The following is a 72,089-nucleotide window of genomic DNA, read 5'->3' as shown; positions in this document are numbered from 1 at the left end:
ACAACAGTAGGCTTGCCTGGAACATGAAGAAAGGAAGAAATTAAAAAACTAAAAGCCAAAAGAAAAATTACAGTCAAACAATGTTACACATAAGGTTAAACTCGATTGTTAATGCCATTGAGATACAATCACCAAATAGTTTAAAATGAAACAAAAGCTCATCATAGAAACTTATTGACTTGATTTACTCACAATTTAGAGATGTAAGCCTTGGAAGAAATCGATCAGCTAGGTCAATAGCATTTGCTACCCCTTAACAAACAAAAGCATGATTCAGAATAAGCTGAAGCCTTTAAATTACAAAATATGACCAAAAATAGAGTCAAACAATTTTACATCTTGTAAGCAATTTACCTATTAATATACATCTGGCAAATGGGAAGGTGGTAAGCATAAAAAGGTCATGGAGCACAGCCCGGTCTCTGGTTATTAGGTAATCTAACTCATCAGCAACTATCAACCTATTAACACAAATCCATACATATGTCAAACTTTGGTAACATCCAAAATATTCAAAAACAAGCAGCACTACAAATGATATATGTGTGCCATTTATCGCTACCCAAAAAAAAAACCACCTGGGTGTATATATTTAATAAACAAGCATATGTCTTACATCATATTCCTGGTAGAAGATTTCTGTGAATACATGTTCTGAAGTTGTTGCAAGGGTGTTGCCAAAACCCTTCTTCCCCGTGAAGGGCTTAACCCAAGTATCTATTAGAACCAGTCATTCAGTCAGTCAAACAAGCAAACAAGACTTCAATAATATATGCTTTGGATCATCCTACCTTGGTGAAAATATCTGATGTATTGGCAAGGGATGTACAATTTACTGACAAAACATCTGGCAGTGGAAAACCTCCCTGCAAACCAGACAAGAAGTGGTTAGTGAAAAGAACAAAAAACCACATTATAATCTAGATAGAGCATTTCAAGTTAGAGAGTAGGTATAGTGTGTTTGCTCAGATAACCCGAAATTGAGCATCAAAAACATACAATTACAATGGGATACTAGTGCATATGGTACTCTTCTAGTCCATGAGGAACATATTAACCCAAAATTGGGCATCAAATACATACAATTACAATGGGAAACTAGTGCATATGGTATTCTTCTAGGCCACGACAAACGTATTACCAATGCATCAATGGATACCACTTCTTAACTGCATCAATCATAGTAATTCTGCCATGAATTTCCACCAAAATATAATATAAGAAGGAATTATCGCAAACTATGCAAGAAGAATACATATCTCAACCAAAAATCAGTTTAAGAGATACATAATACATACATCAGAAGGAAATATTCACAATCCTAAAACCAATAATATTGCAGCAAACACAGTATAAGTGTAGCTTACCTCTTTTGCCCAATTGAGTAAAGCCTCTTTCACTTTCTCCATAGACAACGATTTTCCAGTTCCGGGGCACCCGCATATGTACAAGCTCCCAGCCTTCTCATGCTCAATGCAGGATTTGCAGAACCCCAAAACCATATCCTGCTCCTCTTCTCGACACACAACCGCAGAAGGTGCAGTTGCAAGGTGCAATGCCTCCTTCACCACTCTCAATTGCTCACCATCTATTTCTCAACAACACAACGCGAATGATCAACACACCAAGCATATTTTCCACAAAATTGTGTCCTATCACAAATCTACCTTTAAGCTAAGTATAAAGTAAACAATCCGCTACAAAGACAAATCAAAATTGAAACAAACCTCACCTTTCAGATTCCAAAGGGATTTCACAAGGTCAGGTTTCCGCAATACACCTTGATTTTCATCAGCAACAATTTCATTACCCTGCCAAACAATCAACTAAAGATTAACCAATCCGAGCTTGAAAGTATATGACAGCACCAAATTTGCAGAACAAGAGACTTACATTTGCAGCAGAATGGGGGCTGGCAATAGCAGATGGGCGGGGCGACTTCCATTTCGGTGGGGAAGGGGAAGGAGATTCGGCGCGTGGCGGCGCGTAAGATCTTAACTTGCGCTTGTGGGTGTTAGGATCAGCAATTGCAGGCATGGCGATATGAACTATGAAACTGAGAGAATGATATTTGTTGGAAGGTTCTTGTAGAAGCACAAATCTAAAGCCTGAGAAAGTAACGGTGGACCTTGGCGGGAGAAGTGAGATTGGGGATTGAAAAGAGAGGGTATGGAAAATGGAGGTAGTTGTGGGATTCAGCTATTGTTATTAACTTATTATAGATACAAGGGGCACTGAGATTGAGTTGAGAGTGGGCAGTGTTTTTCGTTGAGCGGGAAAACCTTCGCGCTGTCATTTTCGTTTTCCCGCTCCCGCCCCAAATCGCGCTTGCAACGCCGCATTTTCGATCCCTTTTGTTTTGTTTTCGTTTTAACTTATATAAGGTAAAAACTCGTGTAACTTCTTGTAAAGCTGATACAATTTAATTAAATTTATTAAATTATTTAATAATGTGTAGTTATAAATTTTATATAGAATTTAATTATACCTAAATTTTAAATTAATTAATTTTTATGAATTTCGAGTGTAAAATAAATTTTACCCAAATAACTAATTTTTAAATATATTATTAAAAGTTATTTAATATATAAATATAATTAAATAATTATGTAAAAAAATTTATATTATCAATGTATTAAAATTAATTTAAAAAAACGAAAACAATATTTTGAATTGTCTAATCTTTTAATAAAAGTACTTTTAGAATTTATTAACAACAGAATATTTTAAAAATATTTTAAAATACAACAAAAATAATAAAAATAAATATATATTTTTATAAATAACAAATAACTTTTGTAATTAACAAAGTATTTGTGTATTTAATAAAAAATTTGTGAAATATTTAAATAATTATTTAAAAAATATACAAAAAATAGGACCAAACATGAATTTTTAGATTTTTTATTTTTTAAACATTTTATTATTTAAAAAATTCAAAAATACATAAAAATTATATTTCTAAACTATTCTAAGAAGCTACGTGAACAAGTAAATTTGTTAATCAAGTACAATAAAAATAGTTCGATAAACATATTTGGTAATACGAATGACAACACACACTAAAAAAATACAACATAGAAGAAAAAGACCGGGTGCATCAGGGGAAGAATGCTAAACATATTTGGTCACCTAATATTTTTTTTTAATTATTCTACACATACAAATTTTTTTTGACAATTAAATTTAACTAAGTTGACTCAAGTCTAACAAAAACTAACTCCAGATTAAAGAGTGTATAAACACGCGCTCCCACAACTGTTCAGTAGCATGAACGTTAATATGAAAAACGCTTATTTTCCCTCGATCAAACTTCAAATGACACTAAAAAATCTCTCAAAATCTTTGCGAAAATTTAAGGAAAAATGTTACGTTGGTGATAATTTTGTTACGTTGGTGTAAAAATATTACGTAGTGTTTCTCGTATAGTTTAACCTATATTTGCATGTGTTTGAGGAATTTGAATGTATTTTTGTAAATGTTTGAGTGTCTGCATATTTTGAATTGAGTTCGTGTCTAGTAATCAGTAACAACTTTCATTGTATTTTGTCTAAATTGACGTACACTTGGTGTTATTATCCTCTTTTGTTGTAACTAGGCAATAGAATGTTATTGTAGTACTTTCGATGTTATTTTGTGCATGTTTGAGTGATTTGCATGGTGTTTTTGTCAATTTTGAGAGATTTTGTTCATGGATTTATTGTAACTAGCCCATAGAATTTTATTGTAGTGCTTCTGGCGTCATTTTGTGCATGTTTGATTGAGTTGCATATCTTTTTGAACTGACATTATGTGATGTAATAAAAAAATAATAGCGTTGTATTTGGTTTGTCTTTCAGTGTATTTCATGTGAATTGAGGTGTACTTAGTGTTGTTGTCCTCTTTTTATTGTAACTAAGTGCTTCTGCATGTTTGAGTGATTTGCATATGTTTTTGTCCATTTTTAGGGATTTATTTATGAATTTATTGTAACTAGCCCATAGAATTTTGTTGTAGTGTTTCTGGTGTCATTTTATACATGTTGGATTGAGTTGCATGTCTTTTTGAATTGATATTGTGTGATGTAATCAATAAATAATAGCGGTATATTTAGTTTCTCTTTCAGTGTATTTCATGTGAATTGAGGTGCACTTGGTGTTGTTTTTTTTTTGTTATAACTAGACAAAAAAATATTATTGTAGTGCTTCTGATGTTATTTTGTACATATTTGAATAATTTGCATGTGTTTTTGTCCATTTTTTAGGGATTTTGTTCATAAATTTGTTGTAACTAGCCCATAAAATTTTGTTGTAGTGCTTATGGTGTCATTTTGTACATGTTTGATTAAGTGGCATATCTTTTTAACTGACATAGTGTGATGCAATCAAGAAATAATAGTGATATATTTAATTTCTCTTTCAGTATATGTTATGTGACTTGAGGTACACTTGGTGTGTTGTTACCTATTAACCTAATTTTTTATTCCTTACAGAAAAAATAATAATCAAGAAAGTTGTTGAGAGGAGCACCACAAAAAAAGAAGGATCAAAATATAATGTAAGCATATATATGTTAGAACAACTCAATTTTTTTTTTGTACAAATATAGTTATGTAACATAATTTTTATTTATTTACAGAAAGCTTGTGATTTGAGATGCTCTACAAGATCCATTTATGATATATAGCACACTCCACACATAGTATGGTGTAATCGAGATCATCCTTGACAAAATAGGAGATGCCCTTAGCTTGAATGCATCTGGTAAAAATTCATTTGTAATCTATTCCGTAAATCAAATTTCAATATTTTTTATATTATTTATGTGTTATTGAAATATTTTTGCTGCTGTTGTAAGGGAGGGCTATACAAACAAAATTAAAAATAAAGAAATTAATGCCGAGCAGAAGGAAGTTATTGAAAACTTCAAAGACTGTTTGTCACAATTGACAAAGTCTTTGATTGATATGAGTTTTGATGGGCTAGAAAATCAGCTAAAATTCAAGAGGACATTTATCCTCTTCATCTAGAAGTGCTTCTTGTTGTCGACAACAATAAAAAATTTTTTCAGTTTACATGCCACCCATTCTTTATGTGGACACAATACAAGAATGGAATTGGGCTGCTCGTGTGCTCAACTTCCTCATCAAAGACATCAGAGAGAACAAATTGAAAAACAAATTTGTAGTTGATGGTTGCCAAATTTGCACTGATGATCGTATATTTTCATTAATCCACAAGCAAAAATAGGTCAGTGGATAGAATTTCTGGACCACCGTGGGTGTAACATTGGACTAGGAAGAAGCTAGTTAAAAGAATAAAAAGTGAGGTGAAGGATGAAGTAACTCAACAGAAATCTTTTCTTTAATTTCGGTGCATTTGTTTTAAATATATCATGCTAACTAATATTTTTTCTATTCTAAACTTCTAGGACCTATTAAGAAGAGCACAATTGAGAGACTAATCAAAAGACGAAAAGAAGGGAAAAGGGAAGGAAAAAAGGAAGCAACAAAAGAAGAAGACTGCTATATTGCACTCAGCTTCAAAAAGTGAAAATGATTCTGAGTATGAGTTTGATTCTGAACATCACTCGGAGGAGACACCTGAGAGAATGACAAAGAAGTAAGTATTACTTTTTGATGTCTTTTGTAAATATTTATTCTTTATTTACCTCGTGTGTTTGTACTTTTTCAGGATAGAATCCAAAAAAATGAAGCGTGTTATTGTGGATTCATCTTCCTAAACAGAGGCTGAATCTGATGATGAGTAAGATTCAGAAACTATCATTGTAATCTTATGTTTTGTTTTTTCATCAAAATTTTTTTTATAAACAGAATATTCTGTATGTATTGTCAGAAGTGAAGAAATGTAAAAAATAACAAAAAGAAGATTGAAGAAAAAAATAATAAGCCTGCACAAAAGTATGTGCTATTTTTTGTGTTTTTTTTTGTCAATTTTATTGTGTTTATTTGCCTGATGATTGTTTGTTTTTTAAGGATGGAATTCAAAAAGAGGAAGCGTGTTATTGTGGATTCATCTTCCTAAATAGAAGCTGAATATGATGACGAATAAGATTCAGAAACTATCATTGTAATGTTATGTTTTGTTTTTTTATCAAAATTTTCTTTACAAATAGAATTTTTGGCATGTATTGTCAAAAGTGAAGAAATGCAAGAAATAACAAAAGCAAGATTGAAGGAAAAAAATGATAAGCCTGCACAAAAGTATGTATTAATTTTCGGTATTTTTTTTACCAATTTTATTGTGTTTATTTGTCTGATAATTGTTTGCTTTTCTAGGATGCAGGAAAAAACTATAGATATTTCAAAAAGTGGGCTCTACTCGACAGAAGCTCACTATGATTCTTCCCAAAAGTAAGATTCAATATTTGAAATTGTTTCTTTGCTAAAATTTTCTAAAACCTGATGTAATTATCCTAGTTTTACTGAATAATATTTATTTTGTTCTTAAAATGGCACATGTAAATTTGTCGAGCGAAAATGATCCTGTATTTCAAATACAGTCAAGCTATCAGAGCTCTGTAAATCAACCAAGTCATGTAATTTATATTTCTATTACCATGACTTTATTTCTTTTGCTATCATAATCTGCTTCTGATTTCATATCTTTTTTTTTAGAATAAAAGGCCCTTTAAAATTTTATTCAAATAAAAAAGGCAAGAAAAAAAAAGAAAAAAATAACTTAGAGCCTACAACTATGTAAGTTCTCATACAACAAAAATTGTGTTTTTATTCAATACTTGAGGTGCTGTAGTGAGATGATTTCTGTGCATTACAGGTTTGAAGAACAAGAAGAAACACTAGATGAACCAAACCCTGTTTAGGAAGCAAGAATAGGAAAAGAAACCCAATTGCAGGAAAGGATGAGTAGCTCGTGTAACACCCTACCACATAAAGCTTTACGCTTAAGTCGTAAAATATAGGTGGTGAGGTGTTACGACCTCTAAAATAGTATAAAATAATATATATATATATATATATATATATATATATATATATATATATATATATACACACATATACACATATACATACATACATAGTAATAGTTGAAAGAAATTCATAACGAGGAGCCTTGAAAGAAAGCTTAAGCAAAAGGTCGCAAAAAGAAAAGCGCATTGCTCGCGTGAACGGAAACTCGGATAGGAAGAAAAGTAAAGATATATACATAAAGAGCAGAATATCAAAGATACAAAATATCAAGCTCTAGACTCGACCTACGAAGCTAAGGGCGGTCGGAGAATATTTACATACATATATATATATATATCCCAAATATCCCGAAATACATAAAGCAAGTATCTATTTCTCCATAGCCTCTAAGAGGATCAAACATAAGTATAAACGGAGAAGAAACTATATATATATATATATATATATATATATATATATATATATATATATATATATATATATATATATATATATACAAAGCAAAATATAGCATCCCAACTTCGCTTGCAGCAGGAACTCCAGACGCTCATCGAGGTACCTCTCGACCTGCATCTGAAAAGCAACAATATATGTATGGAATGAGAACCGGGGCTTCTCAACATGGTAATGGTGCCAACATAGGTAATATATAAGGTTCTGGAAAAGCCAGAGGCAATTCTAGAACTCCAATTCTCAGAATTAAACTTAACGGATTATATTAAACCATAAACTGGGCAAAGTCTCTAAGGTATTTATATTCTAAGCCTAACTTAACTTAACATTTCACTTTCCATCTCCTCTAATCCTCTGAAACACCGGTGGAACTACCCTCGTCACTCCTCCGCTAGACAAAGGATCTCTCAGTTGCATAGACATATAATACAAACAAAGAAAACACATAAAATGTAGTTATAGCAGATAGAACATATAGCAAATAGGCATATCTAATCAAATAGGCAAACCCAAGTATTTCACATTCAAAGAAAACAGACAAATCCATATGATGAATGCCTACCATATGGCTGATGAGTCTCATCTATCGGTTATATAGCCAAACTCGACATGTCCGGTAGCTAACCCTAGACAGTTGATAAACCACTATTTTATGGTTTATCTTGTACTCAATTGAATGGTTTTTATCAACTCTTTACCCACTTATTCATACTATTTGCATGTTTTACATTTTCCTTCCTCGTTTTGTGCTATGATTGAAAACATGCTTCTTTGATCTTATATTTGCCTATTATTAATCCTCTCTTATTACCACTAGATACCTTGATATGTGTGTTAAGTGTTTTCAGAAATTACAGGATAGGAATGGCTCAGAGGATGGAAAGGAAGCATGCAAAAGTGGAAGGAATACAAGAAGTTGGAGAAACTGCTAAGCTGTCCAGCCTGACCTCTTCGCACTCAAACGGCTATAACTTTAGCTACAGAGGTCCAAACGATGCGGTTCCAATTGCTTTGGAAAGCTAACATCCAGGGCTTCGATTTGATATATAATTCGCCATATCTGCCTCGAAGTTAGGGGATGCGAACGCATGAATGACGCGTCCGCATCGCATCTACGAATCTCAACCCGCACGGCTGCATGGACGACGCCTCCGCGTCACTTGCCCGCGACCTGAACGTAACAGAAATCATAGGGGGCGATTTCTGGGCTACTTTTGACCCAGTTTTCAGCCCAGAACACACAGATTAGAGGCTATAAAGTGGGAAAATGCATCCATTCAGGGAGCTCGCCAATTTTTACTTTCCATGATTTAGATTTAGTTTGGAGAGAGGTTCTCTCCTCTCTCTTTAGGATTAGGATTTAGATTTAGAATTTTTATTCGCTTTCAGGATTATCTCTTTTGGTCAGGTTCAATATTCCTTTTATTTACTTTTGCAAGTTACTTTATGAATCCTTTCATGTTACAGATCACTCTTTTATTAATGTTATTTGAGGTATTTCAATTTAATATTGATTTCTTTTATTTATGCTATTGTTGCTTTTACTCTGAAGACATTTTTATTCCAGTAGATTTACTTCCCCTTTTGATTTTGGTTAAGAAATCAGTAACTCAGGAGTTGTCAAACTCAAACACGATTGATAATTGTTATCTTGTTAATTGATTTGAACTTCAATAATCCCAATCTTTTCTTAGGAAATAAATAGGATCCGAAGATCAAACCAATTAATCCCTTGACCTTCCTTTATATTAGTAAAGGCTAACAAAGTGGGAGAAAAATCCAATTCTCATTACAATTGATAAGGATAACCAGGATAGGACTTCCTGTTTTCATACCTTGCCAAGAGTTTATTTTATAGTTATTTATTTATTTTATTCTTCTTATGCAACATACTGCTCCCTAATTTCTAAAACCCCTAATTTACAAACTCATAACCAATAATAAGAACATACCTCCGTGCAATTCCTTGAGAAGATGACCCGAGGTTTAAATACTCGGTTATCAATTTTAAAAGGGGTTTGTTACTTGTGACAACCAAAACGTTTGTATGAAAGGACTTTTGAAGGCTTAGAAACTATACTTGCAACGAGGATTTATCCGCAAATTTCTAGACCACGCAAAAGTTTTAACGTCAAAATGGCGCCGTTGTCGGGGAACTGCTAACGTGTGCCTTATTATTGGTTATTGTAAATATTTTTCTTTTACTTGTTTATTTATTTCTGTTTTTCCTTTTTAATTTTATTTGCTACTATGAACTCTCACCCCTCTCGCTTTGAGTTTGGTTCTAACTTTGTTGAAGGAAATAGAAGTTACAGCAGGAATATGCATCAAGGTCAGACCAATCAAGGATGGATGGAGCCAAGAGGATCTAATCAACCCTTTAGGCAACAACACCCTCCAAGACATCATGGACAACGACCATTCTACAATGCATACCCAGTTGATAGATATGGTGGGCAACCTTGTAGCTACCAACAAGCCCCATCCCGTGCCTATAGACCATCCTCTCAACATAACCTCGAACCACCACACTCACAAGCTTCTCTTCACCATTCGCCACCATATGATCCTCACTTACTCTGATTCCAATCCAATCACTCCCAAGCACCACCACTTCCCTATGTGTCATGTCCAAATCCATCACCCAGAGAATCAGAAGTTCGCCTCAAGAAAACAGTAGAACAACTTCAAACAACCATTCGTCAACTGGAGCAAGCAGTAATTCAATTAGCTTCTAGACGTTCGAACATTCAAGGACCAACCACAGCCCCATGTGGACAATCTAATGAAGAGCGTAGCATGAAGGAGATACTAGAAACTCCAGTGGACAAGACAGAGCATGAATTCGTACTAGAACAAGTAGAAGAAGCTGTCATTATGCAAGAAGAAGAGTTGGTTGAAGATTTAGGAGACGCTGAACTTCCATGGGAATCCAGAGCTGAGGAGAACTCCGTCGAGGACACTACAGTTGATGCTAAGGAAGATAGTGCACAATCCCCAAGGCAAGTCGTTTATGAAGAACTAGACGGAATAACCCAGGACAAAAATTCCCTTGATGATGATAGTCACAAGTCAAGTTCTCTTAGTAATGAACTTGCATCCGCAAGTGAATTCTCTAAGATCGAAGAATCTTCCCCAAGTAAATACGAAGATGATGTGGAGGTAGATTTCTCTCAACCTCCAGTCTATGACTTAAGTGATGAGGAGGACATAGAAGACTTTGATCAGGACACAGATGCATTTGAAGATCCTTGCAAAGAAGTGGAAAAATTCACAGAAGATTACTAGGGAGCAAAACTTACAGAACCACTGAAAACACCTATCCCAAGGCCATTACCACCTAATACAAGCTTCAACTGGGTACACTCCTTAGCTTTAATCTTTACTTTTCCACTTGAATATGGTTTGCTTGAAACAGATGGTCAACTTAGAGCTCTCTGCGGCTTTAAGAGTAAGAGGGAAATGGCTCGCACTCAGAGCTGGTGCACAAGGTTCAATAAGGTTCCACGCTTCAACTCGAAGTGCACGGATTGGTATCATGTTCAATCAAATGGATCTCGGAAAACGTTTGGTCATCTTGGTGAGAATCTAATTTCCAAACCGCCCGGATGGAAAAGTATAGATCAAAACGAAGGCGGATTTAGAACCAAAGTTTGGGATCCTGGAAAATATTCATCATCACGGGAGCCTGAAAATCTGTTTGAAGCTGCTCAGAAGCTTCACATGCCTAGTTTGGGACCCCGGAGGCTGTTGGCATTCCAAACATTGGTGGAGATTTCTGGACGAATTTAAGCATAAGCCACCATAACAAGAAGCTCACCAAATGTCCAACTTAAGGACTTTAACTAAAAGTGCTAGGTGGGAGATAACCCACCATGGTATGATAGTTTCTTTTTCAATTTTATTTCATGTTGTTTGTTTTTATTTTATTTTTATTGAACCTGGAATTATTCATAACATCCATATCAGCACTGCATATTGCATAAAAAAAAAAGCACGCATGCGACGCGGCAGCGTCGCTGATGCGTCCGCGTCACTAGTGCGTTGGGGAGAAAAAAATTGAACAGAGAGTCACGGGAAAGTGTGGCTGGAGGCGCGCCTTTAGCATAATTTGACCCCACGCGACCGCGTCGCTCACGCGACCGCGTCATGTGGGAACTTTGGCCTCCCACGCGACCGCGTCACCCACGCGGCCGCGTGACCTGAAAATCGACGTCAAAAGGGTGCATGGCCGAAAGTTGAGTTGGAATTGGGCTGGACCCGTGCTAGCAGCACAAGCCCTGCCACGCGAACGCGTCACCTATGCGTTCGCGTCATATTGGAAATAAGGCCACCCGCGCGATCGCGTCGACCACGCAATCGCGTCACCCTGGATTTTGGCAATACTAAGTTTTGAACAGAGAGTTGTGCGACCGCGAGGCTGCACTCGCGCCACTAGCACAAATCGAGTCACGCGATCGTGTGCCCCACGCGTCCGTGTCACCCAACCTTATCGCGCACCACGCGATCGCGTCACCCACGCGACCGCGTCGCCTGCGTCCCACAACTTATCCAGATTAGTGCCAACTATCTTATCTTTTCTTCTCTACTCCTAATTTCTTCTATCTTCTCTTCTTTCTCCTCCTTTCTTACCTTCTTTTTCTTCATCTTTTTAATTTCTCATCCTTTTTCACTTTCATTTTATTTAATTTATTTGCATACTTTCATTCATTGCATATTTTTTTATAAATTTATTATTTTACAATTGGTGTTCAAATTTTCTTATTTAACTGTTGCATCTTCTCTTGAATTATTTTGGGTGCTTAGTGACTTGTTTTATTCTGGATAGGTAATATTATTTATATCAATGCCAATTTTTTATACCTGTATTACTTTTACATTGACATGAATTTATATTATCTCTCCTTACCCACACTCTCTTCCCTACTTTTGCAATTTTTGCACCACTGGTATGCCATGGCTTCTATTATTTTCTCACGTACATGTTGAAGCTTCCATGTAAATGAGACTCTTATCATTTGGCATTAACCCAACTATATTTTATTTTATCTTTATTTTTGGGTTACTTTCCTTCCCTTTTTCTTTCAAGATGGCCACCAGGAAGAGAACCGGAAGACGTTTGCATGGGAGAGACACACAAGTTCCTACGCACATTCCTTGATGAGAAAAGCATCAGTTGGAACAACCCGTCCACCTGCACATCTTAGCATGCACTGAGGACGGTGCAATCTTTAAGTGTGGGGAAGTCGATACCGATCTCCATGGGTTTGTTGCTCTTCTATCTCAACACCAATGGTTCATTTTTCTTGTTCATTGTTGCATTTGCATGATTGATTGCATATTTGTTTGATTTTTGCATATTTTACCACTTGGTTAAAGTAATATTTTCTCTTTCAAGAAACCTTTTAAAGTATTTCACTAATTTGAATAAAATTTTGTTACACTTGTTTGAAGAAATATTATATTGGAACATGGTTTAGAGCTCGAACACACAAAACCTGTGAGATTTTTTGAGCCTAATTGATTGGTTGCATTTTGTCAACCAATAATTTATTTTTGATGTGTGTTTTTCTCTCTAAAATTGTGATCTTTTTCTTGCTTAATTCTATATTTCCATGGTTTGATGTATGCATGCACTTACATGACTGAGGCCTTTGTTTCACTAAGCTTACATACCCATATGGCCTTACCTTTCATTATCCTTTGCAAACCAATTTGAGCCTATTTTACCCCTTTGTTCTTTACTTTAACACATCATTAACTCTAAGCGGAAAACAATAATGTCCTTAATTTGAATTCTTGGTTAGCTTAGACTAGTGAAAGTGCTCATGAATTAAGTGTGGGGAAAAGTGAATTTGGAAACAATTGGTTTAAGAATTGGGTATTATATATCTTTATGAAAATGTGAAAGAAATGTTTAGAACATGATTCATGCATTCAATATCTTAATCATATGCATATATATATATATATATATATATAAAAGTGAGAAAAAGAAAAGAAAAAAAAAAGAAGAGCAATTAAGCAAAAAGGGGACAAAATGCCCCAAAGTAAGTGGTAAAAACAATGCATATGTACTGTACTTAAAATTAGAATGCATGAATATGTGGAAAACATGGTTAATGGATAGTTAGATGTGGTATTATGATTACATGGATTGTCTAAAGTTAGGTGGAAAGTTTAAGTTAATTAAGGATTCAGATTTTAGTCCACTTGGCCAAATACAATCCTACCTTGACCCTAACCCCATTACAACCCTTAAAAGACCTCTTGATATGTGTATCTGTGCATTAAATTTATGTTTATTGTTAGATGAAGAGCAAGCCTTAGAAAGCAAGGTTAGTAGAGAATTGAGAGAATCGAACCTTAAACACTTGAGTGATTAGAGTGTATACACTACCAGTGAGGGTTCGATGCTCAATCCCTTGTTCCCTGCTTTCATGAGCTATTTTCTTCTTTCAAGTCTATTTGTACTTCATTTTCATGATTTGAATTAGTGAAATCCAGTTCATATTTCTTCTTGAAGGATTTTTTTACTTTTAACTAAGTAGGTAGAATCATTTTGCATGTAGTTGCATTCATATAGATAGGTTGCATTTCATACATCCTACCATTCCTCTTCATCTTTATAGCTTCTCTTGAGCTTAGCATGATGACATGCTATTGTTTAAGTGTGGGGAGGTTGATAAACCACTATTTTATGGTTTATCTTGTACTCAATTGAGTGGTTTTTATCAACTCTTTACCCACTTATTCATACTATTTGCATGTTTTACATTTTCCTTTCTGGTTTTGTGCTATGATTGAAAACATGCTTCTTTGATCTTATATTTGCCTATTATTAATCCTCTCTTATTACCACTAGATGCCTTGATATGTGTGTTAAGTGTTTTCACAGATTACAGGGCAGGAATGGCTCAGAGAATGGAAAGGAAGCATGCAAAAGTGGAAGGAATACAAGAAGTTGGAGAAACTGCTAAGCTGTCCAGCCTGACCTCTTCGCACTCAAACGGCTATAACTTTAGCTACAGAGGTCCAAACAACGCGGTTCTAGTTGCGTTGGAAAGCTAACGTTCGGGGCTTCGATTTGATATATAATTCGCCATAGCTGCCTCGAAGTTAGATGATGCGAACGCGTGAATAACGCGTCCGCGTCGCATATGCGAATCTCAACCCGCGCGGCCGCATGGACGACGCCTCCGCGTCACTTGCCCGCGACCTGAACGTAACAGAAATCACAGAGGGCGATTTCTGGGCTACTTTTGACCCAGTTTTCAGCCCAGAACACACAGATTATAGGCTATAAAGTGGAGGAATGCATCCATTCAGAGAGCTCACCAATTTTTACTTTCCATGATTTAGATTTAGTTTGGAGAGAGGTTCTCTCCTCTCTCTTTAGGATTAGGATTTAGATTTAGGATTTTTATTCGCTTTCAGGATTATCTCTTTTGGTCAGGTTCAATATTCCTTTTATTTACTTTAGCAAGTTACTTTATGAATCCTTTCATGTTACAGATCACTCTTTTATTAATGTTATTTGAGGTATTTCAGTTTAATATTGATTTCTTTTATTTATGCTATTGTTGCTTTTACTCTGAAGACATTTTTTATTCCAGTAGATTTACTTCCCCTTTTGGTTTTGGTTAAGAAATCAGTAACTCAGGAGTTGTCAAACTCAAACACGATTGATAATTGTTATCTTGTTAATTGAATTGAACTTCAATATCCCAATCTTTTCTTAGGAAATAAATAGGATCCGAAGATCAAACCAATTAATCCCTTGACCTTCCTTTATATTAGTAAAGGCTAACAAAGTGGGAGAAAAATCCAATTCTCATTACAATTGATAAGGATAACCAGGATAGGACTTCCTGTTTTCATACCTTGCCAAGAGTTTATTTTATAGTTATTTATTTATTTTATTCTTCTTATGCAACATACTGCTTCCTAATTTCTAAAACCCCTAATTTACAAACTCATAACCAATAATAAGAACATACCTCCCTGCAATTCCTTGAGAAGACGACTCGAGGTTTAAATACTCGGTTATCAATTTTAAAAGGGGTTTGTTACTTGTGACAACAAAAATGTTTGTATGAAAGGACTTTTGAAGGTTTAGAAACTATACTTGCAACGAGGATTTATCCGCAAATTTCTAGACCACACAAAAGTTTTAACGTCAACAGTCCCTATGTGCGCGCATCTCCAAGAGTCTATGCATATATATATATATATATATATATATATATATATATATATATATATATATATATATCCAAATTTACATCTCATTGGAGGGATTTCCGGGGAGTTAAAGTGTTTGGCCACATCTTGTGACGTAGGGTCAACAGTGTATCGAGTCTCAACCTAGAGCGAGTGGTGGCTAGCTACTGCATCTACTCAGGAAAACTCGTATCTCATATAATAGAAGTTCAATAAGCCATATCATCGTTCAAAATTCAATTAATCATGATCATTTACGGCCATAATTCATCACATATTCAGCATTTCTCCTCTTCTCAAACATAAATCATTCCTTCAAATATTTTTCTTCACTGTCAAGTTAACTCTTTCTCTAAGTTCACCCATTTTCCTATGATTAGGGACTAGGTACAACAACTTAGAAGGTAAATATAGAGGTTTAGAAGTTAGAAAATAGGTTTAATTGATATAACTTTTCCAAAACAGGGATTCCGCGTACGTATGCCATGTTTTGTGTACGCGGAGGTGTAATTTGTCTATCTCGCGTACGTGACCCTTGTCCGCGTACGCGAGCCCCTTGGACAGGGAAGCCTTCCCGCGTCGCGTGGTACTGCTCGGCAACACGAGCCTGTAAATCTCCCCATTTTGCGTACACGGGACGTCTGAACAGAGCTTAGGGTCTGCGTCGCGTGTATGTTCGCGTACGCATGCCCATCAAAAGTGGTAAAAAGCTGCTAAGTTCTGCAGAAATTACTTTTACACACCAAACTTCCAACGGGCATAACTTTTTCATTAAAAATCATTTTTTGTCTGTTCTTCAAACGGCATAAACTTCACGGACCCAATTTTATTTGAAATAAGTTTGACAAAATTTGAGGGTCCAGAAGTCAAGTTATGGCCCGCCAAAATTGGTCAAAAATAAAGTTGTTATCAAAATCACCAAATCTCTATTTTTATCAACACCCGCAATCCAACCCAATGTTTTACACCCCAAAACAACATTAAACACATTCAACATAGTTTCATAATCATTCAATACTTTCCAGAACATATCAATTCTTAATTTTAGCAATTCTATCCCAACAATACTCAATCAAAACCATACAACTCATCAACACATCAACATTTACAACTCAAAATCATCATTCTCATCAATCATCATCAAAGGCTCATGACAACTCAAAATATTTACCACATATCACTAAACCTTATCAAGTTCACATAGTTTAACCTATCCTATGGTCATCTAGCCTAAGTTTTCACTTTACATTATATATTATCTACGAGAAACCTAAATCATACCTTGGTCAATTCCTCCCAAATCCTAAAATGCCACAAATATCACCATTCCACCAATGTCCAAAGCACCATACACTCATCAAATAGAAACCTAGCCTCCAAGATCTAAATTCAGGCTCCCAACACCACCAATTTGTCTCCAAAACTCATAATTCACTGTAATACCATATAAATATCACTATATCAACATAGGGTTCGCTATACCAATAATTTCACAAGAGTTAGAAGACTCACACCTTACCAACGGATGTTTGGGGAAAGACCCAGCTAGTATACAAGGCTAATTATATCATAAACACCAAAATTTAACAAAATCTCAACACAATTGCTCAAAAATTTTGAAATTAAGGGGGTGAGCAGCTGGGTGAGGAAATGAGACTTACGTACCACTTTGTTCCAATGGATTCGAAGGACTCAACGCGGTGGTTGCATGGCCGCAGACGGTGCGGCGATCAGAGATCCAGATTGAGAGATATATGTGATTGAAATTGAATAAGGGTTTGGGTTAGGGTTCCTTGGCTGTGGCTTCCTCTTCAGTGTGATTCCATTTGATTTTTGGGGAAAGAGAAGCTAAGTTATGCCTTTTATATGATGGAATTTGGGTCCGGTCTAAACGGTTCAGCCTAATGGCCCTATTTTACACCAGATTCTTTAAAATTAGTGTTGAAATTCGTATTTTTAATATTTTCCCTCTTTAGATTAATAAAATTTTGTTTTCTGATGTATTTGATTATTAATTAATTTATTAACTAATTATTTACTAATTACATGGGGTTTACATCCTACCCACCTAAATAAGAATTTTGTCCTCAAAATTAGGATTCAGTTACATGAGAACGAGTATAGATGGTCCTTTCTCATTTTTGATTCAAGTTTCCAAGTATGTTCTTCAATTCTAGCCCGACTCCAAGCAACTTTGACTAATGAAACCTCCTTTCCGCGCAGTGACTTAACGTTGGTATCATCAATCCTGACTGGAGTTACTTGAAGTGTCAGATCCTCTTTAAATTGAACTGATTCTGGTTCTAGAATATGGTTGGCATTAGATGTGTATTTTCGAAGTTGCGAGACATGAAACACATCGCGCAAGTTTGAAAGATGTGGTGGTAAAGCTATCCGATATGCTACTAGCCCAATTTTTTTCAGAATCTGAAATGGACCGATGTAACGAGGATTTAGTTTCTTTGCTTTGATCACTCTACCCACTCCTGTTGTTGGAGTAACCCTTAGGAATACATGATCTCCTTCATTAAATTCTAAAGGTTTCCTTTTCTGATTAGCGTAACTTTTTTGGCGGTTTTGAGCAGTAAGCTTTCTATTTTTATTTTTTTTAATCTGTTCTATAGTTTCAGCTACTAACTTGATTCTCCAACTTCATACTAACACAGTGGAGATCGTCACTTTCTTCCATACAGAACCTCATACAGAGCCATTCCGGTGCTCACATGGTAACTGTTGTTGGACGCAAACTCTACTAGCGGCATATACTGATCCCAACTCACCAGTTGATCCAGCACACAAACCCTAAATATATCTTCTACGGTTTGTATCGTCTTCTCTGATTGACCATCGGTTTAAGGATGGTATGCTGTACTTAAGCTCAATTGAGTTCTGAACACTCGTTAGAAAGCTCCCCAGAATCTTGAAGTGAAATGAGGATCTCTGTCGGAGATTATGGTGGTAGGCACACCATGCAATTTTACAATTTTTAAATGTACAAGCGTGCTAGCTCCTCCAAAGCATGATTCATTCGAATGGGCAAAAAGTGAGCTGACTTTGTCAACCGATCCATAATCACCCAAACTGCGTCAAATCTAGCCGAAGTCCTCGGCAATCTTGACACGAAGTCCATTACAATACTTTCCTACTTCCATTGTGGAATTTCCAAAGGTTGTAGGGTTTTGGATGGTAATTCAATTCAAAATCATAATCTTCCAGCAGCTCCATCCACCTCTTCTAGTGCATATTTAGTTCCTTCTGATCAAGGAGATATCTCAAACTCTTGTGATCAGAGAAAACTTGAAATTTGACTCCATACAGGTAATGCCTCCAAACTTTCAGAGCAAACACAATCGCAACAAGTTCCAAGTCGTGAGTCAGATAGTTCATTTCGTTTGGTCTCAATTGTCGAGAAGCATATGCCATGACATTACAGTGTTGCATCAGTACGCACCCCAGACCTTTCAACGACGCATCACAATATACCTTAAAAGGCTCATTCGGCTCAGGTAACACAAGTACATGTTCTGTAGTTAGTTTCTGCTTCAAAGTTTGAAAACTCTACTCGCATTTTGACGTCCAGACAAACAGTGCATCCTTTATGGTTAGCTTGGTCAAAGGCAATGCGATTTGTGAAAAACCTTTGATAAACCTCGTGTAATATCATGCCAAACCTAAGAAGCTCCTAATTTTTATCACTGAGGTTTGTTGCCCCCATTCCATCACTGCCTCAACCTTAGAGATCCACAATTATTCCTTGCTGACTCACCATATGTCCTAGAAATTTTACCTTATTCTTCCGAAATTCGCAATTAGAAAGTTTAGAGTATCACTTCCTTTCTTTCAAAATCTGCAGTACGATCCGCAAGTGTTCTGCGTGTTCTTCTTCTGTCTTAGAGTAGATCAAGATGTCACAATGAAGACAACGACGAATTTATCCAAGAAAGGACATAATATCCGGTTCATGTAATCCATAAACACCACCTGGGCGTTGTTTAACCCAAATGACATTACCGTGTATTCACGGTGGCCTAGCGGGTTCTAAAAGCAGTTTTTGGAATATCATCGTCTCTTACTCTGATCTGGTGATAACCAGACCTTTGGTCAATCTTTGAAAAGAGTCCTGCTCCCTGCAATTGGTCTATCAGATCATCGATTCTTGACAACGGATATTTGTTCTTCACTGTGGCTTTGTTTAGTTATAATCTATGCATAGCCGCATACTTACATCCTTTTTTTTCACCAGTAATACCGGCGCTTCCCATGGAGAAATGCTTGGTCAGATGAAGTTCTTGCTCATCAATTCCTCCAGTTGAGCCCTAAGTTCAGTCAGTTCCAACGGTGACATTCGGTAGGGCACAATCAAGATTGGTCCTGCTCCAAGCACCAGCTCAATTGTAAACTCGATTTCTCGAGAAGGGGAAAATTCAGGTATATCTTCAGGGAATTCGTTCACAACCAGAATTTGGTTTACACTCTGTTCCTTGCTCGACGCATTTGCAGCTAATAACATGAAACCCTAACATTCACTTCCACTATAGTTTACCACAACGGAATTCAAATAGTGTCCTTTCGCCACCACCGATCCTTCCAACCCTTCCGACATAAACTGTAATGAGCTTTCAGAATATTCGAGCAATACATGGTGTTTAGACAGCCAATCCAATCACAGAATTAGATCAAGGCCAGTCATCAGCAAGCAAATTAGATCATGGACAAACATTCGATGTTTAATTCGGAACGGGATTTGTTGATAACCTAATCTGGTTACGACAGCCTCAGAAGTAGGAGTATGCACTTGTAAGTCATAGGCCAATAAAGTTATTTTCAACCCTAACCCACTAACTTTATCAAATGATATGAATGAATGTAACGCTCCAATATCAAGCAAAGCAACTAAAGTTTTACCCCCAGTTTTGTAGTTACCTCTGATCAGTGTGTCAGACCTCTCAGCGCCATCAGCCGACATAGTGAATATCCATCCTTGCTGCTGAGCTCACCCAGTATCCTGCTTCTTCCTTTCTGGAAAATTCCAAGACATATGCCCGGCTCCACCACAGAAATAGCATAAACCTAGTTCGACCACACACGGAGTTCCCGGATGGTAGCTTTTGCACCTCTTGCAACTCAACTCGTTTTGAGGGTGCTTCCCAAATCTTCTTCCCTGGTGGTTATTGGTATTAAATCTCCAAAAGTTGTTATGGCCCTGTGGTTGTTGAGGGACATAACCTCCTTGATTTCGCTGGAAAGGTACTCTATGACTTCCCTTCTCTAATGCTGCTTTTCGCGCACAATCCTCGGCAACCCTGCTCTTATTCAACAGTTCCGAGAAGGTTCGGATCTCCATTGGTCTTACGGTGCCCAAAATATCACTCCAGGTCCTCCGTCGTATTTAATACACTTTCACTCCTCAAAGTCTCCTATAACTCCCTGACAAATCCTAGAGAATCGGCACAATTCCTCAAACATATTTGTATACTCAACAACTGACATTGAACCCTGGTTTAATTGTAGTAATTCAATCTCCTTAGTCGTTCTGACTGAGTTGGGAAAATACTTTTTGTAAAATTTAGTTTGAAACACCTCCCAACATATCGCAGTATTATCTCGCTGCAGAAGGCGTCGCATTCTTTGCCGCCAATATTAAGCTTCCCCCATTAACTAATAGGTCGAAAACTCAATGCATTGATTTTCAGGCACTTGCTGTGCTTGTAAAGCTTGCTCCATCGCCTGAAACCAGTTGTCGGCCTCTGTGGGATTCGTAGTTCCTTTAAAGGTCGGTGTATGTATCTTCAGAAAAGTGGCGAGTGTCATCAGCCCATTATCTCCATTACTGCTATTCCCATTATTGACTTAATTTCCTAACACCTTGGCTGTCGCCTGCATAGCCGCAGCCATGTTTTCCAAGGCAGCCACGAAGTTCACAAGGGTATTTTTTGTCGTTTCAGGTTCCATATTACTAGTCCTACCTCTCCCTCGACCGTGTCCGCGTCCACAAGTCACCATCTGGTCCCAGTTCACACTAAACAAGTGATATCAAGCTTATCAGTCTCAATATCTCAACTCTAGTGCTTCGAAGTCCCAAATGCATGCTCCTGAACAATTATGCCATAAATACTAGTTAGATATCCTAATTAGCATGTTTAGACACCTAGAGTATGCCCGTAAGCATCAGTCTGTCCCTCAGGCTCTACAGGAATGAACTGCTCTAATAACATAATGTAACACCTACCACACAGAGCTATACGCTTAAGTCGTAAAACAAAGGTGGTGAGGTATTACGACCTTTAAAATAAAATATATATACATAGTAATAGTTGAAAAAAATTCATAATGAGAAGCCTTGAAGGAAAGCTCAAGCAAAAAATTGCAAAAAGAAAAGCGCATCACTCGCGTGAACGAAAACTCGGATAGGAAGAAAAGTAAAGATATATATACATAAAGAGCAGAATATCAAAGATACAAAAAATAAGCTCCAAGCTCAACCTGCGAAGCCAAGGCCGGTCGGAGAATATTTACATACATATATATACATCCTAAATATTTCAAAATACATAAAGCAAGCACGTATTTCTCTATAGCCTCTAGGAGGATCAACCATAAGTATAAACGGAGGAGAAACTATATATATAAAAAGCAAAATACAACATCTCAACTTTGCTTGCAGCAGGAGCTCCAGACGCTCACCGAAGTGCCTATCGACCTGCATCTGAAAAGCAATAATATATGTATGGAATGAGAACCCGGGGTTCTCACAGTAGGGGTGGCAAAACGGGTCGAGCCCGTCGGGCAGATCCGCTAAACCCGCTAAAAAAGGCGGGTCGGGCTAGGAATTGGAGCTCGCCAAATTAAAAAAACCCGCCAAACCCGCACCGCCAAATTGGCGGGTTTTGGCGGGGCGGGGCGGGCCGGTCCGCCGGGCCGAAGATTTTTATTTTCTTTTTTTTTAATTAAATAAAAGAGTGATTACTATTATAAAATTAATAATTATAGAATTTTTAAACACTTTTTTTTTCATTTTTTATTTTTATTCTTTTTTGAGTTATTAACTTTATTTATTTTATTTTACAATTTTGTATATATGCTCAAATTATGTGACTTATTTTTTAAAATAAAGATGATTCTATTGACAAATATTATTTTGAACAATTTTATTGAAGTTAAAAATTAAAAAAAAATAGTAAAAAAATTATATTATAATTTGACTATTTTTTATTTGTATTTGATTTTTTAATTATTATTTTTTGGTTAATTTTAATGAATTTTATTTTTCAAAAAAAAAAAAAAAGAGTCAAGTGGGCTAACCCGCCAACCCGCCAATCCGCCATAAAACGGGGCGGGCTAGCATTTTGAACCCATTTTAGTTGGCGGGGCGGGCCGGTCCGCCCCGTTTATGTGGCGGGCCTAGGCGGGGCGGGGCGGGTTGGGGCGGGCCAGCCCGCTTTGCCACCCCTAGTTCTCAGCATGGTAATGGTGCCAACATAGGTAATATATAAGGTCCCGGGAAAGTCAGAGGCAATCTTAGAACTCCGACCCTCAGAATTAAACTTAATAGATTATACTAAACCATAAACTGGGTAAAGTCTCTAAGGTATTTACATTCTAAGCCTAACTTAACTTAACGTTTCACTTTCTATCTCCTCCAATCCTCTGAAACATTGGTGGAACTACCCTTGTCACTCTTCTGTCAGACAAGGAATCTCTCAGTTGCATATACATATAATACAGAAAAAAACACAGATAAAATACAGTTATAGCAGATAGAACATATAGCAAACATGCATAGCTAATCAAATAGGCGAACCCAAGTATTTCACATTCAAACAAAATAGAAAAATGTATATGATGAATGTCTGTTGTATGGATGATAAGTCTTATCTATCGGTTATATAGCCAAACCCGACCTACATGTCCGGTAGCTAACCCTGAATAGTCCCTCTGTGCGCGCATCCCCAAGAATCTATGCATGCACATATATATTAATCATCAAAATTTCCATCTCATTGGGGGAATTTCCAAGGAGTTAAAATGCCCGGCCACATCTTGTGATGTAGGATCAACAGAGTATCAAGTCTCAACCTGGAGCGAGTGGTGGCTAGCCACTGCATCTACCCAGGAAAACTCGTATCTCAGATAATAGACAGTGCAATAAGCCATACCATCATTCAAATTCAATTAATCATTATCATTAAGACTATCATTCATCACATATTCAACATTTCTGCACTTTTCAAACATAAATTATTACTTCAAATATCTTTCTTCATTACCAAGTTAACTCCTTCTCTAAGTTCACCATCTTCCTATGATTAGGGACTTGGTACATGAGCTTAGAAGGTAAATATAGCGGTTTAATTGATAAAAATATAACTTTTCCAAAACAGGGGTTCTGCATATGCACGCCATGTTTCGCGTACGTGGGGGTGTAATTTCCCCATCTCGCGTATGCGAGTCCCTTGGACAAGGAAGCCTTCCCGCGTCGCGTGGTACTGCCCGCATACGCGAGCTTGTAAATTTCTCCATTTCGCATACGCATGCACACTTCTGTGTATGCAAGGCATCTGGGCAAAGCCCAGGGTCTGCGTCGCGTGTTTGTTTGTGTGCGCATGCCCATCAAAAGTGGTAAAAAGCTGTTAAGTTATGCAAAAATTACTTTTACACACCAAACTTCCAACGCGTATAACTTTTTCGTTAAAAATTATTTTTGATCCACTCTTCAAATGACATAAACTTCACGTATCTAATTTTTATTTGAAATAAGTTTGCCAAAATTTAAGGGTCCGGAAGCCAAGTTATGACCCACCAAAGTTGGTCAAAAATAAAGTTTTTACCAAAATCATCAAACCTCTATTTTTACCAACAACCTCAATCCAACCTAATGTTTTACACCCCAAAATAACATTAAACACATTCAACACAGTTTCATAATCATTCAATACCTTCCACAACATATCAATTCTTAATTTTAGCAATTCTATCCCAACAATCCTCAATCAAAACCATACAACTCATCAATACATCAACATTTACAACTCAAAATCATCATTCTCATCAATCATCATCAAGGGCTCATGACAACTCAAAATTTTTTCCAAATATCACTAAACTTTATCAAGTTCACATAGTTCAACCTATCCTACGGTCTTCTAGCCTATGTTTTCATGTTACATTATATATTATCCATGAAAAACTAAAATCATACCTTTGCCTATTTCTCCCTAAGCCCGGAATGCCACAAATATCACAAATTCCAACAATGTCCAAAGCACCAAACGCTCACCAAATAGAAATCCAGCCTCTAAGATCTGAATTCAAGCTCCCAACACTACCAATTTGCCTCCAGAACTCATAATTCAATATAATACCATATAAATATCACTAAATCAACATAGGGTTTGCTATACCAATAATTTCACAAGAGTTAGAGAACTTTCACCTTACCAACAGATGTTTAGGGCAAGACCCAGCAAGTATACATGGCTAATTTGATCTTAAATACCAAAATTTTTAAAATTAATGGGGTGAGCAGCTAGGTGAGTGGTGCGAAATTTCTAACCACAAGCTAACCGGCAAGTGCACTGGGTCGTACCAAGTAGTACCTCAAGTGAATGAGGGTCGATCCCACGAGAATTGATGGACTAAGCAACAATGGTTAAGTGATTTACTTAGTTAGACAAGCAGAAAATGGTGTTTGAGAGTTTAATTGCATAGACAGTAATTTTAGAATAAGAATAGCAAACAGTAAACAAGTTGTGAAATAATATATGGAGAAAATAGTTAAGGCTTCAGAGTTATCTATTTTCCGGATTGACTTTTCTTACCAACTATTTTAATCATGCAAGATTTAATTCATGGCAAACTATATATGACTAAACCCTAATTTCTTAAACCTTTTTAGTCTCCTCTAACTTTCATCAACCGCCAATTCCTTGGTCACTTAATTCCAATTAGAGGGTGAAGTTCAATTTCTAGTTTATATGCCACAAAAACCCTAATTACCCAAATATAAGAGGATTAAATGTCACGTATCCTGTTAAGTCCAGATAATTAGAAATTTAGGAGAATATGTTTTCAAGCTGTTGTTCAAGTAAAGAGCTTTTTCAAGTTATACAAGAACCCAATTAGAACAAGGGTCATACTTCCGTTCCACCCAAATTCATAAGATAAAGAACGAAAACAATTCTTGAATTATAAATCAGTACATGAATTAAAATAGAAAAATAATAGTATTAATCCATACAATAGACAAAGTTCCTAACCTTAACAGTAGAGGTTTAGTTGCTCATGGTTCAAAGAGAAAAACTAGGATTCAGCAAAACTGTAAATTGTAGAATGAGATAGAAGAGAAGAAGAGATCCCGAATGGATGATTTTTTCCCTTTTATATCTAAACTAAATAATATTTCTTTTCCTAATTATAAATAAAATAAAAGTTTAACCAAACTAAATTAATTGATTCTCGTAGCCTTTGGAACGCATTGGGGACCACTCCTTCATTAAGGTCCACGTTGAACTTGAGAATTTCTAAGTTCAGCGTGGAGGAGGTAGTGGCTAAACTTGTGCTTTTTCTTGGGTCCACGCTGAACTTGAGAATTTTCAAGTTCAGCGTGGAGTGATGCGCGTGACTTCCTTTGGTGCGTTGGACTGGCGCTGAACTTGAGAAAGCTCAAGTTCAGCGTGGAGGAGGCAGAGCAGAGTCCCTTGGAACTTCAAGCATTGGCGCCGAACTTGACCATTGTTAAGTTCAGCGTGGAGGTCACGTGTGCATTCCTTGGGAGCTTCTTCATGCTGGCGTTGAACTTGAATAACTTCAAGTTCAGCGTGGGGGAGGCAACTTACATTCTTCACTCTCTCTATTCTCTAGCCTTGACTTAAACTCCGTGAAATTTGTCCAAAATGCTACCTGAAATAAACAGAATTGCACACAACTCAAAGTAGCATTCATAATGGCTAAAATATATTAAATTTTGATTAAACTTAGCAATTCAAGTGCAAATTCACAAGGAAAAGATAGAAAAGATGCTCACGCATCACAACACCAAACTTGAATTGTTACTTGTCCTCAAGCAACCAAAATTAGTACATGATTAAGATGCGAATTTGCATGAGAAGTGGGAGTTCAGTTATGCTCATGTCTATTCTTAAAGTGGGGTTTATCTATTGTAATTCTGAACAGTTTTGGCATCTCACTCTCCTTTGAGTCAGAGGAATGTCACTGTCATTCGGGATTAGAATTCGGATTATATTATGAATTCTCTGATCTCTATACTCCATTTTAATCCTTGAACAAAGCATATATCCTTTACTTCTCAATGAGTTGGTGCTTTGCACCCTGAGTCTAGCCGTGACTTTAAATGTTCTGTCTCAATGGTTTGTTGACACAAGAACACCACAAGCACTTAACTGGGGAACTCTCCTTAAGTTCTGATTACTCTTTCAGCTTCTCCCAGACAGTGGTGCTCAAAGCCTTTGGCATACTCTGCTAAATGCATTTGGTCATGACTCTAAATATTCCGTCTCAAGGATTACTTGACACAAGAACACCACAAGCATATGACTGGGAAAACAACTCTTTGAGCTTTTAATCATGTCTGACCTCCCTAGTCATTGATGCTTAGAGCCTTGGACCTTGCTTTTTATTCTTCCCTTGCTGTTTCTTTTGCTTTAAGGATTAACTTTCACTAATTTTAGAAAATTCATAATGGTTCTCTAAATTCCTGTTCCTTATACATCAACATCCCTTAATTCAAATTCAAATATGCACTGTTGATATCATGCATTCAAAATCACATATAATACCACCACATCTAAGTAAATAAGACTACTCTTCAATATAAGCTTAATTGCTCATGCAATACATCACTTCTTTTTCTTTTTCTTTTTAGATTCAAGCTCAGCGAGCGGTACATGAGACAAACTTTTAGTACTTGATAAACCCATATTTCATGAGTTCTTTTGTGCTTAATTTGAGTGATTTATACAATCCTTCACCCACTTATTCACATTAATTACATGATTTTACTTACCCTTCCTTATTATGTCATATTGTGAAAAACATGTTTCCTAAGCTTTAAAATTAATTAATTTAATTACCTTTATTTCCATTCGATGCCGTGATTAGTATGTTGAGTAGTTTCAGATTTTCTAAGGCAGAATGACTTAAAGGATGGAAAAGGAAACATACTAAAATAGAAGGAGAAAGCAAAACGGAGCTTTAAGGAAACTGGTATCCACGCGATCGCATGGATGACGCGATCGCGTGCCAAGCACGAATCAGCAGCGACGCGGCCGCATGACTGACGCGACCGCGCGCCTTAAGCAGAACGCATATGACGCGGTCGCATGACTGACGCGACCGCGTGGCAAGGAAAAGCTCCAAATGACGCGACCGCGTGACCCACGCGGACGCGTGACAGAGGCCACGTATCAGAATTTACAGAATACGCCCCCAGCAAATTCTGAAGCCCTTTTTGGCCCAGATTCAAGTACAGACAGCATAGACCAGAGGTTATAAAGTGTGGGAATGCACCCATTCAAAGAGAGCTCGCATATTTTACTTTTCAATGATTTAGATTTAGTTGAGAGGGAGATTCTCTCTCTCTCTTTTAGGATTTAGGATTTCTTCTTGTTTTAAGAGTAACTCTGGATCCCAGGTTTAATGTTCTTTTATTTTAGTTTTACTTCTATTTATTTATTCCAACATTTGAATTGATTATTATAATTTGATTTAAGAATTCTTCCATGTTACAGACTGTTATTTGAATTAATGATAATTGAGGTATTTTCAGTTTATGATTGTTCTCTTCGATTTAAGTTACCATTGCTTCCCATCTAAGGATATTTTTATTATTCTAGCAATTTTACTTTTTCCCCTTTTGGTTCTGGTTAAGAATTTAGTAACTCAACAGTTATTAAACTCAACATAATTGATAATCGTTATCTTGCTAATTGAGCTGAACTTGAGTAATCCCAACCTTTTCTTAGGAAATAAATAGGATTCAAAGGTCAATTTAATTAGTCCCTTGACTTTCCTTGCCCTGGTACAGGTTGATCAAGTGGAGTTTAAATTCAACTTTCATTATAGTTGAGAGAGATAACTACGTTGGACCTCCAACTTCTCTTACCTTGCCAAAAGTCTGCTTTATAGTATTTATTTATTTTAGTTGCCATTTACTTTACTTGTCATTTAAATTATTTGATTCTCATCTTCTAAACCCCGATTACAACCTTTATAGCCAATAGTAAGAACATACTTCCTCGCAGTTCCTTGAGAAGACGACCCGATGTTTGAATACTCGGTTAACAATTTCTAAAGGGGTTTGTTACTTGTGACACCCAAAACATTTGTACGAAGGGATTTTTGTCGGTTTAGAGACTATATCTACAACGCAACTGTTTCTATGAATCTCTTTACTGGTAAAAATCTCTAACGTCAAAATGGCGCCGTTGCCGGGGATCTGCTAACGTGTGCCTTATTATTGGTTATTGTAAATATTTTTTCTTTTGCTTGTTTATTTATTTTTGTTTTTCCTTTTTATCTTTATTTGCTGCTATGAACTCTCACCCCTCTCGCTTTGAGTTTAGTTCTAATGTCGTTAAAGGAAATAGAAGTTACAGCAGGAATGTGTACCAAGGTCAGACCAATCAAGGATGGATGGAACCAAGAGGATCTAATCAACCCTTTTGGCAGCAACACCCTCCGAGATATCCTGGACAAAGACCATTCTACAGTTTATACCCAGCTGGAAGACATGGTGGACAACCTCGTAACTACCAACAAGCCCCACCCCGTGCATATAAACCATCCTTTCAACATAACCTCGAACCACCACACTCACAAGCTTCTCTTCACCATTCGCCACCATATGATCCATCCTTACCCCAATACCAATCCAATCGCTCACAATCACCACCACTTTCCTTTGTCGCATGTCCAAGTCCAGCAACCCGAGAAGCAGAGGATCGCCTAAGAGAAACAGTAATTAAATTTCAAACAACCATTAAACAACTGGAGCAAGCGATGATTCAATGGGCTTCTAGGCGCTCAAATATACAAGGATCAACCACAGCTCCATGTGGACAGCCCAATGAAGAGCAGAGCATGAAGGAAGTGCCAGAAACTCCAGTGGACAAGACAGAGCATGAATTTGTACTGGAACAATTAGAAGAAGCTGTCTTTGTTCAAGAAGAAGAGTTGGTTGAAGATCTAGGAGATGCTGAACTTCCATGGAATCCAGAATTGAGGAAAACTCCGTCCAGGATGCTATAGTTGATGCTAAGGAGGATGTTGTACAATCTCCAAGGCAAGTCGTTTATGAAGAATCAGACGGAATAATCCAAGAAGCAATTTCCCTTGATGATAATGCTCACAAGTCTAGCTCTCTTGGTGATGAACTTGCATCTGCAAGTGAATTCTCTGAGATAGAAGAATCTTCCCCAAGTGAATATGAAGATGATGCAGAGGTAGATTTCTCTCAACCTCCAATCTATGACTCAAGTGATGAGGAAGACACAAAAGACTTTGACCAGGACACAAATACATTTGAAGATCTTTGCAAAGAGGTGGAGGAATTCACAGAAGAGCACAAGGAAACGGAACTTGCAGAACCACCAAAAACACCTATCCCAAGGCCATTACCACCTAATACAAGCTTCAAGTGGGTACAATCCTTAACTTATAACTTTACTTATTCACTTGAATATGGTTTGCTTGAAACAGATGGCCAGCTTAGAGCTCTCTGCGGCTTTAAGAGTAAGAGGGAAATGGCTCGTACTCAGAGCTGGTGCACAAGGTTCAATAAGGTTCCACGCTTCACTTCGAAGTACACGGATTGGTATCATGCTCAATCACATGGATCACGGAAAACGTTTGGTCACCAAGGTGAGATTCTACTTTTTAACCCGCCCGAATGGAGACATGTAGATCAAGATGGAGGCGGATTTAAAAGCAAGGCTTGGAATCCTGGAGTTTATTCTGACATTTGTCATCCCGGGAGCCTAACAATATATTTAAAGCTGTTCGGAAGCTTTGCGTGCTTAGTTTGGGATCCCAGAGGCTATTGGCATTCCAAGCACTGGTGGAGATTTTTGGACGAATTTAAACATAAGCCACCATAACAGGATACTCATCCAATGTCCAACTTAAGGACTTTAACTAAAAGTGCTAGGTGGGAGACAACCCACCATGGTATGGTCGCTTCTTTTTCAATTTATTTTTTTTAATTGCTTTCATTTTTTCCTTTTTCATTTTAATTTATTAAACCTGGAATCATGCATAGCATTCATGATAATCATTGCATTCTGCATTTTTCATGCATATAAAAAAAAGGAGATGCACGACGCGACTGCATGCCCCATGCGATCGCGCCATATCGCGGAAAACACCACCCGCGTGACCGCATGACCCACGCGGCCGCGTGATATATATATCGGCGTAAGGATCCAACGAACAGAAAGTTAGGCTGAAATCGTGCGGCCCCTGTGCGTTTCGCACAAATTGGCCCACGCGATCGCATGCCCCATGCGACCGCGTCACTTGCACAATACCAATCCCACGCGATCGCGTCGCATGGATTGCACATCACCCCAAAAGGAGACAGAGAGTTGCGCTAAAACACCGCTGGAGTCGTGCGTTTAGCACAAATTCCAGCGGCGCGATTGCGCGACCCACGCGATCGCGTCACCCTTCTTTTCCCCCCTCTCATGCGATCGCGCACCCCACGCGATTGCGTCACTCCCATTTTCATCCCAACCACGCGACCGCGTTCCCCACGCGGCCGCGTGGATTCGAAAATATAACCCCCCAGCCCGCGAACCCTATCAGTCGCGAGCCCCCCACCCCCAATCCTCTTCTCCCTCTCTACTTCCTCTCCCTCCAACCACCCCCAGCACCACCCAGCCGCCACCACCGGCCACTCAGACGCCGCCGCCACCCTGGACGCCGCTGCCGCAACCTCCTCCCCTCCCTTCTTCTCCCTTCTTCCTGTCTCCTCCCCTCTCCACCACTGCCTCCGCGACCACCGCCCCCCACCGCCGGCCACCCAGCTGCGCCCCCCTCTCTCTCCACCACTGCCTCCGCGACCACCGCCCCCCACCGCCGGCCACCCAGCCACGCCCCCCTTCTCTCTCCGCCACCCACCCGCACCCCCCTTCTTCTATCACTAACCAAAAACCCTCGCCGCCACTGCCCCCATCAGCCGCCACCGCGACACCATGCCCCGCCACCGCGCCAGACGCCGCCGCAGCCCCTTCTTCCCCGTTCCACCCCTCCCGCCTACCAGGTTCCGCAAAACGCAACCCCCTTTTATCCGTTCGTCATTTTTCTGTACTTTTTTTCCGTTTTTGTTCATCATTAGGATAGATAGATATGCATTCTGTAGTGGATTTTTAGGTTGTTAGGTAGCTTAGGCTGTGGTTAGTGGATCTAGGTCTGTTTACTTGCACTGTTCCTATTTTTGTTTTATCATAACTGCAATTTTGCTGTCCCTGTGACCTCGTTCATATGCTTTGATTTCTTGCAATTGCTGCTTGTTACTCTAAATTTTCCTATTTCTATTCATTGCTGGTAACTGCAGCTAGTTTTTAATTCATATGAACTGCTATGATTGCTGTTTATTTATCGGAATAATCCAATTTTAGCCGGAATGCTGTCCAAATTTTTTAAATTTTTTTTTCATTCATGTTTTAGTTTGGCATTTCTGAACTCTATTTTACTCTGCTTTACCCAAACCATTTCATGAATGCTATGGTAGACATTCTTATCCTCTTTGATTTCCTGGTTCATAAACCGTATTTGTGATTCACTGATTCCAATTTTTGCTTTCTCTATTTCTGTTCGAATCAGCATCACCCTGTTTTCCTTGTTCGATTATGAGTACTTCTATTCTTACCTGTGAATCCTTGTTATATGGAATTTTTCTATTCCACTTACTCTAACCCGCACTTTACTAACTCACTAATTTTATTTACTAATTTCTTTTTCAAATTCTAACCATACTAACCCTTTTGATCTCTTTTCTGTTTATTTTCACTTTCCTCTAACTTTTTAACCATGGCATATTGATTATTTTTCTGTTTAACACAAATTCAATCACATTTCAATTACTCATTTTTCTTATTCTATTTCTCCCTTGCTGCTTTGAGTTTCCTTTGTTTAATTGCCTTTTTGCTTTCCCATTTTATCCATATCCTGATTTTCTATTTTTCAGGATGTCTGCCTCACAGAGGAAAGGCAAAGGCAAAGCTACTGGCAAGCGCAAGAGAGGAGATTCCTCCCAGTCCATCATTGCTCTAATGCATGATTCTTCATGGCGGGAGAAGAACTTCACACAGCAGGAAAAAGCTGACCAGCTGCTCCCTGCGACTGATCCTATAAAATTTGCAAACCGGTACTGTGAGCTGAAGTACCCGGCTTTTGCAAACTCCAGAAATCTATACCTGGAGCGAACTCTGAAGATTCCAGAAGCCCTCCAGCAGTACACCACTGATCAAATTAAGCAAAGGGGCTGGTTTTTTCTGGAGAGAACACTGACAGAGGTCAATTCATCTTGGGTACGGGAATTCTACTGCAACTACTATCTCACTACCCTAGATGCAGTGAACCTGAGAGGAAAACAAATTCTGGTCACTAAAGAGGCCTTAGAGGACATTCTCTGGCTCCCAGCCAAGTCCGATCAGCCTGATGGTTATTCAAAGGCTGAGGAGGACATGCGCCAGATGAAGTTTGATTGGGATGCCGTGAAGGCACGGATAGCTCTCGACCCGACAATCCCTTGGGAGATGGGTCAGGACACTACCATGCCTAGAGGGATCAAGAGAGTGTACTTAAACGATGAGGCTCGGTTATGGCATCAGATCTTGAGTAATTATGTGATGCCGAGTACTCACGAGACGGAGATCACGGCTGCTATGATCACCCTCCTTTGGTGTGTTCTGTAGGGTAAGGACCTTTATCTGCCACGTTTCATTCGGCATTATATGGCCAGGGTCCACATCCGAGGCACCCTCCCCTTTCCATATCTAGTTACACAGCTTGGCCGTCAAGCTGACGTGCCATGGGAGGATGCCGATGAGAGACCACCAGCAGCGGATTGCAGGAAGATCATTCCGCACAGCCGAAACTTCTTAGCCCTGGGCCATAGACCAGCACCATTCACTGCTACTGATGAGTCAGCCCCACAGTCTGCTGGACCCTCTTCCTCCACTGCTGCACCACCTACCCCTGCTACCACCACTGCACCTCCACCTGCCACAGAGCCCGTCTATCATCTGGTGCACCGCTTGTTCCGACGACTTGACCAGATGGAGCATCACAACAAGCGGCGCTATGAGCACCTAAAGCTGATGATACGATCCGGCGACATCCCCTCCGAGCCCGACACACCATCCGAGGCATCTGAGGAGGAGGCGGATGCGCCCGAGGCAGAGACCCATCCCCAGGAGGCAGCACCAGCCGCACCACAGGCAGTGGTCCCACATCAGATTGAGGCTGCGGATCTTGAGATCCCGATCCAGTCACCACCTCCTCCACAGCAGCCAGACCCTCAGCCCACCACCACCACTGCGACTCTAGCTACCATTCCTCCCAGTGATGACACTCCTTCACACCTGGCTTGATTGAGCATCGGGGACGATGCTTCCTTTTAAGTGTGGGGAGGTCGCCATCTCTGGCGTTTATTTTGGTGAACCACTACATACTTTTTCTTTTATTTTGGATATTTTTCTGTATTTTTCTCTTTTTCTTTTACTGTTATTTTCCGAGTACTTATACATTGCTTTTATGTATTTTTACTCTATTTTTGCATTTTGCATCTTTAGTTCATATTTTTAGTTATTTAGTTTAGTTTGCAATTCTGATTTATTAGTGGATTAATTAGTATAGTTTACCCTTTTTAGCATAAGATAGTATAGTTTAAAATTGAAAAATATAAAAAGGAAGTAAGCTAGAAAATTGAACATATCAGATTTAAATCCACAAAACTTGTATATAGCATTACATGATGTAGTTAAGCTGACAACATTTCATCAAGGAGGAACATTAAAACTTTAAAAGCCACCCTAAATAATTTTTTTATGAGAATAATGGGAATTTTTAACTAAACCTGCATACAATATATAATTGATATATGATGCTTGAGTTAGAGAACACACAGCCTGTGAGTCTTGAGCTTAAATTGTATGGTTGCATTCAAACCATAATTTCATTTCTGTGTGTTACATTTCTTTTTATTCTGATGTTCTTTCCTTTGCTTTAATCTATATGTCCAATTATAGAATATAGAATAGATACATACCAAGAGAATGATTGAGGCCATCATTTGATTTTAGCTCACTCATCCCAAATTAGCCTACCTTTTACATCACCCTTGTTAACCCCCTTGAGCCTTTTAAAACCCCTTTATTCTATTTAGCCAAATTACTAGCCTTAAGCAGAAAAACAAAAGAAAATCCCAAGTGAATCCTTGGTTAGCTTAAGATAGAAAATCATGAATAGAGTTAAATGTGGAAAACCTTTTGGGAACATGGATGATAGAAACAAAAAGGTAAGAGAAGTTAAAAGAAATAAAATAAATTTGGGAAGCATGTTCATGAAAAAAAAATCTAAATGATTCAATTACCATGTGCATTAAAAAAAAAGAGAGTTATTTTTCAGCATTTAATAAAAGGGGATCCAAAAGAAATTCCCCAATGCAAAATAAAAGCAATGCACATGAAATAGAAAAAGCAAAAAGTGAAACATGAGCATGTAACAATAAGTGGGAAATATGGGAAAATAGGTAAAGAGATTTTGTTTTACTAAATATGTATGTTAGGTGAGATCTTAGTCTAATTAAGGATTCACTTATTAGCTCACTTGACCCTATACATAAAATCCTTACCCTTACCTTGACCCCATTACAACCTCAATAAAGACCTCATGACTTTTTGGCATGACTATATTCTATAATTGTTGATTGGTTAGATGAAAAACAAAGCTATAGAAACTAAGAATAAAAAGAAAAATAGAGTGAATAAACCCAAGAAACACTGAGTGACTAGAGAGTAAACACAAAATCCAGTGAGGGTTCAATAACTTATCAACATATATCTGTGCTTAAATTTACTAATTGTTTTGCAAGTTTGTACAAAGTTTTCTTTCCCATCTCATTTGCTAAAATTCTTTATTATTTAAGGGTTGGCTATATATATATATATACATGACTCCTTAAGAATGTGAATTAACTTGGCTACATGTAAGCTTTTTATATGAGTGAATAAATTAGAGTTGCATGATGCATCATTCATTTAGGTAGTTGCATTTAAATTAGGTTGCATTGCATGACATTCCATCACTTTAGCCTTAATTATTTAGCATGAGGACATGCTAGTGTTTAAGTGTGGGGAGGTTGATAAACCCATATTTCATGAGTTCTTTTGTGCTTAATTTGAGTGATTTATACCATCCTTCACCCACTTATTCACATTAATTACATGATTTTACTTTCCCTTCCTTATTATGTCATATTATGAAAAACATGTTTCCTAAGCTTTAAAATTAATTAATTTAATTACCTTTATTTCCATTCGATGCCGTGATTAGTGTGTTGAGTAGTTTCAGATTTTCTAAGGCAGAATGACTTAAAGGATGGAAAAGGAAACATACTAAAATGGAAGGAGAAAGCAAAACGGAGCTTTAAGGAAACTGGTATCCACGCGATCGCATGGATGACGCGATCGCGTGCCAAGCACGAATCAGCAGCGACGCGGCCGCATGACTGACGCGACCGCGCGCCTTAAGCAGAACGCATATGACGCGGTCGCATGACTGATGCGACCGCGTGGCAAGGAAAAGCTCCAAATGACGCGACCGCGTGACCCACGCGGACGCGTGACAGAGGCCACGTATAAGAATTTACAGAATACGCCCCCAGCGAATTCTAAAGCCCTTTTTGGCCCAGATCCAAGTACAGACAGCATAGACCAGAGGTTATAAAGTGTGGGAATGCACCCATTCAAAGAGAGCTCGCATATTTTACTTTTCAATGATTTAGATTTAGTTGAGAGGGAGATTCTCTCTCTCTCTTTTAGGATTTAGGATTTCTTCTTGTTTTAAGAGTAACTCTGGATCCCAGGTTTAATGTTTTTTTATTTTAGTTTTACTTCTATTTATTTATTCCAATATTTGAATTGATTATTATAATTTGATTTAAGAATTCTTCCATGTTACAGACTGTTATTTGAATTAATGATAATTGAGGTATTTTCAGTTCATGATTGTTCTCTTCGATTTAAGTTACCATTGCTTCCCATCTAAGGATATTTTTATTATTCCAGCAATTTTACTTTTTCCCCTTTTGGTTCTGGTTAAGAATTTAGTAACTCAACAGTTATTAAACTCAACATAATTGATAATCGTTATCTTGCTAATTGAGCTGAACTTGAGTAATCCCAACCTTTTCTTAGGAAATAAATAGGATTCAAAGGTCAATTTAATTAGTCCCTTGACTTTCCTTGCCCTGGTACAGGTTGATCAAGTGGAGTTTAAATTCAACTTTCATTATAGTTGAGAGAGATAACTACGTTGGACCTCCAACTTCTCTTACCTTGCCAAAAGTCTGATTTATAGTATTTATTTATTTTAATTGCCATTTACTTTACTTGTCATTTAAATTATTTGATTCTCATCTTCTAAACCCCGATTACAACCTTTATAGCCAATAGTAAGAACATACTTCCTCGCAGTTCCTTGAGAAGACGACCCGAGGTTTGAATACTCGGTTAACAATTTCTAAAGGGGTTTGTTACTTGTGACACCCAAAACATTTGTACGAAGGGATTTTGTCAGTTTAGAGACTATATCTACAACGCAACTGTTTCTATGAATCTCTTTACTGGTAAAAATCTCTAACGTCAGTACTGAAGGTAAATAACAAAATTAAAAATAGCAAAATTAAACTAAAACCTAGGAATGAAAACAACCAAAGATCATGCAGACGTTCAAGTAAAATAGCAGAAAATAGGAATATAACATAATAAGAACGGAAGGAAATATAGAATGAAAGGAACTCAACCACCTCAGTTATCCTAGTGGCCGTCTCATTCTTAAAGCTGTGCTGCTCCGTGAAGATGATTCGCCTCCCTTTGATGCCATAAAAATAAATAGAAAAGCCATAAGCGAAGCAACAATACCAAACTTTAAAGTTTGCTTGTCCTCAAGCAAAGAAGAACTGAAAGCAGGAAGGGACATGAAAAGATGTACGGAGGAGTAAAAATAAATATTATTGCAAAAGAAGAATAAAATGATAAAAAGATAAGAAAGAGTAAAATAATTAAAATATATATATATATATATATATATATATATATATGGTAGGGGATGAGAGGGGTTACATATATTAATATATGTAAGGGTGGGGAGGTCACGGATGCGGGGAGGGATCAGGAAAGGTGGGTGAGATTTGGTCAAGGGAGGGGGGGGGGGTAAAGGCACACTGAACTTGAAGGGAGCAAGTTCGGCGCCACTGCTTGGCGTATGTGCTCTCCTTTTTTTACGTCATTCTCCACACTGAATTTGGAATTTTTTAAGTTCAGCGTGGGCCTTCCAGAGCCTCACACCCAATTTGTACGCACACTTCTACGCTGAACTTACAAAGGATCAAGTTCGGCGCTATATGCTTCTCACTTTGCATGTTATTACGCCGCTTTCCACGCTGAACTTGGGAAATTCCAAGTTCAGCGTGGACCTTCCAGAATCAAATTTTCTTTTTATATGCATGCACGACGCCAAACTTGGAAATCCCAAGTTCGGCATCAACCCTCTCCAGGGTGGGCAAAAATTTTCTAAGTGTCCGGTTCCTATTCTAAAAATATCTACATGATTAAAACACACGTAAAAAAAAGGAAAAATAGTAAAAACTCAATAAAAATCAAATAAATAATAAAACCAACACAACGGAAAATAGACTAAGGATACAAAACCATCGGGTTGCCTCCCGACAAGCGCTTCTTTACTATCACTAGCTTGACAGTCAGCTCCTCTAAGGAGGAGGATCATATGGGCTCAACTCTTCACCCCTCACTGTGAACTTCTTTCCTGTGCTCCCATTGATCAACTCTATATGCTCAAGAGACAGGATCCTATTCACTGTATGAGGTAGGATTGGACATGTAGTGAATACCACTTTCATTCCTGGGGAGAAGTCTTCAGTGGGAATCTTTTTGTTTCTCCATCCCCTAGGTACTTTCTTCTTTTTGGGAACCTCCTCCTTGGTGGATGATGCCTTTCCGACACCAAACTTAGGTTTGATGTTAGGAGGAATTTTATTGATTGTCACTAAAGGAGGTTTGAGCTGTAGATTCTGTTGTGCATCATCAGGAAGGTTTGGATCAATAAGCTCAGTCTGCATGCACCTCTCTTCTTTACCTGCTGAATGCATATCCTTGAAGACATGAAAGACCAGTTGCTCATTATGTACTCTAAGCACTAATTCACCCACTTCTACATCAATTAGAGCTCTCCCAGTGGCTAGGAATGGTCTTCCTAGAATTATAGAGGCATTCTTATCCTCTCCCGTGTCAAGAATCACAAAATCTGCTGGGAGAACGAACTTACCCACTTTGACCAAAATATTCTCCACTAATCCATATCCAGGCTTTATAGATTTATCTGCCATCTGTAATGCTATCCTTGTGGGTTGTGCCTCTCGGATTTACAACTTCTTCATCATAGACAAGGGCATTAAATTTATGCTTGCCCCTAGATCACATAGGGCTTTCTCAAAGGTGGTGCTCCCAATGGTACATGGAATTTGAAAGCTCCCTGAATCTGGCATCTTCCTTGGCAAGTTATTCTGAATTATGGCGCTACATTCCTTAGTCAGGACCATTGTCTCATCTACCTTTAAAGGCTTCTTCTTTGATAACAGCTCCTTCATGAATTTGACATAGAGATGTATTTACTCCAAAACCTCAGCAAAAGGAATATTGATTTGCAACTTCCTGAAGACTTCCAAGAACTTTGAAAACTGCTTGTCCTTGGTCTCCTTTTAAAGTCTCTGAGAATATGACATTTTAGGCTTGTACTCAGGTGCCTTAGGCAATGTAGGATGAATGTCAAGAGAGTCTAAGAATGGATTATCTGCACGCTTTGGAGGGACGTGCTCTACTTCTTCCTTCTTCTCCTCTGGAGCTTCTTTTTCAACTAGCTCCTCATTAATTTGTGCTTCAGTACTTGCCACTTGTCCACTTATCAAGGTGATAGCCTTGCATTCCTTTCGTGAATTTGGAATTGTGTTACCAGGAAGGCTATTAGTGATCCTCTGATCAATTTCATCAAACTTTTGTGGCTAATTGACCCATCTGAATCTCCAAGTTCTTGATTGATGTTCTGGTTTCATGTATAAAGCTTGCCATTAGTGCTTCCAAATCAGTGTTCTTCTCACACTGAGGAGTTCCTTGCTAAGATGACTGAAACTGGTGGTTATTGAAATTGTTCTGATGGAAACTGCCTTGAGAATTATTATTAAAATTCTGTGGCCTCTAAGGTTGCTCTCTCCACCCTGAATTTGGGTAATTTCTCCACCCCTGATTATAAGTCTTAGTATATGGATCATTATTAGGGTTTCTAGGAACACTCCCTATGTAATTGACCTGTTCAGAAGAAGATGGAGCATAATCATAATTCTCATTTTGCATAAAATTACCTGTCATGTAATAAGGGACCTCTTGAGGTGTATTTTGGGTGTTGACAACTGAAACTTGCATTCCACTCAACCGTTGAGTAATTAGATTTATTTGCTGAGACAAAAGCTTGTTTTGAGCAAGAAGAGCATCAACAGCTTCCACTTCCAAAACGCCTCTCTTCTGAGAGGTCTCAGAGTTCATAGGATTCCTGTTGGAGGAATATAAGTATTGGTTGTTAGCAACCAACTCAATAAGCTCAGTGGTCTCCTCTGATGTCTTCTTCATTTGCAAAGAAGTGCATGCAGAATTATCTAGGCGCATCTTGGACATTTCACATAAGCCCTTATAAAAGATATCCAGATGAGTCCATCTAGAGAACATGTCCGGAGGGCATTGCCTAGTCGGTAGCTTGAATCTCTCCCAAGCTTCATAAAGGGTCTCACCATCTTTCTGTCTGAAAGTTTGAACCTCCGCCCTTAGCTTAGTCAGCTTTTGAGGTGGAAAAAATTTAGTCAGAAATCCAGTGACAACCTTATCCCAAGTATCCAGACTCTCCTTGGGTTGAGAATCTAACCATAGCTTTACTCTATCCTTCACAGCAAATGGGAAGAAGATGAGTCTGTACACCTCAAGATTCACTCCATTGGTCTTCACAGTATCACAAATCTGCAGGAAATCAGTGATAAATTGATTTGGATCTTCCTGAGAGAGTCCATGATATTGACAGTTTTGTTGCACAAGAGTAACCAGCTGTGGCTTCAGCTCAAAATTATTTGCAGCTATAGGAGGCACCACAATACTTTTGCCATGAAAGTCTGCATTAGGAGCAGTGCAAGAGCCAAACACTCTTCTAGGTTGCTCATTCTCATTCAGATTTGCCATATTGGCATTAGTAGCATTATTATGATCCATGTTAGACTTTGCAGCCTTGTAAAGTCTTGCTTGTTGCAAACGCCGCCTGAAGGTCCTTTCAAGTTCAGGATCAAAGTCTAAAAGAGATTTCTTGTCCCTGTTCCTGCTCATAAACAAACAGAAAACAAAGAAAAGTAGGAATCCTTACGTCAGAGTGCAGAGAATTCCCAGTGAGGTAACCTGTGGAAAAGAAATAAAATAAAATAACTAAATAATTAAAGCAGTAGAATTTTAAAAATTATAAGAAAAAATGGGAATGAAAATTTCAAAATTTATATAAAAAAAAAAACAAAAAAAAAACTAAGGGACACCAAACTTAATTTCAGGAATTAAGAAAAAAATAAATATATGATGCAAATTTTTTTTTAATTAAAGACAAATAAAATACACTAATAAAATATAGAAATAAAAAAATAATGGAAAGAAAGAAAAAAAGAAAAAAAAAACGAAAATAAAAGAACTAATGAAAGTTAAAAAAAAAAAAAAATAAGAATTAAAGTTAAAGAAAAAGAATGAACGATGACAGGGGGAGGAGGAATTACTAACGCCAAAAAAAAGGAAAAAGAATTAAAAGAACATAAAAGAAACGGAAAATAAAAATTAATAATGCTAACAGAAATTAATTAAAGGTTAAAGTAAAAACACTTATAGAAATAGATCAAGCAAAATTAAAGCAAAAACGCCTAATCTAAGCAATCAAACAACTGGTAGTTATCAATCACAGTCAATTCCCGGCAACGGTGCTAAAAACTTGGTACGGAATTTATAACCATAAACTAACCGGCAAGTGCACCGGGTCGTACCAAGTAGTACCTTGATGAGTTCATATTTTTCGGTATATTTTGGTTTGATTTGAGTGGATTTCATCATATAAACCCACAATTATTCACCTAAATAGCATGGGTTTGTGTTTGATCCCTAAATTGAACTTAAATGTGAAAACATGTTATTTTGTGCTTATTTTGACTAATTTTATTCTATTTACCTTCCATTTGATACCTTGATGTTGTTTGTGAGTGATTTCAGATGAATAAGGTAGGAATGGCTTGGTGGGAATGGAAGAGGAGCATGAAATTGGGAGAAAGCATGAAAAAAACAAAGGAGGAGAGCGTAGCCATGCGTGCGTATGCACAAGGATCTGTGCGTACGCACAAGGAGGAAATCAGCACGCGTGCATGCGCACAACCCTCTGTGCGTACGCACAAGAGGAAATTCGGCGAAGTGTGCGGACGCACACATCTGTGCGTCCACACAGGTACCAGCGCATGCCTCCATTAAAAAGTCACGTGCTGCGCAGTTTTGAGGGTCTCTAGGCCCATTTCTGAAGTGCTGAAGGCTGGTTTGGGAGGCTATATTAAGGGCATATCAACACATAACAAAGGGATCTCACTTGTAGGGTAGAAATACATAGTAGGAGTAGGAGTAGTGTAGATTAGGAAATTCTCTCTTAGGGTTTTAATTAGGGCTTACAGCATTTTATACTTTAAGTTTAATTTTGGATTCTAGCAATTGCATTGTAAGTATTTCTTTAATTTCTCTTTTAATTACATCACTTGTTCTACACTTTCATCTATTTCAATTTCTCTTACCAATTTATATATAGTCTTGCAATTTTGGATTTCTAGTTGGTTAATTTGGTGTTTGATGATTATTGCATGTTTGTTTGAGTTGCTTTTATTGATTTTGAGCATTTGTGATTGATAGCTTTCCTTAATTTACCAATTTTTCCATGTTTTATGTTTATGCCCACTATATGTTTGATGAAATGCCAATTTTGATTATGGGGTAAGTTCCATCCCTTGGCTTGGGAGAAATGAGTGTATGGATTACTAGAGCCATAATGTCCAACATTTAGTGATAATTCCTGGGTTGTTAATTGTTCTTGTTCCCACTAACGCTAATTTGTTGCTAAGTTAATTGGCAAGCAAGCTAGGATTTGTGGGTTAAGAACACTTATGCTCATTTAACTTACTCTCCGATGTGAGGGTTGACTTAGTGAGATTAATCCATCATAATTATCATAGTTGTGGTTATGGCAAGGAAGGGATTCCATAACTCATCCCAAGTCAAGGTTTCATTTATGTTTTAAACCACTTTTCCATCAATTTTGAGTCTTACTTGTTTATATTACATACATAGTTCTTTTGTTCTTTTATTACTTCATTAATTGCAATTTTGTCTAGTTCTTTTATCTCTTTATTTGTTTGCTTCCTTATCATTGAAAACACCCTTGTTTCCCATAACCAAAATTGTGTGCACTCTTTGGCATTAGTTCCTAGGGAGAATGACTCGGGACTTAAAACTCCCGGTTATTTTATGTTGATTGTGACATCTTTAAGATTATAATTTGATTGATGATCAATGGTTGGGTTTGGACTATACTGGCAACGTCAATCCTATTTTTAGTGTGAAAATCCAAACCCGTGCTATTGGTCATTTGTCATACCTCAAGTGAATGAGGGTCGATCCCATGAGGATTGATGGACTAAGCAACAATGGTTAAGTGATTTACTTTGTTAGACAAGCAGAAAATGGTGTTTGAGAGTTCAATTGCATAGACAGTAATTTTAGAATCAGAATAGCGAACAGTAAACAAGTTGTGAAATAATATATGGAGAAAACAGTTAAGGCTTCAGAGTTATCTATTTTCTGGATTGACTTTTCTTACTAACTATTTTAATCATGCAAGATTTAATTCATGGCAAACTATATATGACTAAACCCTAATTCCTTAGACATTTTTAATCTCCTCTAACTTTCATCAACCGTCAATTCCTTGGTCACTTAATTCCAATTAGAGAGTGAAGTTCAATTTCTAGTTTATATGCCACAAAAACCCTAATTACCCTAATATAAGAGGATTATATGTCACGTATCCCATTAAGTCCAAATAATTAAAAATTTAGGAGAATATATTTTCAAGCTGTTGTTCAAGTAAAGAGATTTTCCAAGTTATACAAGAACTCAATTAGAACAAGGGTCATACTTCCGTTCCACCCAAATTTATAAGATAAACAACGAAAATAATTCTTGAATTATAAATCAGTACATGAATTAAAATAATAGTATCAATCCATACAATAGACAGAGCTCCTAACCTTAACAATGGAGGTTTAGTTGCTCATGGTTCAGAGAGAAAAACTAGGATTCAGCAAAACTGTAAATTGCGGAATGAGGTAGAAAAGAAGAAGAGAGCCCGAAGGGCTGATTCTTTTCCCTTTTATATTGATAAACCCCATTTTTAGGGTTTATCTTGTGCTTAATTTAGTAGATTTTATCCATTATTCTCACGATTATTCATATAATTCGCATGTTTTATATTTTCCTTCCTAATTTTGTACTATGATTGAAAACATGCTTCTTCGGCCTTAAATTTGCTAATTTTAATCTCCTCTTATTACCATTCGATGCCGTGATATGTTTGCTGAGTGTTTTCAGGGTTTATAGGGCAGGAATGGCTTAGAGGATGGAAAGGAAGTATGCAAAAGTGGAAGGAACGCAAGAAAATGATGTTTTGAGAAGCTGGCAGCGACGCGCACGCATGGGCGACGTGTACACGTGACCAGTGTAGCAGACGAGCGACGCGTACACGTGAACAGCGAAGTCGCACAGCAATGCATATACGTGACTGACGCGTACGCGTGACAAAGCGTCACGTGCTGCATTACACAAAGGACGCTGGGGGCAATTTCTGGGCTGCTTTTGGCCCAGTTTCAAGCCCAAAAGTGAAGCTTAGAGGCTGTAGAGTGGAGCTGGATGGGGGCATGAATCATTCAACACTTCATTCACATTATTAGGTTTTAGATGTAGTTTTCTAGAGAGAGAAGCTCTCTCCTATCTCTAGGTTTTAGGTTTTTAGTTCTATTTCTTCTTCAATTCAGATTTCCATCTTGCTTTATTCTAGTTTCTATTCTACATTTTACTATTCTAGCACTTTAGTTTATCTTCTCTTGTTGATTTATTTATTTTCCAATTTGGTTTATGAACTCTTGATGTTAGATTCAATTTTCATATTAATGCAATTTATGTTTTTCATATTTATGATTGCCTTCTTCAATTTGTGTTATTGATGCTTGCAATTGGTTATTTAGATTTTATCATCCCTTATTAATTTTATATGCTTTTATCTTGTGCCTTCCAAGTGTTTGATAAAATGCTTGGTTGGGTTTTAAATTAGCTTTTTGTATTCTTAGCTTGGATTGAGTAATTAGGGACTCGTGAATTATCAATGTCTCTTATTGGTTAGTGATTGAAAGTTGCTAGTTGGCTTGAACTTCACTAACTCTAGTCTTTGATTAGGATTTGTGAGCTCAAGTTGAATTGCTCAATTGACTTACCTTCAATTGTTAGAGGTTAACTAAGTGAGAGTAAAAGGCAATTATCATCACAAGTGACTATGATAATGAGGATAGGAATTCCAATTATTAATCCTTGCTAGGACTTTTCTTAATTGTTAGTTTACTTCCTCATTATTTACATTTCTTGTTCAATAATTAAAAACCCCAAAAAGATACTTTTCCATAACCAATAGTAACACACTTCCCTGCAATTCCTTGAGAGACGACCCGAGGTTTAATACTTCGGTTTATTTTTATTGGGTCTGCTTTAGTGACAAACAAAGTAAATTTTGATTGAGGTTTAATTGTTGGTTTAGAACTATGCTTGCAACGAAATTTCATTGAGAGATTCTTTACTGACAATTTTCCTGCGTCATATATCTAATCCTAATTAATGTAAAATATATTTTCTAAACTAAATAATATTTCTTTTCCTAATTATAAATAAAATAAAAGTTTAACCAAAATAAATTAATTGATTATCGTAGCTTTTGGAACGCATTGGGGACCACTCCTTTATTAAGGTCTATGCTGAACTTGAGAATTCCCAAGTTTAGCATGGAGGAGGCAGTGGCTAAACTTGTGCTTTTTATTGGGTCCACGCTGAACTTGAGAATTTTCAAGTTCAGCGTGGAGTGATGCGCGTGACTTCCTTTGGTGCGTTGGACTGGCGTTGAACTTGAGAAAGCTCAAGTTCAGCGTGGAGGAGGCAGAGCAGATTCCCTTGGAACTTCAAGCATTGGTGCCAAACTTGACCATTGTCAAGTTCAGCGTGGAGGTCACGCATGCATTCCATGGGAGCTTTTTCATGCTAGCGCTGAACTTGAATAACTTCAAGTTCAGCGTGGGGGAGGCAGCTTACATTCTTCACTCTCTCCATTCTCTAGCCTTTGATTTAAAATTCGTGAAATTTGTCCAAAATGCTACTTGAAATAAACAGAATTATACACAACTCAAAGTAGCATTCATAGTGGCTAAAATATATTAAATTTTGATTAAACTTAGCAATTTAAGTGCAAATTCACAAGGAAAAGATAGAAAAGATGCTCACACATTAATGAGGAAATGAGACTTACATACCACTTTGTTATGATGAATTCGAAGAGCTTAACGCGGTGGTCACGTGGCTGCAGACGGTGCAGCGATCGGAGCTCCGGATTGAGAGATATATGTGATTGAAATTGAATAAGGGTTTGGGTTAGGGTTTCCTGGTTGTGGCCTCCTCTTCAGCGTGATTCCATTTGATTTTTGGGGAAAGAGAAGCAAAGTTATGCCTTTTATATGATGAGCTTTGGATTTGGTTTGGGCTCGGTCCATCCGGTTTGGCCCAACAGCCCTATTTTTGGCCAAATTCTTTAAAATTAGTGTCAAAATTCATGTTTTTAATATTTTTTCCTTTTTATATTTATGAAATTTAGTTTTCTAATCTCTTTGATTAATAATTAATTTTTGGCTAATTATTTACTAATTACGTGGGGTTTACAGCTCGACTGTTGATATCGATAATGATCTTAAAGAACAAATGATTGTTCTTCGAAAACAAACTCATTCTCAATCTAAACCAATAAACATGTGAGTTTTCCAATTTAGTTTTCTTTTGCAATCATTGAGTTAATGGTTTGCACTGAAATTTGTTAATTTTTACTGTATATTAATTTTTTCATTGTTTGCCATCATTAGAGTGCCACTACAAATAATTGCTCCTTTAACAGAAATTCCTGTCTCTAGCCCTCCACCTAGTGAACAAAAAATTGCTGTGCAGTCTCCAACACAAGAATCTCTGCCACAAAAACCTGTTAAAGCGTAAGTTCTAGTTAAATTCCATATTGTTGCATAATTCCTTTTTGGTGCTTTCTTTTATAGTTCTTTTTTGTGTAATCGTACAGTCCTCCACAAATTAAATAACCTATTGTGAAATCTCCTACAAAGGAATATACGGAAGAACAACCTCAACAAGAATCTCACGAGGAAGCTCTCAAAAAGGAAACTCAGCATGTAGCTCTTCCTAATGTTTAAGTTCTATTTAATAAAATTTCTTTTTAATATTTTCTGTGCATTCGTAAACTATTTTATGTGTAATCATGAAGTTATCCACAGGCTCAAGACTTGAAAGCTAGAATAATGATGGTTGCTAATGCTGCATTGAAGAATGATTTTGGGACACCATCATTTAGCCTTGGTTTTAGTCAATCAAGTGATGAAGCTACAATTACCCAAGAGGGTGAACCACCAGCTAAAATGGAAAAATCTCAACATAGCCCAGTGTTGGTGGAAGAGTTGGAAAACTTGGTTGAGGTGATGGATATTGGGGTTGTAGCAGCATTGAAATATGCTATGGAGGAAAGTCCCCCACGAAAAAAGGTGCAGCCTAGTCTGAGCTTCCTTGAGAAGTTTAAAACTCCAGTAAAGGAAATATCAGAGGAACTTAAAGATGACACCAGTAATGAGTGGAAAACCATATTCAAGCTAGATCATGAATATCAACTGGAGGAAACTAGAATGCACTTTGCATCTTTAAAAGAAGAATTATATATAGAAAATTTAGTAATCCTAGATTAACATTAATAATTTTCTTATGAGTTATTGTGCCATATATGTACTAAGTTTGGATTTTTTGTTTTTGTAGGTGGTCTCTGCAATGTGTCTAATTCTAAACAGGAGGAAATGAAAAAGATTTAAAGAACTCGTATACTGTGTCCTACCTAATATTGTGGTAAGCTCTACTACCATTGAACTTTTGGTGCATTTTGAAAATATATTATGTACTAAACTAGTTCTTTTGGTGTTGTTCAAATATTGCAGAATAACATGTTGGCCAAACATAAGGAGGTCTACATTGATCCAGAAACTAACAAGCCCTTTCACATTGATGAATATAAAGAATACATGCTGTTTTTGGACAAGAAAAAGCTTGCATCCCATCCATTTGTAAGTTTTCATTTCTAAAGCTTCTTAAATAATTCTTTCATTAGGTGTCATTTCTGGGCTAAAATATTGTTCTCTCTGGCCAAACTTCAGATATTTTCCCTAGTTTTCTATGTGAATTATTAGTGGCTTTGGATTGCAGATGTTCAAAAGCAAAAGTTTCATGTCCTTGACCCATATCATAAAACATCTCCTTTTGATGTTAGAACACAAATTAATAAATTTGTTGTAAGTTATTTATGTGATACATATTTGTTGTATAAATTCTCACATTATATAATCTTCGGTTTGAAATAAGGTGCACTGGTACTTGTTTGTGTGACGCTATCATTTATTCATTTCATTTTGAAATATAGAGCTTCTTATATTTGTTTTTTTTAAGGCTTGATGATTTCACAAACGAAAATGTTTGCTAGAGCAAAACCTTTTACAGACAAAGATGAGGGCATCGAAGCACTATACATTAACATCAGTGGGCAACAAACTTAATAATGACTTACCAGAATCAGATGATTCATCCTCTTCAATATCTTCTTAGCTAGAGTCACCAGTATCAATAACCTTTTCAGCCCCTCTAGATGAAGCTGGTCTGTGCTTTTCTCTAAAATCAATTTTCCTTGGCCCTCTACTGTTGAAGTCATCACTGTTACTATCACTGATATCTCCCAAGACTTTAGTGGGTTTATACAGACTATCTTCAGCACTCTCATATAAGTTATGAGAGTCACTATCATCCTGTATTGGGGCTGGCTTAACAACTCGACTAGAACTTGTGTATTGCAGATGTTCCTTGTTCTTATTCTGAGCATGTGATTTTTTTGAAGGTTGATAGCCACTTCTTGGTTTAATAGTAGCTTTCAAGGGATCAATGCAAGGTTTTATAGGTTGGGAGAAACTTTTTGGTTGGAACTTGGGTTGGAAATTGGGCTTTTGTATGGGCTGAGAACTGTATTTTTTGGTGGGTTGAGAATTGGGCTTATTAATAGGCTTCTGTGTAGGCTGGGAGGACCTTGTATTGGGCTGCACATACTCCTTTTTTTAGGATGAGGATTGGGTCCAGAAGAAGTAGGAGTGGCTTTGGCATTATTTTTTGAAGTGGAGTGGAGAGGGTTAGTCTTGGATGGGTGTGAGTAGCTCTTTGTGGGATGAGATGTAATTTTGGTAGCTTGCATTTCAGGTTGTGTGGTGGGCAGCTGCAAGAAGGAGGCATTATTTGGCAGAATTACTTCATCATCCTCACTCATGCATTCCACCACGTGTGGCTCTGAAACTCCATGTTCAAAGAATATATTCATGATGTTGTGATTCCTTCTACAAGTCTTCCAAATTTTTAGCAGATCTTTATCAGTCTCCAACTTTCTCAACCTACTCTCAAGCGAGAGCCAAGGAACTTTCCACCAACATATGTCCCTCCCAGTATATCCCAGTTCTTTATAGTATCCTTTAACAAAAAACACATCAAGAGTATCCCCATCAAGACTTCTGTATTATCTGGTTTGTAGATTCTACTTCCTTTCTTATCATTTTTAAAATTTTCACTATGATGAAATATGAATGTCATCGGAGGACCCTCAATTTACGTAATAGCAAACAACAATATTAAGAAAAAAAAGTTAATGTAGCAAGCCATCTAAGCTTATCAATGCCTCCAAATCCTATCGAAAATTAACACAGAACATGCATCACAATAACTCATCACCAACACAAGAACTAAACCAGTAACCATTACTTCATTGACACGAAAAACATGGAGTGTTTTTCGAAATCACAAAAACAGAGTCTTGGCACTCTTACCCATATAACCAATCATAAACCAAACACTAGGATGAAATTCTAAACCCTATTATATTCACTAACAGATTCTTCACCATGACTCAATCACATAATGGGGAAACTAAGGGTTCACATAGTGTTACCAATTTTTTTTGTGCAAAAAAACAAAAATTTTACCTCTCACATAGAACGCCCAAATAACACTGTGTCGTTGTTTTCAAGATTTCCACCAAGCTCTAGAACTGACGCACGAACAATGCTCTATCTAATGGTTGCGAACGACGTTAAGGTCTTCTTTGTCTTTGTGATGGTAGTTCATGGGTCAGAGAAACAGAAAGTCACGGTGAGAGTGAAGAAGAACAAATGAGAACTTCTTCAGGAGACAAGGAGTTACACTCTCTACATTTAAAACGGTGGCGTTTGACAACTTACACACTCTTAAAGGGCAAAACGACGTTGTTTGGTAGGGTGTGCTGCCACTTCACGTTCCAGGTCAGCAAATCGTTAACAGCAACGTGAAGAGATTAATGAAAAGACGAACGTGATTTAAAAAAAATCATCCAAGGACTAATTTGATTAAAAAAATCATTCAAGGACAAAAATGGAGAACGCGTGATCTTTCAGGGACGAATTTGAGTATTAACCCAATTTTAGATTGTCTTTGATTCTCATCCCATTTTTTCAGCTGCTTCTAGGGTCTTAAAGCTTTCTGGGAGGTCCCAGAATTGAACCCAGATTGGAAAACCTTCAATCTTTCTTTCCTCTAATTGATCCTCTTCCGTCCACCTCCACACATGCAGCACATAGTCTTTGAAAAGTCAAGGAGTGACTTTTTCAATTCTTATCACATCCAACTCTTTGTCAAAGAAGAATTAGAAGTGGTTTTTCTCCATTCTACAATTCTCAATCCCTTTGGCCTGCCCCAAATAGCCCTTAAAGCATTTTCCTTCATACCAACAGAGAAAGCTTTTTCTACAAACAGTTTACCAATCAGACTATTTGTATAAGTGTTAATCCCTCTCCATACATCCTCCTCATTTAACATTACCACCGTCTTTGCCTCTCCATCACTATTTTCTTGATTGTCACGGTCAGGATCTTTTCTCCTCTCCATGGAGGTCCACTTTGAATCAAAGAATGATTAATGATGTGTTAATCAAGGTGTGTTTAGGAAGGCACGTCATGCAGTTGCACTAAAAATCCTAGTGGGTCAATAATTTTATTAATACACTAGTATTATTAATGTAAATTTGGAATTTAAGCACAAATATATATATTTATAATTATGATAGTAATAAAAATATTTGATTCCATTATATACTAATGTAAAAGTCTTACAAAACATAAGTATTCAACTTAATGATACTGTAAAAGTATTCTTTTTATTACTATTGTACTTTATATAGCAACTGACTTTAAATCTGAATACTAAGAATATCAGTTTTTCCACAATTATTCAAAAGGAGTACAAAAAATTATTATATCGTTATGACCATTAGTAGGCATAGGAGAACTTGTTTGGTGTTTTTGAGCATATTCACAATTAATAAAAAGAATATCAGTAATTTTAAATAAAAATAATAAAAAAATATTTTACAAGTGGTAAATAAATTTCGTATTTAAAAAGTGCATTTGGTCATAATTTTTACAGAAAATTTAGATAATTATTTAAGTAGCGATTAAAAAAAAAGAGCGAAATTCGTTCAATTTTTAAAAATATTTTAGGCCATTTGCAAAAACATAAAGCCACAAAAATTCATTAGATATAAAATCAACAAATTTAAAGATAAAAATGTTCATTTTTCAATTAATGCCTACAAAAAATTGTATTAAAATTCGATCTCTTAAACCTTCATTTAGTGTATGTATTATATATGCTATTTTCGTTACATTTTTAAATTTTCAAGGCTTATCTATCTTACATATCTATGAAAATTATTTTTATTAGTTATATAAATTTTTAAGTATCATTTTGGTAGTTTATTCTGTATCAAAGAATTTGAAGTTGCAATTTCTAGTACGGTTTCATTATACATTTAAATATTTTTGTCAATCAAGTTCAACCAAGATGACCCAATCTAACAAAAAAAATGACTCACATAACGCGTGCATAAATCACACACTACTTTTTTGTGTTCTTTTTTCTTCTTCACATATTTCCTTCTCATTGACATTCTTTTATTGCTGTTGTTGTTGCTGCATTTTTTTATTTGTTCTCCTCTTCTTCCTGGTGGTTATTGAAGTATTTTTTATTTCTTCTTCTTGTTTGTTTGATTTTTTTCTTATTTTTATTCTTGTTAAGATGGTGAAACAAGAAGAATTATGATGAGAATGTGAATTAAGAAAGAAAAGTTGAAGAAAAAAAGAAGATAATGATGATGATAATCCAGAAGAAGAGGATGATGAAAAGTTTGAATTGTGCATAATTTATCAAAAAAATAACATCAAAACTTTTTAACCATCACACAAGAATTTTCTTAATTTTGACACCAAAAATTTTTAACTGTGACACATATTCTTGTTAAGAGGGTAAAACAAGATTTATGGGAATTTGAAAGAAGATTACCAGGAGAGTTTTGAATTATGCAGAATTTATTAAAAAATAGCACCAAAAATTTTTATTTGTGACACATGAAGTTTCTTAATTTTGAAACCGAAATTTTTTAACCGTGACACAGGAATTTGTTAACCGTATTATTTTCTACTAAATGATATACTTTTCTTATCATTGAACTAGTTGAATGGTATTAAACTAATATATAAAAGGTCTAGCCATTCTAGTGTCATTTGCAACAAATTGTTGTATTTTTTAGTTCCCAAACACATTTGAATGTACTTTATTAGTTGAGTGAGTTAAGATTTTGGACTTGTGTTTTTTTAAAGATTTCTTTTGTCATTTACTAAAAATTGTTGTCATTTCTAACTAAATGATACGTTTTTGTTATCACTGAATTGATTGTATGGTATTGAACTAATATATAAGAGATTTAGCTATTTATCTATCATTTATAATGATTTGATGTGTTTTTTGAATCTAAAATATATTTAAATATATTTTATTGGTTGAGCTTGTAATTCTTTGAAAAGTTCTTGTGTTATTCACCAAAAATTTCGGTGTCATTCATCAAAAGTTCTTGTGTCGATCATTAAAAATTTATGTATTATTTACAACTAAATCTTGTGATTTTGTTATCGTTAAACTAATTATGTAACGTTTAACTAAGAAGAAGCAGAAGAAGAAGATGATGATAATGATGGTGGTGGTAGTGATGATGATAATGATAATAAAGGAGGAGACAGAATAAAAAAAAGAAAGAGAAGAAATTAAATGAAAAAAGGAGGAGGACGAGGTGGTGATGATAACAACGACAATAACAAAACAGGAAGAGAAGTAAAACAAAGGAGGAGAAGAAGAAAAAGAAGAAGAAGAAGAAAAAAAAAGTACGTACAAGAAAAAAGAAGAAAAAGTGCGACACAGTACCTTAGTTGAGTTTGATTAAAAAATCATTTGGTTGTCTAACTTTTGTGTTTTTAGTAATGGTAAATAAGAACGTCGCATCGAATATGTACCTAACTTATGCCTATACACGGAAGATGAGGGATCCGTTTAAACATGATGTTCGGTGTAAATCTTTACTTATGTTGTTGAACAACATCATATGCTCAAATGATTTGTTACAATTCGACCATTAAATTCTAAGTTTCCAACATCTCACTCTATAGCTTAATTTAACTGTTGATACAAAATTCGACATGGCAATATTTCCACTATGAAGTAACATGATGAAGGTACTATGAGATTAGGACAGTCGAAAAGGCGATAAGAGAATAATGGTAGCAGAGTCAAATATGTGACAGTGACGTCAAACTAATAAAAGGTGCAATAACACGCAGAAAACAAATGAGTGCACACTGAATAAGATTGGTTTGCACAATTATTATTTGATTCTTAAGGTGAGATAAGAACGTGGGTAGTTAACCCTGGAGAGTAAAGAACCAATAACGTGGGTAGAAAATCAATAATTATGCAGCACAGTACAGATTCTTTCTCTATAGATGGAGGAATAGAAGAAGGTCAGAGGGACTTTAATTCAACATTTCAAATTATACTAAATCTATGCAAGAAAGTTTTCCAAGTCACACTGACGTCAAGAAAAATCATGGAGTGTAAGTGCATGAAAGTATTTGAAGTCAATTTATTTTGTTTCTTTCTTTTCAGCTTTCTTCTTTGTTCTTCATTTGTTCTTTCATTTCCAAATTTGGAGTATTTCTTCATTATGTTTTCTTTTGCAAATTTCAGTTTGTAATGTTATTTAATTTTCAATGTCTTTATTCATGTTAATCATTTGGTTATAGCTCTATTATTAATATATGAATTCCAATATTTTTATACTATATACAAGGCTCATTTCAACCTCTCTTCTTAGAGGAGTCATATCTGCTTTCCAAATTGAGATTATTGATACAAAGCTTGATCGAAACTCCTGTTGAAATCAAGCAAAATAAATTGGCACGTCCGGTGGAATCCTAGTATGATTTAGTGTCCAATTTTGCATGCAATTACGTAGTGAAAAGCTAATAAATATGTCAGATATTGCTTCCACTTCGACTGATATGTCGAATAATGACGATGGACAGACTGGAAAAAGTAGCACGAGAAGACCGAAAACTGAATCGACTCCCGCAGTGGTTAGTGTTGGTCAAAGAATAACTCCTATAATTGTTACAGAGGGAATTCCTTCCACCACACCAGCAACATGGCCCCCTTATGAGCTGCCTCCTAATTATTCCCCATCTTATGAAAACCAAAATATTGAATGTTTATGAGGAGTTACAACAATAAGATATAAGCTTTTATACAATCCCTTGCCTCCTCCAAGGTATCCTCAAATGGGTATGCAAAGAGGCTATAACCTTAGTGGATTTAATTACAATTCTTATATCTATTTGATGAGTACCCATGACAATGCCAAGTGTCTTTCCGACACAGGACATAGGGTCAGCCCAGCCAAACGGGTCGATTATGGGTAGTAGGGGGATCTATTTTTCCAAAAATATCGAGGCGAATTCTTGTTGGGACAGTGCCTCCAAAAATAGTCAAATTTTTTGCTGTATAACAGATTGAAGATAACCACCACGACTTAGTCAATATGCTTACTCAGCAGATGCCTACAGTTTTAAACCCCATGATAGAAAATAACAATGCTAGAATAGAGTAAGTGACTAGTCAAGTCGATGACATTACAGGAGCAACTAATCGATCATTTAACCCTATAATATCCACATTAGGTAGAACACGTGCAAATAATCCTCTTTGGTACACAGGGAAGATGATTCAAATAGGGTATTAAATGATGTTAGAGCAAATAATACTGCTCAAGCCTATGGTCAAAACAAAACCCAGCTGTCGAGCGAGTTTTGAATAGAGCAGGGTTTAACATAGCTGTAACAAATAAGCCTTATTTTATATCCCCATTTTTCGACTATGTAATATAGGCTAAACTCCCTAGGGCATCAAGGCCCCGAAATCCCTCACCAAGTTTTCAGGAGAAAGTGGTGAGTCGATTGTCGAGCATGTGCCTCGGTATATGTTTGACATAGGAGAATTAACAAATAATGAATACTTGAAAATGAGTTACTTTTCTTCTTCTCTTACGAAAAATGCTTTTACATGGTTTTCTAATTTGCAGCCTAATTCGATTCACAATTGGGTACAATTAGAAAGAAGTTTACATGATCAATTCTCTATAGGATAACTAAAGGTAACCTTATCAGATTTGTTTACAATTAGCAGAGAGAAGGAAAAGCCAATTGATTATTATCTCATACAATTCAAGAATATGAGAAACATATGTTTCACTCCTATTCCTAAACTAAAGGTTGTCCAAATGGCTTTCAATGGCCTTGACTTTAGTATTTTTAAGAAGCTAGTGAACCGGCAGTTTGTCGACTTAGCTCAGTTGGTTGGCAAGGCTCAATAGATTGAAACACTCAATAAAGAAAAAGGAGCATGAGTCAAATAAAAAGAAAACTTTCTTTAACAAAAAGTAGCTTTTGTCGAATGCATGGCTGAAAAAAGAGTCGAATAATGAAACTACTTTTGTAATAATGTCAAAAGATTGTCTACCTTATGTGTGTCGATCTCTTAACCCAGCTAAAGAAAAAGCTCCCTTATCAAGGGGGAGAGCATATTCCTTTTATTTGACAAAATTTGAACAAATCTTCGACATGCTTTTAAATGATAAGAAACTTGTTCTCCCTGAAAGGAATAAAAATCTTTTTGTATTTGAAATTAGAAATAATTTGGTAAAATTCATCAAGCTTCTGGATATTATACTAATAATTGCATACATTTCAGGGACTTAATTTAGAAGGCTATTGAATATGGTTGACTAAAATTTGCAGAAAAGCCTGAAGTAAAGGTAGATTTTGATATTCCAAGTCACCTCGAACTTTGCTGAAGCTAAGGAATTGGCTTTTTGAGTTAATATGGCAATTGTCAAACCAGTTACCTAGGATGACCAATTCAAACTGGATATGTTTAAATCTGAGAGACTTATTTATTTAAAGGTAAGGGAAGATTTGTTGGATTTTTTGCTAAAGTAAAGAGAGGAGGAAGGCAACGTTGTTGTTTATCCTTAATGTAATGCTTTGTTCAACGCCTCAACTTCTAGGACATTTGAGTCTTACAAGAAAAGAAAAGAATATGTTTACCAAGAGGAATTAAGGCAGGCTCGACTGAAGCAAGTTGGTAAAGGTAAGAGCAGGAACCAATAAACACTCCTATCAAACAACAAATGTGTACTATGACGATGGTCGACAAAAAGGCTCAAGGGGTATCGACCAAAAATAAGATTCCAACTGCTAATGTTTCCAATAACAAGTGGGTTGACGTGGCGCAAAATTGCCGATTAAAATTTATAGAGAAAACAGCGTTGCAAGTATAGTTCTTAACCGACGAAAACTCCGCTTATCAATTTAGAAATGGTTGTCATAATTTTAGAATAAAAAAATACTGGGAGTAGAAATCCCAGGTCATCTCCTAACGAGTTGACAAAAGAGTGCTATTTTATTAGTCAGAAGTTTTCTGAGAAATTTTAAGAGTTGGAGAACAGAAAAGTAAATAATTGTAAATTAAAGCAATGAAAATTAACGAGAGAATTTATATAATTAAAATAAAAGCTTTGACCGGGAGAGGATTAATCGGAAGTTCTATCCTTTTTGGATTTTTCCAAGTGTAATAGTGAAAGGTTATTGTTCTACTTAGTTATCCTTTACTGAATAAAGGAAAGTCAAGTAACTAACTAACCAATTCTGAATCCCAAGTCCTAACCCTCTCTTAAGGAAGGATTAGGGTCAGAGACTAGAGAGCTAGCCAACAACTTCCAATAAAAATTAACACTTGAGTATTCCAACTCAAGGGTTTCCTCTTAATCAAATCCCAAGTCAAGTTGGGAGTCTACTCCATTGACATGAATACACCGTTCACAGACATATAAAGGGAATAAGAAGAAGACATGATAAAATAAATAATAACTGAAAATTAATTAAAGGTAAAAATAGTTCTTTGCATTAATAAATCCAAAATCATAAACATACCTATCTGAACAGGGTTAATGGAAATTAAAAGAGTAAAGGAATAAGGAAACAAACTAGAATAATGAAAACTTCGACGGAGGTAGTAACTCTTCTCAATATCCAAATCAAAAGCATAAAACTCAAACTATGAATGTGAAGGAAACCTAGAGGAAGTAGTCTTTTCTCTCTAAGATTCAAACTAAAAACTCAAAACTATGCGAATCAGAATGTGTGAATGTGTGTTGAGTCTCTGCTTGTCCCCTGGCTCTAGTCTGTGTTTCTGGGCCGAAAACTGGGAACCAAACTCAGCCCAAAATCGCTTCCAGCATTTTCTGAGATTTCTGCACGTGGCGCATGTCACGCGTACGCTTCTGGTATGTGCACGGGTCGCCGTGCAAACTCCAATTCACGTGCACGCGTCAGGTGCGCGCACGCGTCATTCCTCGCTTGTTATCTCCTTTATTTCTTGTGATCCTTCCATTTTTGCAAGCTTCCTCTCCATCCTCTAAGCCATTCCTGCCCTGTAAACCTGAAAACACTTAACGCACAAATCACGGCATCGAATGGTATAAAGGGGAATTACAAATACACAATTTAAAGGCTTAGGAAGTAAGTTTTCAACCATAGAACAAACTTGGGAAGGAATTGTAAAATCATGCAAATAGTATGAATAAGTGTTCAAAGACTTGATAAAAAACTACTCAATTGAGCATAAGATAAACCATAAAATAGTGGTTTATCAATTTTCCCACACTTAAACATTAGCATGTCCTCATGCTAAGCTCAAGGAGAGCAAAGGAATAAATAGGGGAAAGTAAGACTCATGAGATGCAACCTATATATGAATGCAACTATATGCTAAGATGTTTCTGCCTACTTGGTTAAAAATAAACAAGTTCTCCAAGACAAACATAAATTAGATTCCACTAATTCAAATCATACAGTAAAGACAAGTAAACCTGTAAGAAGATAGCTCATGAAAGCAGGGAACATAGAATCAAGTATTGAACCCTCACTGGTAGTGTATATGCACTCTAATCTCTCAAGTGTCTAGGGTTAATCATTCTACTCTTCTCTAGTCATGCTTTCTAAAACTTTGTTCTTCATCTAACCAATCAACAAATATTTAATGCACCAATGCAAACATCATGAGGTCTTTTCAAGGTTGTAATGGGGCTAAGGTAAGGGTGAGGATATATGTATGGACAAGTGAGCTATAAATTGAATCTTTGACTAACCTAAGTTCTCACCTAACACACACACACACTCTATGTACTTCTAAAATCATGCCTAGCTACCCAAAATTCCCACTTTTGCATCACATACTCATGTATCAAATTTTTATTTAATTTTACCACATATGCATTGATCTTTTATTAAACTTAACATTGGGGTAATTTTGTCCCCTATTTATTTATTTATTTAATTATGCTGTAAAATTGAATTTTTTTTTAATATGAAAGCAAACATAACATATCAATGCACATGGGTTTTTAATTTTTCTGATCTCACATGAGTGTACACCCAAATTCCCAATACTTTTGTCAATAAAACACAGCACCATTTCTTCAACCCAAGTTCCCACAGTTTCCCATACTTAATTGACACACAATCTCTATCTTAAGCTAACCAAAGATTCAATTGGGGTAATTAATTATTTTTCCGCTTAAGGCTGGTGATGTGGTAAAATATAGAACAAGGGGATTAAAAGGCTCAAGGTGGCAAACAAAGATAATTGAAAAGGTAGGCTATTTGGGATAAGTGAGCTAATAACAAATGATGGCCTCAATTATATGCATGCATGTAAATACACTAAACAATGAACATATAGAATGGAACAAAGCAAAGATTACAATCATAGATAAGAAAACACACACAAGAATAAAAATCATGGTTAAATAATATAACCATGCAATTAAGCTCAAAATCTCACAGGTTGTGTGTTCTTAGCTATAATTCATGTTCCAAATTACAATCCTCAAACAAGTTTAATACAAATTTTAATTTAAATTAGTGAAATACTATAAAAAAAAGGTCTTTGAAAAAGAAACTCATTACTTTAACCAAGCAAAACATACATGCAAACAATTATTATCATGCAATCTATGCTATCTAACAAAAGAAAAACTAACATGTTGGTGTTAAGAGAGAGAAGTTACCTCCGGAAGTCAAGGGCTGACCTCCCCACACTTAAGGCTTGGCACGGTCCTCCGTGCCATCAGTAAGGAGCAAGGTAGGGCTGGAAGCATCGCCTCCACTGTCTGGTTTGCCTTGGCTTTCTGTGCTACTATATGAAGGGGAGTCAGGGGCGTCCTTCTGCTCTGGAGGTGGTTGAGTACCAACTATGAGTTCCTTCAGATAGTTGTATCGGCGCTTGTTACGGTACTCCATTTGCTCCATCTGTCGGTCTTGCCGGTCGAACCTCTCAAGGATTTGAAGTAACATCTGATGGGTGGATGATGCTTGTGGTGCAGAAGAAGGAGGAGTATCTAAAGATGGGCCTGCAGGCCAGCTTGCAGAGAGAACTGGCCGGCCCTAGGGATCAGGACCTTCGTGTCTCGTGCCCGATAGGACACACCTGTTGCAGAGACTAAATCTGAAACCAAGGCGAGGAAAGTCAGGTTACTTGATGCGTGAGCATCTTGTCTATCTTTTCCTAGTGAATTTGCATCTAAATTATTGAATTTAATTAAGAATTAATTATATTTTAGCCACTATGGATGCTATTTTGAGTTTTGTGCAATTTTAATTATTTTAGGTAGCATTCGGATGGATTTGATGAAGTTTCTACAGAGAAAGAGAAGAAGCCAAGAAGATGACCAGCGAATACCGACGCGGACGCATGGCTCACGCGACTGCGCGGAATGAAGAAAATCGCAATGACGCGATCGCGTGCCTGACGCGAACGCGTGGACTGGAATCTGCACAAATGACGCGAACGCGTGGACGACGCGGACGCGTCACATGCACCACGTGCAGAAAATGCAGAAAAACGATGGGGGCGATTTCTGGGCTGTTTTAACTCAATTTTTAGCCCCGAAAACACAGATTAGAAGCTGCAGAATGGATAGAACAAGTGGTCCCCACCCATCAACTGAAGATCTGTTAATTAATTCAAATTTAAATTCAAATCTTAAATTAGGAAAAGATATTATTTTAAGTTTAGTTTTAAATATTAGATTTTAAATTTATTAGGATTAGTTATAAAAAGGGATCTGATGCCATCAGATTGGAACTCGGTACATTTTTACCTGAATCCTTATTTTCTCTTTTCCATGAGCAACTAAACCTCCACTGTTAAGGTTAGGAGCTCTGTCTATTTCTATGGATTAATTTTATTGCTTTTACTATTTTAATTTATGTATGGATTTATAATTTAAGAATTGTTTTCGCTCTTTATTTTATGAATTTGGGTGGAACGGAAGTATGACCCTCTTTCTATTTGAGTTCTTGTAAAACTTGGAAAAGCTCTTTACCTGAACAACAGCTTGAAAACTATTTCTCCTAAATTTTAATTATCTGAATTTAATAGGATACGTGACATATAATCCTTTTACCTCTTGGATAATTAGAGTTTTTGTGGCATATAAACTAGAAATTGATTATCACCCTCTAATTGGAATTAATTGACCAAGGAATTGGCTGTTGATGAATTTTAGAGGAGACTAGGAAGGTCTAAGGAATTAGGGTCTAGTCACATATAGTTTGCCATAAATTAAATCTTACATGATTAAAATAGTTAGTAAAAAAAATTAATCAGGGAAAATAGATAACTCTAAAACCTTAACTATTTTCTTCATATTTTATTCCCAATTTATTTATCTGCCTGTCTTTAATATTTTTAATATTGTTTAATGTCTTTTGAACTCCCAAACATTATTTTCTGTTTGTCTAACTAATCCTATCAAACGCTATTGTTGCTTAATCCATCAATCCTCGTGGGATCGACCCTTACTCACGTAAGGTATTACTTGGTACGACCCGGTGCACTTGCCGGTAAGTCTGTGGTTAGAAAATCCGCACCAAATTTTTGGCGCCGTTGCCGAGAATTGACTGTGATTAACAACTATTAGTTATTTGATTGCTTAGATTAGGCGTTTTAATTTTAATTAGTTCTATTTTATTATTATTAATTTTTATTTTTTTTTATTTATTTTATTTCCCGTACAGTTTCGTTCGTTTCTCCCCCCTCCTGTTTCCTTTACGTCCTTTTGCTTTGATCTTTCTTTCTTTCTTTTTTTTAGTTCGTTTTTATTTTTTTATATTTTATTATTTCATTTTTATTTTAATTTCCTTCTATTTTTACTTTCTTTTATTTTTGTTTTTGTTTACTTCCATTATTTTATTTTCTCTTTCTATATTTTATTAGTTTTGTTTTTATCTTTAAATTTAATAAAAAATAAATAAATAAAAAAATTAAATAAATAAATAAATATTTTAGTATTAATATTTTTTCTTTAATTTCTGAAATTAAGTTTGGTGTTACCCAATTGCTTTTATTTTAATTTTTCTGTTTATTTTTTTTAAATTTTTGAATTTTTTTTATCTATTTAGTATTTTTATTTTATTTTACACAGGTTACCTCACAGGGACTTCTTTGCACTCTGACGTAGAGAGTCCCATTTTTTCTCGTTTTCTACTTGCGTATGCGCAGGAATAGAGACAAAGAACATCTCTTAGACTTTGATCCTGAACCTGAAAGAACTTTCAGGCAACGTTTACAACAAGAAAGACTTTGCAAGGCTGCAGAATCCACTATGGCAAATAATAATGCTAATGCCAATGTGGTAAATCCGAATGGGGATGATCAACAGAGGAGAGTGCTTGGCTCTTATTCTGCCCCTACTGCGGATCTTTATGGAAAAAGTATTGTGGTGCCTCCTATAACTGCAAACAACTTTGAGTTGAAGCCATAACTGGTCACCCTGGTGCAGCAAAACTGCCAGTATCATGGACTTTCTCATGAGGATCCAAATCAGTTCATATCTGATTTTCTGTAGATATGTGATACTGTGAAGACAAATGGAGTGAATCCAGAGGTGTACAGACTCATGCTTTTCCCGTTTGCTCTGAGGGATAAAGCAAAGCTATGGCTAGATTCCCAACCAAAGGAGAGTCTGAATACTTGGGAAAAGGTCGTTACTGAATTTCTCACTAAATTTTTCCCACCAAAGAAGCTGACTAAGCTTAGGTTGTAGGTTCAGACTTTCAGACAGAAGGAGGGTGAAACTCTTTATGAAGCTTGGGAGAGATACAAGCTACTGACTAGGCAATGCCCTCCTGACATGTTCTCCAAGTGGACCCAACTGGATATCTTTTATGAAGGCTTAGGAGAGATGTCAAAGATGAGCTTAGATACCTCTGCAGGTGGTTCATTGCACAAGAAGAAGACACCAGAGGAGACTATTGAGCTGATTGAATTAGTTGCAAGCAACCAATATCTCTACTCATCTAACAGGAATCCTGTGAACTCTGAAACCTCTCAAAAGAGAGGTGTGTTGGAAGTAGAAGCTGTTAATGCTCTTCTTGCTCAGAATAAGCTGATGTCTCAGCAAATAAATCTACTTACTCAACAGATGGGTGGCATGCAAGTCTCAGCTATCAACACCCAAAATCCACCACAAGAAGTCTCCTATGACATGGCATGTAACTTTATACAAAATGATAATTATGATTATGCTCAACCTTCTTCTGAACAGGTGAATTACATGGGGAGTGGTCCTAGAAATCCCAACAATGATCCATATTCTAAGACATACAACCAGGGATAGAGGAATCACCCAAATTTTGGATGGAGGGACCAACCTCAGAGACCTCAGAACGTCAACAATAGTTCTTAGGGCGGTTTCCAGCAGAACAATGATTTGGAAGCAATATTGACAGGTTTTAGATAGAAAACCAGAGCATCCATCAAGAACTTGGAAATTCAAATGGGTTAATTAGCCACAAAGGTCAATAAAATTGATCAGAGGACCACTAATAGCCTTCCTGGTAACACAATTCCAAATTCAAGAGAGGAATGCAAGGCTATCACCATAATAAGTGAACAAGTGGCAAGTGCGTAAGCACAATTTATGCAGGAAACTAAGGCCTCCATTAGAAACATAGAGGTGCTAGTGGGCCAACTGAGCAAGCAAATACTTGAGAGGTCTGCAAGTACAGTTCAAGGTGATACAGTGGTGAACTCAGGAGAAGATTGCAAGGGTATTCAATTAAGAAGTGGTAAAGTAGCTGGCTCTGAGACCAAGGCCAATAAAGAGCTAGTTGAAAAGGAAGCTCCAGAGGAGAAGAAGGAAGAAGTAGAACACGCCCCTCCAAAGCGTGCGGACAACCCATTCCCAGACTCTCTTGACACTTATCCTACTTTGCCAAAGGCTCCTGAATACAAGCCTAAAATGCCATATCCTCAGAGACTTCAAAAGGAGACCAAGGACAAACAGTTCTCAAAGTTCTTGGATATCTTTAGAAAGTTACAAATCAATATTCCTTTTGCTGAGGTTTTGGAGCAAATGCCTATCTATGTCAAGTTCATGAAGGAGCTGTTGTCAAAGAAAAAGCATTTAAAGGGAGATGAAACAGTAGTCCTGACTAAGGAATGTAGTGCTGTAATTCAGAATAACTTGCCAAGAAAGATGCCAAATCCAGGGAGCTTTCAAATTCCATGCACTATTGGGAGCACAACCTTTGAGAAAGCTTTATGTGATCTGGGAGCAAGCATCAATTTAATACCCTTGTCTGTGATGAAGAAGCTGCAGATCCAAGAGGCACAACCCACAAAGATAGCATTACAGATGGCGGACAAATCTATGAAGCCGGCATACGGATTATTGGAGAATATCTTGGTCAAAGTGGGTAAGTTCTTCCTCCCAGCAGATTTTGTGATTCTTGATACAGGGGAGGATGATAATGCCTCTATAATTCTAGGAAGACCATTCCTAGCCACTGGAAGAGCTCTGATTGATGTAGAAGTGGGTGAATTAGTGCTTAGAGTGCATAATGAGCAACTGGTCTTTCATGTCTTCAAAGATGTACATTCAACAGGTGAAGAAGAGAGGTGCATGCAGGCTGAGCTTATTGATCCAAACCTTCAAGAACCCCCTGATGATGCACAGCAGAATTTGCAACTCAAACCTCCTGTGGTGACAACCGATAAAATTTTGCCTGACATCAAACCTAAGTTTGGTGTTGAAACTGCATCATCCACCAAAGAGGAGGTCCCCAAAAAGAAAAAATACCCAGAGGATGGAGAAACAAAAAGATCCCCACTGAAGGTTTCTCCCTAGGAATGAAGGTGGTGTTGACCATCAATCCAGCATGGGTTTATACAGTAATCAAAATCCTTTCTCTGGAGCATATTGAGCTACGTTATGAGACATAGGAAAGAAGTTCAAAGTAAGGGGTGAAGAGCTGAGCCCCTATGATCCTCCTCCTTAGAGGAGCTGACTGTCAAGCTAGTGACGATAAAGAAGTGCTTGTCGGGAGGCAACCCGATAAATTCGTATCCTTAGCTATTTTTCATAGTAGTAGTTTTCTTAGTTATTTTATTTTTTTTTATTTTTTTGAGTTCTTACTAATTTTCTGATCATGCAGCTATGTTCTTCCAGGAACCGAACACCTCAAGCTATAATTTAAAAAAAAAGCACCCGACGCACCAGCGTCGCTGACGCGAACGCGTCATCTAGGGGTGCAAGAAAAAAATAAAAAGTTACAGAGAGTTGCGTGGGAGTGGCGCCAGAATGGAGCCTTTCGCACAAACGATCCCACACGATCGCGTACCTCACGCGTTCGCGTCGTTTGTGATTTTTGTCATTCACGCGGTCGCGTCACCGACACGATCGTGTGACCTGCAAATTCGACGTAAAAGAGCATTTGGGCAGAGAGTTGTGCCAGCTTGGGGCAAGAAGTGTGCTAAAAGCACAAATTCGGTCACGCGGACGCGTGACTGACGCGTTCGCGTCAGTAGCGTATATGACCATCCACGCGAACGCGTGCTTGACGCTAACGCGTCATTATGAAGAATGCGCGACGTACGCGATCGCGTGCTGCACGCGAACGCGTCGCTTACGCCGCCCAGTTTTCTTTCTCTTTCTCTCCCAATCCTAATTCTCTCTTATTTTCTTATCCTTTTATTTTTTTCTTTCATTTTAATATTTGTCTCTTCTATTTTCAGTTCTTCTTTGCTTGAGGACAAGTAAACCTTTAAGTTTGGTGTTGACGCTGCGCTTATAGGTTTTCTAGTACAAAAGGGAGGCGAATCATCTTCGCGAAGGAGCACAACCTGAAGAATAAAGCGACCGCTAGGATAATTAACGTGGTTGAGTTCCTTTCATTTTTATTCTTCCCCACTTTTTCCATGTTATGTTCCGGTTTCCTGTTATTTTGCTTTGTTTGTTGCATGATCCTTTATTAGTTAGAATCCTAGGACTAGTTTAGTTTTTCTATTGCTTTAATTCTGAAAAGATGTCTCATGTATTACTCACTGAGCTTGAAATATATATATATATATATATATATATATATATATATATATATATATATATATATATATATATATATATATATATATATAGGAGTGATATATTACATGAGAAAGTGGGTCTATATTGAATAATAGTTTTATTTACTTAAATGTGGTGGTATTTTCTGTGATTCTGAATGCATGACATGAACAGTGCATATTTTTTTTTTGATAGTGAAGTTTATGAATGTTAAAATTCTTGGCTCTTGAAAGAATGATGAAAAAGAAAAATGTTATTCATAATCTGAAAAATCATAAAATTGATTCTTGAAGCAAGAAAAAGCAGTGAAAAACACAAAGCTTGCAAAAAAAAAATTTAAAATAAAGAAAAAAAAGAAAAAAAAAGAAAAAAAGAAAAAGCAAGCAAAAAAACCCAATAACCCTTTAAACTAAAAGGCAAAGGGTAAAAAGGATCCAAGGCTTTGAGCATTGATGGATAGGAGGGCCCAAAGGAATAAAATTCTGGCCTAAGCGGCTAAATCAAGCTGTCCCTAACCATGTGCTTGTGGCGTGAAGGTGTCAAGTGAAAAGCTTGAGACTGAGCGGTTAAAGTCGTGGGACAAAGCAAAAAGAGTGTGCTTAAGAGCTCTAGGCACCTCTAACTGGGGACTCTAGCAAAGCTGAGTCACAATCTGAAAAGGTTCACCCAGTTATGTGTCTGTGGCATTTATGTATCTGGTGGTAATACTGAAAAACAAAATGCTTAGGGTCACAGCCAAGACTCATAAAGTAGCCGTGTTCAAGAATCAACATACTGAACTAGGAGAATCAATAACACTATCTGAATTCTGAGTTCCTATGGATGCCAATCATTCTGAACTTCAAAGGATAAAGTGAGAAGCCAAAACTGTTCAGGATTGCAGTTGTAAACCCCACTATAAGAAAAGACATGGGCTTAATCGAATTCTCATTCTCATGCAAATTCACATCCTAAGCTTATATTAGTTTTGGTTGCTTGAGGACAAGCAACAGTTTAAGTTTGGTGTTGTGATGCGTGAGCATCTTGTCTATCTTTTCCTAGTGAATTTGCATCTAAATTATTGAATTTAATTAAGAATTAATTATATTTTAGCCACTATGGATGCTATTTTGAGTTTTGTGCAATTTTAATTATTTTAGGTAGCATTTGGATGGATTTGATGAAGTTTCTGCAGAGAAAGAGAAGAAGCCAAGAAGATGACCAGCGAATACCGACGCGGACGCATGGCTCACGCGACCGCGCGGAATGGAGAAAATTGCAATGACGCGATCGCGTGCCTGACGCGAACGCGTGGACTGGAATCTGCACAAATGACACGAACGCGTGGACGACGCGGACGCGTCACATGCACCACGTGCAGAAAATGCAGAAAAATGCTGGGGGCGATTTCTGGGCTGTTTTAACTCAATTTTCAGCTCCGAAAACACAGATTAGAAGCTGCAGAATGGATAGAACAAGTGGTCCCCACCCATCAACTGAAGATCTGTTAATTAATTCAAATTTAAATTCAAATATTAAATTAGGAAAAGATATTATTTTAAGTTTAATTTTAAATATTAGATTTTAAATTTATTAGGATTAGTTATAAAAAGGGATCTGATGCCATCAGATTGGAACTCGGTACATTTTTACCTGAATCCTTATTTTCTCTTTTCCATGAGCAACTAAACCTCCACTGTTAAGGTTAGGAGCTCTGTCTATTTCTATGGATTAATTTTATTGCTTTTACTATTTTAATTTATGTATGGATTTATAATTTAAGAATTGTTTTCGCTCTTTATTTTATGAATTTGGGTGGAACGGAAGTATGACCCTCTTTCTATTTGAGTTCTTGTAAAACTTGGAAAAGCTCTTTACCTGAACAACAGCTTGAAAACTATTTCTCCTAAATTTTAATTATCTGAATTTAATAGGATACGTGACATATAATCCTTTTACCTCTTGGATAATTAGAGTTTTTGTGGCATATAAACTAGAAATTGATTATCACCCTCTAATTGGAATTAATTGACCAAGGAATTGGCTGTTGATGAATTTTAGAGGAGACTAGGAAGGTCTAAGGAATTAGGGTCTAGTCACATATAGTTTGCCATAAATTAAATCCTACATGATTAAAATAGTTAGTAAAAAAAATTAATCAGGAAAAATAGATAACCCTGAAACCTTAACTATTTTCTCCATATTTTATTCCTAATTTATTTATCTGCATGTCTTTAATATTTTTAATATTGTTTAATGTCTTTTGAACTCCCAAACATTATTTTCTGTTTGTCTAACTAATCCCATCAAACGCTATTGTTGCTTAATCCATCAATCCTCGTGGGATCGACCCTTACTTACGTAAGGTATTACTTGGTACGACCCGGTGCACTTGCCGGTAAGTCTGTGGTTAGAAAATCCGCACCATTACCCGCCATCTGTACGTGTCCCATTGCCTGGCGGATGTGTCGGGGCAGGTTGAGAGGTTGCTCTGTCCGGATGCACCAGAGAAGAATAGCCATGTCTGCTGTGAAGGTTGACTCGTGAGTGCTCGGAAAGAGATAGTGGGACATAATCTGTGCCTACATGTGAGCCTCCAAGGTAAGTGACTGGACGGAGATGCTCTTGGGTTTTGACCGATGCGGCCCATAGATCCAGGTGCTGCCAGGTCAAGCGATAACTCCAAGGACGCTGGCCCAGTCGAACTGGTACGTCTGGCGCTTAAGAGAAGCCTCTTGATATGCATCCAATCCCTCTGGACTAGGTGGAAGGTCTAGTACTCTCTGTATGGCACTCTCGGAGACAGGAACTTGCTTCTAACGAACATAAATAGTCTGCAGGGTAGGTGAGTAGAAGTTGGAGTAGAATTCAACTACCCATGATAAGTTGGCCTCCCGTGGCCGCCTCCTCAAAAATCCCCACTGTCTCCTCTCAATTCGGGGCTCCACAAAGTCAACAAAGTGTGTTGGGACAATGAGCAGATGCTCATTGTTGTAGTTCCTCTTAGCTAGGATGGGGAACATCTGTTCGCAATAACGGTTAGTGAACCGTGTGGAGTCCCGTACGGGAAAGGCGATCTCTGCTGCATCAACTTTAATAATCATCTTTACTCGCTTTGTTGGCGGCTTGACGCTGGTAAATGGAAGCGACTTAGCCGGAGCTCTCTTGGTTCCTCTCCTTGCCAGTGTCTTGTCAGTGGCTTTCTCTTTTTCTTTCTTGGTACCCATGTCTAAAGAAGAAAGAAAAGGAAGAATATTAAATATAAATAACTAAAGAACTGGAAGGAAGAAATTCCAAGTGATAATGAATGCCAAAGGGAAGATAATAGCTTAAATACATGGTAGCTACAACATGTAGGTAAGACAACAATTAAGATCAAGAAGGCAAAGCATAATAATTAGACGCAAGAGGGTAAAAGCATGCAAGTACTAGGCATGAGAAGCATAACTCAAGCATCAAGTAATAGATGTGCCAAATTAAAGAGCATTTGTAATGATGACAATTGTGAACGATAATCCCAATACATGAGGGGCACTAGTGTTGTGAAAAAGAGGCATTCAAGTAAAAGAGTAAGACAAAATAGGATTCAAAATGCCAAAAAAGCTTTTTCACAAACACGTGGTGTGCAACTTGAAATAGGAATGAAAATAATAAAATCCAAATGCATGGGAGAGCCAATTTAATATGTCAATTGTCAAATCATTCCACATAATATCCACAAGCTCAAGTATAATAAGGTACTACCCAAATAAAACTCCAATACCAACATAAGAATGTATGAGAAAAGAAAGAAAAAGAGACCATAAATAAATAAGCATGAAAGAAAAATTGAGAAGAAAGAAAAATAAGTAAATGCAATATTTGAAAGAAGTATGAAAAAGTAGAGGAGAGGAGAGAGAGAAAAGAAACCTGGTGTAGAAGATGAAAAAGGGAAGAAGAAAGTGATAGATAGTAATAAGGAATAAATAAGAAAGAAGGAAGAAGAAAGAATAAGGATTGAACAAGAATTAGGATTGGGGGAGGGGAGAATTGAAATCTGGCATCGTTCTGATTTAATTGTGCGTCGCATGCGACGCGTACGCGTGGATCACATAAAGTTCAAGTGACACGTACTCCAGACGCGCACGCGTGCTCTCAGTTTGTGCGAATCGTGCGAAAGCAGCCCCGCGCGTGCACAACTCTCGGGTTGATACGCATGAGGGCTAAAAAGACAAACGACGCGTGCGCATCAGGTACGCGCACGCGTGGATGGGGGCAAAGTGAAAATGACGCGCACGTGTCAGGGACGCGTACGCGTGATGAAGATTGTGCTTCTAGCATAATTCTAGCCCCAAGCCAGCACATCTTTCGGGTAAAACACCCATTTACGCCGATTTCCAAGTCCACGCGTACGCGTCATAAACGCTTACGCGTGGGTGGCGAATAACGCAAGCGACGTGCACGCGTCAAGTACGCATACACGTGGGCTTGCTTGTGCATAAAGCACACTTCCAGTGCCACTCCCGCGCAACTCTCGCATCAATTCCCTTTTGTTGCGAGTGCCTGCATGACGCGCACGCGTGAGGTACGCGCACGCGTCGTTCACCCCTTTTTTTGGCAGGATGCAGAATGCGGAAATTATGACTCAACACTGATAAAAATGAAATAAAATAAACTTAAGAAAAATGAAAGATCGTACCATGGTGGGTTGTCTCCCACCTAGCACTTTTCTTTTGCGTCCTTAAGTTGGACGGTCCATGATGAGCGGATATTTTATACGCTTTTTGGGATTAATTTCATATAGTTTTTAGTATGTTTTAGTTAGTTTTTAGTTTATTTTCATTAGTTTCTAGGAAAAATTCATATTTCTGGACTTTACTATGAATTTGTGTGTTTTTCTGTAATTTCAGGTATTTTCTGGCTGAAATTGAGGGAGCTAAGCAAAAATCTGATTCAGGCTGAAAAAGGACTGCTGATGCTGTTGGATCCTGACCTCTCTGCACTCGGAATGGAATTTCTGGAGCTACAGAAGTCCAATTGACGCGCTTCCAATTTCGTTGGAAAATAGACATCCAGGACTTTCCAGCAATATATAATAGTCCATACTTTGCTCAATGATAAACGACGTAAACTGGCGTTCAACGCCAGTTCCATGTTGCAGTCTGGCGTCCAGCGCCAGAAACACGTTACAAGTTGGAGTACAACGCCAGAAACAGGTTACAGCCTGGCGTTGAACGCCCAAAACAGCCCAGGCACGTGAGAAGCTTTAGTCACAGCCCCAGCACACACCAAGTGGGCCCCAGAAGTGGATTTCTGCACTATCTATCATAGTTTACTCATTTTCTGTAAACCTAGGTTACTAGTTTAGTATTTAAACAACTTTTAGAGATTTATTTTGTATCTCATGACATTTTAGATCTGAACTTTGTACTCTTTGACAGCATGAGTTTCTAAACTTCATTGTTGGGGGTGAGGAGCTCTGCTGTGTCTCGATGAATTAATGCAAGTATTTCTGTTTTCTATTCAAACATGCGTGTTCCTATCTAAGATATCCATTCGCACTTCAACATGAATGTGATGAACGTGACAATCATCATCATTCCCCCACGAACGCGTGCCTAACAACCACTTCCGTTCCACCGTAGAATGAATGAATATCTCTTGGATCTCTTAATCAGAATCTTCGTGGTATAAGCTAGATTGATGGCAGCATTCAAGAGAATCCGGAAAGTCTAAACCTTGTCTGTGGTATTTCGAGTAGGATTCAGGGATTGAATGACTGCGACGAGCTTCAAATTCGCGAGTGCTGGGCGTAGTGACAGACGCAAAAGGATAGTATATCCTA

The 72,089-nt window shown here is 37.1% G+C and overlaps 1 protein-coding gene and 2 non-coding genes across 4 annotated transcripts in view; 1 reads left to right on the top strand and 2 right to left on the bottom strand.

Moving 5' to 3' along the window:
• LOC107606919 (DNA replication factor CDC6B) overlaps window positions 1-2,394 on the bottom strand; it is a 5,779-nt gene extending 3,385 nt beyond the window's left edge. The window contains exons 1-8 of one of the 2 annotated variants that reach the window (XM_088493497.1): window positions 1,894-2,394; window positions 1,733-1,811; window positions 1,368-1,588; window positions 792-866; window positions 617-717; window positions 355-461; window positions 193-252; window positions 1-16 (exon numbers count right to left, since the gene is read on the bottom strand). The exon at window positions 1-16 is cut by the window's left edge and continues 58 nt beyond it. In XM_088493497.1, the coding sequence (XP_088349623.1) occupies window positions 1-16; window positions 193-252; window positions 355-461; window positions 617-717; window positions 792-866; window positions 1,368-1,588; window positions 1,733-1,811; window positions 1,894-2,037 (803 nt within the window). In that variant the 5' untranslated portion in view covers window positions 2,038-2,394. The remainder of the gene's footprint in view (window positions 17-192; window positions 253-354; window positions 462-616; window positions 718-791; window positions 867-1,367; window positions 1,589-1,732; window positions 1,812-1,893) is intronic. The other variant, XM_088493498.1, reaches the window with a different exon arrangement.
• Window positions 2,395-40,639: 38,245 nt separating this feature from the next.
• Window positions 40,640-40,745, top strand: LOC148550764 (small nucleolar RNA R71). Its single transcript, XR_015893123.1, has one exon. It is a non-coding gene; the product is annotated as a small nucleolar RNA R71 (small nucleolar RNA).
• A 22,227-nt stretch (window positions 40,746-62,972) lies between these two features.
• On the bottom strand, window positions 62,973-63,078 carry LOC148550763 (small nucleolar RNA R71). Its single transcript, XR_015893323.1, has one exon. It is a non-coding gene; the product is annotated as a small nucleolar RNA R71 (small nucleolar RNA).
• Between the last annotated feature and the right edge of the window lie 9,011 nt (window positions 63,079-72,089).

Source organism: Arachis ipaensis, chromosome B7 (genome assembly GCF_059453495.1).
Source record: "Arachis ipaensis isolate K30076 ecotype BB chromosome B7, ASM5945349v1, whole genome shotgun sequence".
NCBI classification, from domain to species: domain Eukaryota; kingdom Viridiplantae; phylum Streptophyta; class Magnoliopsida; order Fabales; family Fabaceae; genus Arachis; species Arachis ipaensis.
The sequence above is the reverse complement of the archived record's forward strand: the minus strand, read 5'-3'. Positions and strand labels throughout refer to the sequence as shown.